This window comes from Candoia aspera, chromosome 4 (genome assembly GCF_035149785.1).
Source record: "Candoia aspera isolate rCanAsp1 chromosome 4, rCanAsp1.hap2, whole genome shotgun sequence".
NCBI classification, from domain to species: domain Eukaryota; kingdom Metazoa; phylum Chordata; class Lepidosauria; order Squamata; family Boidae; genus Candoia; species Candoia aspera.
This window is the reverse complement of record NC_086156.1, coordinates 44,365,606-44,437,306: the sequence shown is the minus strand read 5'-3', so window position 1 is coordinate 44,437,306 and position 71,701 is coordinate 44,365,606. Positions and strand designations below refer to the sequence as shown.

The 71,701-nt window shown below is 40.3% G+C and overlaps 3 protein-coding genes across 5 annotated transcripts; 2 read left to right on the top strand and 1 right to left on the bottom strand.

Moving 5' to 3' along the window:
- Positions 1-13,974: 13,974 nt before the first annotated feature.
- Positions 13,975-23,821, bottom strand: METTL6 (methyltransferase 6, tRNA N3-cytidine). The gene is made up of 6 exons (XM_063303965.1): positions 23,662-23,821; positions 20,572-20,945; positions 18,453-18,587; positions 16,745-16,915; positions 15,636-15,777; positions 13,975-14,606 (listed from the first exon to the last, which is right to left on the bottom strand). Exons 2-6 carry the CDS (start codon positions 20,863-20,865, stop codon positions 14,464-14,466), a joined length of 885 nt encoding a protein of 294 aa, XP_063160035.1. The 5' UTR covers positions 20,866-20,945; positions 23,662-23,821; the 3' UTR covers positions 13,975-14,463.
- A 47-nt stretch (positions 23,822-23,868) lies between these two features.
- EAF1 (ELL associated factor 1) lies at positions 23,869-34,058 on the top strand. The gene is made up of 6 exons (XM_063303966.1): positions 23,869-24,019; positions 27,353-27,447; positions 28,742-28,878; positions 30,475-30,644; positions 31,127-31,345; positions 32,875-34,058. Exons 1-6 carry the CDS (start codon positions 23,917-23,919, stop codon positions 32,919-32,921), a joined length of 771 nt encoding a protein of 256 aa, XP_063160036.1. The 5' UTR covers positions 23,869-23,916; the 3' UTR covers positions 32,922-34,058.
- Positions 34,059-46,073: 12,015 nt separating this feature from the next.
- MTURN (maturin, neural progenitor differentiation regulator homolog) lies at positions 46,074-71,367 on the top strand. 3 transcript variants are annotated; one of them, XM_063303963.1, is made up of 4 exons: positions 46,074-46,799; positions 60,487-60,609; positions 63,090-63,236; positions 69,191-71,367. In XM_063303963.1, the coding sequence occupies exons 1-3, from the start codon at positions 46,638-46,640 to the stop codon at positions 63,198-63,200; spliced, it is 396 nt and encodes a 131-aa protein (XP_063160033.1). In that variant the 5' UTR covers positions 46,074-46,637; the 3' UTR covers positions 63,201-63,236; positions 69,191-71,367. The 3 variants fall into 3 exon arrangements, with proteins under 3 accessions (XP_063160033.1, XP_063160034.1, XP_063160032.1); XM_063303964.1 differs by having other exon boundaries at positions 46,077-46,799; positions 70,161-71,367; XM_063303962.1 differs by lacking the exon at positions 69,191-71,367 and having other exon boundaries at positions 46,079-46,799; positions 63,090-63,657.
- The last annotated feature ends 334 nt before the right edge of the window (positions 71,368-71,701 follow it).

Here is a 71,701-nt window from a genome sequence, read left to right as displayed (position 1 = left end):
ATTGGGACCAGCAATTGTTAAGCAAAGTGGGTCACTAAGTGAAACCATGACTGTGCTTATCTTATTTCAGCTTTTCTTTGCTTTACAGACCTTCAAAGATCGCAATTGTGAGGATTGGTTGTAAAGTTGCCTTTTTCTTTGCTTTACAGACCTTCAAAGATCGCAGTTGTGAGGATTGGTTGTAAAGTTGCCTTTTCAACACCATTGTAACTAAGAATGGTCACTAAACAAGGCAGTCGCTAAGCAAGGTCTACCTATATTTTTTTATCCATGTAATAATGTATAAGATTGAGACTCTGATCTTTGTTTTTAGTACATATTGTTCTACATTGTCCCTTTTTTACATTGGTTGTATTTTTGTTTTATTGAAATACACTGATATCCCTAAAATTGCATCTAAATTGGCATATACTGCACATGTTTTATGTTTACATTTCTTTGCATTCAGAAGGACCAAAATTGGGTATAATGGTGAATGCCGTAATCCCAACTGAACTATGAAGCAAAATTCAAACACGTCTGTGTGCACTTGCACGCAGGCTTCATACAAGGTTTATAGACTATAGTTCTGATTTCTGCCTAAATGAAGAAAGTTGGGTATTAGAGAGACAACAGAACAACTCTCGTTTTGGCCATCAATTGAAACGAGTATTATTATCTAGGGTTTCTTGCTATGAACACAGAAAGAAGTTAAGCAAGGATTTGGAGCAGGACTGTGGAGGATATTGGTTTTCCAATCTGAACAGGATAGGTTCCGGTAGATCTACTGAGATGATCTTACTTCTTCCCCACCCACCTACCAGCTGCTTCCTCATTCACTGCCAGTCTTTCCTGGGACTTTGTTAACAATACAGGTGTTTCCTATACATCTGACAATTTGCATAACATGCTTTTTCTTTCTGAGTTTCTTCTACGAATTATTTCTTCTCTGTCCATTGACTCTGATGACATCCTGCCATATGTTGTTTTTCAATCACCCAGTCATTTTAGAGTTCTGCTCCGCCTTATACATTTGTTCACAGTCTTATCTATTCTACATTCTTTGCTGTTCCTTTGTATCTCATCTTTGTCTCTGAGATCTTCCGAGTTCAAAACAGCTATGAATATTTGTGATTAACCCAAATCTGAGACCCAGTTTGGTGTAGTAGTTAAGGCACTGGACTAGAAACTAGGAGAATGTGAGTTCTAGTCCCTTAGGCACAAAGCCAGCAGGGTGACCTTGGGTCAGTCACTTCCTCTCAGCTAGGAAGGAGGCAGTGGCAAATCACTTCTGAAATGTGGCCAAGAAAACTGCAGGGACTTGTCCAGGCAGTTGCCAGGAGTCAACACTGAATTGAAAGCACTGTATGTATGTATGTATGTAACCCAAATCTAGAGAATTTTCTAAGTAAGTCTTGGATGAAACATCAGGCCAAAGACCATGAGAGGTACAGTATAGAACTAGGAATATCGTCTTGCCCACTTAATAAATTAGAGCATGAGATCTCACAGTGTGCAATATTGTAATCCCCAAATTGATAAACTGAATTCATTTGATTTCATTTATCACCTTATGAATGAAATTATATAACACAATAATAAATAAAACTGCTGTAATTGGTGGGTGACTTTGACAAATGGCTAAACCCATGGGCTCCAGGCATTGTTTCTCAACTGCAAGACTGATCATCTTTAAAAAAAAAAAGGTCACAATGAACAACTGAGGCACCCCTTAACTAGAATCAAACCCACAACGTGGTACAATGGCTAATACCTATCGAAGAGAGAATTAAGACTGGAATTATTTCATGCTAACAATTTGTTTTATTTTATTATGTCAAACTAATTAACAAATAAAAATATTTATTTTTCTTTAATCAGTTTGATGTATTTAACCATATGAGGCAGCCTCAGAATAAAATCATAATCATTGTTAAAAAGTAAAAATAAAAGAATAAAAAAGTCTGGTAAAGAACAATTCCAAAAGATGTGAGCATATTCTTTGAAAGTCTTGTCTTCGTATAGAAAAAATACCGATTCAAATATGGACAAACACCACATGTGAACAATCCAATGCTGCAGCATCATAATATGTCATAATTCTTTCAGGCAGCCCTCATGCCTGAAATATTGACAATCCTTGACATCTTGATAAGATTCTAAATAATAGGGGTAGAGCATCCTTAACACATAATGGTTAATATGATTCTGCATTAATCTTACAGTACTTAGCTAATCCAGAAATTGTGGCAGTACAAGGGAAAAGGCCAAATTATATGAATGCTCCACCTCTTATACTGCATATCCAAGAGCAAAACAACTGCAACCAAACTTGAATAATAACATTTTTTTGTTTGTTGTATTAATCTCATTTTAAGATCCTAGAAACTGAAGTTGCATTGTCCTTCTACTGATCTACCACCACAGGATATTCAAGCTCATTAATTTTGACCCAGGGATCTGGGCAACCTTTGTTTTCCTTCAAAGACTATGTTTCTTTAGGAGAAATCTGTTGGGAAACCTATCATGGTCAGGTTATACAGGGGGGTGTAAAAGTCAAGACGGCAGCCCCACGGAATCAAAGCCCTGCCCCTTTTTTACATGCATCACTGAAGGAACCCAGAGCTAAAAATAGCGTGACACTAGGCTTATGTGAGGCAACCAAGCCTTGTTCAACAAGGCATTTCATGCCAAAGCATTGTCACAATTCTCCTTCTCAAGGCAGCAATGCCATTCTCCTCAATGAGGTGCTTTGTATGACCCACTGCCTTTCGCCCAAGCCGTTTCAGTCTCTTCTGCATACTGAAGTTGCTGGACACCGGGCTCAGAGTGACACAAATGAAGCAATGCTGCACTTCACTTTCTTTTGTTGTTGGAAGGAAAGTAGCATTGCTTCATGAAGTATCTTTTGCACAAAGCTTTGCAGAAATGAGACATCTCATTGAAGCCTTGCATAACCCACTGAGATTCTTTTTTTCCCAATATCCTTTTCTCCCTCCCACAGAAGCAAGGTAGTTCTTGCCAGAGATCAGGACTGATATAGGGATCTTGAAGTTAATCTGAGAACCACAGACTGCCCACTGCTGGTCAAGCCTTATTGCAGTGTTTCTCAACCTTGGCAACTTTCAGATGTGTGGACTTCAACTCCAAGCTGGCTGGGGAATTCTGGGAGTTGAACTCCACACATTTGAAAGTTGCCAAGGTTGAGAAACACTGCTGTATTGTGTTTCCTGATTGCAACAGTTCTTCACATTCTGAGGCACAGGAGATACTTTAATCAGTACAGCAGCAGCCTGATCACTTCTAGTATGATGTGTGGACCCAGCCATCGTGGTATGTAAACCATGGAATATGGCTTAGTTTTCTGTGTGAAGTCAGCCTTTATGTTCACACACAAACCGAACAGTGGCTAAGTCAGAACCAAACCATTTTATCTCTTAGTATCTTGTGTGTATTAGACAATCGTGTAAACTGGCCTTCCTCAACTTTCTGACCCTGGAGTAATTCTTGAAATATTTTTCAGACCTCAGGGAACCCCTGCACATTCAGGCTCAAATATAGGCCAGAAGTTACAATATTATTATATTCATTTCATGTGTAGTCCAGTATATATGCATTGACAGTGTTCTTAAACTAAAAATAAAGAATGAAACTTACCTCTTTAACGTGAAGTTGCTGAATTTAAAATAATTGCTTAAATAAATCATGGTCTCCCAGGGAACCCCTAGTGACCTCTCACGGAATCCTAGGGTTCCATGGAACCCTGGTTGAGAAACCCTGGTGTAAACTATAATCTGAATGTTTGTTTTGATTTAGCATGTTATGTGAACAATGCCAGTGTTGTGTTAACCATGTTTAATAGTTGAGCATGTCATATAAAGAGCCATTGTGGCTGACTCAACAAATCACACATTAGCACAATGTAATTCCAAATCATCCCCCCCCCAGCCAAACACAGATCAGGGAGATTCAAACTTTCCCAGTGTTAAAAGGGGAAAGAAGAAATCTGAGTCAGAGAAACCCCATGAATGTACTAACCTTGTAACCAGATAACAGAAAAAGGAACTGACTTGTGGTCATCTGATCAGTCTGCACTATCTGAGGTGTAAATGGCTACATGGTACAGGGGTATTTCTTACACCTTCTACATTTCAAACAAATGCAAATACTCAGGGAAAACCCATATTTAAAATAACTGTGTTTCCTCTGAGCTACTTTTGCACTCTCAGTTTCTGTATTTTCTCAATTTGGTTTCCTTCCTGCAAATGCTTTTAGAATGTGGATTTCCTTGTTTACTGAAACTGACAAGACATATGGATGCTATTCCCATCTGTTCCAAAGTTAGGACATGATTAAGCCACCTAACTTGCCGAATATGCTGCCTGTCATGACCTCGTTGCAAGGCACAAAGAGCCTCACAACGTGGATCATGATCATTAAGGAAAAGGGGGAAGAAGATAATCCAATCAGGGATTAAAACAAGCACCCAAAGACACCCACACCCATGATCCCATCAACACCTGAAAAGAGGGACGTCAGAGGAGTGAAGATAAGGAGCACATGGTGCCCCGGAGAACTCAACCGTTGCAGGAAGACAAAGACACCGGGGAAAACGCCCACGCAGCCATCAAGGATCCCATCAAGAGGGATCGGGGCATTGAGGGGTGGGGAAGCCCGGGGCAATACAGGAGGGTATAAAAGGGGCACCCCCACACTACCTACCCCGTTCCCGTTTTTCGATCTGTCAGCTATCATTCCAATAAACCAGAAATCCTTAATACCCATTAAGTGAGTCTGTGTCTTATTGCGAAGAGAGGCTGGCCCTGACATAAAAACGGGAACCGCAAAAAATTTTTTTTCCACCTGGTACCTATCCAACACGTTTGTGAGGGACCCAGCCAGGCATGGAGAACCAGGAACCGAGGACGCGCAACCCTTCGGCGCCCGGCGACGAAGCCCCGCTCTCGCAGGGCGGGATGCAGCTGAGGTCCGGGCGATGCAACGCCCCGGTAAGTATGGGACCCAGCTGGGGGGAAGCAGCGGGGGAGGGACCCACCCCGGCGCCCCGGAGCCCGCGAGGCACCGGGGGCGAGACGAGGGGACCCTCTCCAAGCCTACAGGCAACCCCGGAGGAAGCGCGAGACGAACCGCCACCCTGGGCGCTCGAAGGCGAGGGCGCGCCTGGCACCGCGGCGGGATCGAGGGACGATCCGTCCTCTACCACGGCCAACGGCGAGGGCGAGCGGAGCGGCGAAAACCTCGGCGGGAAGCCGGGGACGGCGGAGAGGCTCGACGCGTTGGAGGAAGGGATGCAGGCGGTGCGGCAGATGCTCCAACAGCTGACGGCGGCACAGGGACTCCGCGACGGAGGCGGCGCAGAGGCACCCCCGGTCGAAAGGAGGCAGGGCGAGCGGGGCGGCGGTGACGGCGGAACCCGACCCAAGGAGCCCAACCGACGACCTGAGGCGCACCGGGAGGCGAGACGGGGCGGAGACCCAGCGGACGGCGGCGACCACGGCGGGACCCGACCCCAGGAGGCCACCCAACGAGCGGAGGCGCGCCCGGACGTGAGACGGCGGGACAACCTCGGCGGCGGCGGCGTCCGGCCCCAGGAGCCCACCCCACGACGGGAGATGCGCCAGGCTGAGAGGCGGAGGGACGACCCGGCGGGCGGCGACGGCGACGGCGGAGCCTGGATCCAGGAGCCCGACCGAGGGAGAACACCCCGCCCTCCCCCCCGAGCGACGGGACGACGACCTTGCGAGGAGCCCCAGAGAGAGGCACCAATGCCGCAAGAGAACCGGAGACACCCCGACCCGCAGCAGCTCCTGCAGAGCCCGAGGCACGACGCAGAGGGGGCCAGGAGCCAGACCAGGACACCCGCCAAAGACTTTGGCATAAAGTTCGATGGGGACCCCTCGAAACTCTCCTTCTTTTTGACTAACGCGAGGTACTACCTCGAAGAATGGGGTCCCTGCTTCAGAACTGAGCGGGGCAAAATCAATGCCCTGGCCATAAAATTAAAAGGACGGGCCGCCGATTGGTACGTCCAATTGTGCCAATCAGGCGCCCGGGCGCTGCAGGACAGCACTGAATTCCTGCAGGCACTAGAAAGGCACTTCAGGGACCCCCTGGAGCAAGAAAAGGCAAAAAGGGCGCTAGAGACACTTAAACAAAGCCCGCGCTCCGTGGCTGAGTATGCCATGGAGTTCCAAGCCCTAGCCGGAAAAGTGGACACTTGGTCTCAATCGACACTGATTGAGAAGTTCAAACATGGACTCAACTTAAATGTCCTCCGGTGGGCACTTGGCCGCGACAACCCCAGCTCCCTCACGGGGTGGATCCAGCTGGCAGCGGAAGCGGAGAACGCCCACGACACGTTCCTCCACGCAAGGAGGGAAACGCAACAGATGGAGACAGTGAGACCCCCACGCACCAACGCAAGGCAGGTGAGGGCGAGACCCCAACCTTGGAAGGAGGAACGGGACAGACGCTTCGCAAAAGGGCAATGCTTCACGTGCGGCAGGGAAGATCACAAAGCAGCCGCATGCCCCAAAACGACGCCCAGAGAGAGCCCAAGGAGGGCACAAACAGCACCAACCCCAGCGCCAAGAAAGCGACCAGCAGCAAAGGGGGAGTACCGACGCAGACACGGCCCCTACAGTTCAGAGGAGGAGGAAAGCAACCCCGATGAGGCGGCGGGAAACGACAACCACCTGGCCTAAGGGGCGCCGAAGGACAGGTGGAGGACACTGACAGGCGCTTCGACAAAGGGGTGAGTGAGGAATGCCCCACCCTCTACGTCCGTGTCACCCTCACCCATAGAAATAAAACCGAAAAGGTCTGGGCACTCATTGATTCGGGTTGCTCCAAAAGCCTCATGCACCCTGACCTGGCAGCCGCACTCGACCTCCGCTGCTATCCACTTCAGCACCACCTGGTGTTCTCGCAGCTCGATGGATCTGCAGCGGGAGGGGGCCCGGTCACCCAATACACCGGAGAAACCGCGCTACGGCTCGGCAGCCACGAGGAAAAATTGGCTTTCATCGTGGCACCGGTGGGGCAACCCCGACTCATACTGGGGATCCCATGGCTCGTGCAGCAAAACCCAGTCATCAACTGGAGAACCAGAGAGATTAAGTTTGCTGACGGGCGTTACCAAGCACCTTCAGGGAACAGGGTTCCCCGAGCAGCCATGGGGGGGGCGACGACGACTGTGGAACACAGAGAGACAGCACTGCCAGAGGGACTGCCGACCAAATACGGGGATTTCGCCGACGTTTTCGGTGAGAAAGAGGCGGACAAACTCCCCCCCCACAGAAAGACGGACTGCACCATTGAACTGGTCCCGGGGGTACCCCTACCCAAACCAAAAATATATGCTATGACCCAGCGAGAGCTAGCTGCATTAAGGGACTTCATAGACAAAAACCTGGCGAGAGGTTTTATCGAGCCAGCAAACTCTCCAGTGGGAGCGCCAGTCCTCTTTCGCGAGAAAAAGGACAGGGCATTGCGGCTCTGTACAGACTACCGCGGATTAAACGCAGCAAGCATTTCAAATAAATACCCCTTACCCTTAATAAAGGACATTTTGTCCCACTTGGTAAAGGGTAAGGTATTCTCCAAACTGGACATAAGGGAAGCCTATTACCGCATACGGATACGGGAGGGGGATGAGTGGAAGACTGCTTTCAATTGCCCATTGGGGGCGTTTCAATATAAAGTACTCCCATTCGGATTGGCAGGAGCACCGGGGGTATTCATGCAGTTAATTAATGAGGTCCTGCGTGACCACCTTTTTAAGGGGGTTTTGGTTTACCTGGATGATGTATTGATCTACACAGAAACAGAACGTGAGCACGAACGCTTGGTAAAAGACGTGCTCAAGAAACTTCGCAAGGCAGAGCTGTTTGTAAAGCTCTCCAAGTGCGAGTTTCACAAAAAACAAATTGACTACCTAGGGTATAGGATTTCTGCTAAAGGGATAGAAATGGACCCCAGCAAGGTCCAAGCCATCCTGGCGTGGGAACGCCCACGCACGAGGAGACAGCTGCAAAGCCTCCTGGGATTCACTAATTTCTACAGGGGGTTCACGCCCAGGCTGGCAGAGACTATATTGCCCCTAACTAACCTGCTAAAGACTAAGGGCTTGGGGGACACGCGCAAATCGAGGAACCCGGGGGCGCTACTGAATTGGACAGCTGACTGTCAAACGGCTTTCGAGAGACTGAAAACCCTCTTCACAGCTGAGCCAGTGTTACAACACCCCGACCCCACCAAGCCTTTTGTGGTGCAGGCAGATGCCTCCGACTTTTCCATCGGAGCCATTCTGCTCCAAAAGGACTCCGACAACCACCTAAAGCCCTGCGCCTACCTTTCCCGCAAATTCTCCGAAACGGAGCGGAGATGGCACGTATGGGAAAAGGAGGCGTTTGCAGTGAAGACAGCCTTGGAAACGTGGCGACACCTGCTGGAGGGGGCCTCCTGCCCCTTCGAGGTCTGGACGGACCACAAGAACCTGGAGGCACTCAGCACACCAAAACGACTCAGCCCGAAGCAGGTGCGATGGGCTCAGTTTTTCAGCCGGTTCAATTTCACGCTGAAATTCATACCGGGCAAGAAAAACTTCTTGGCAGACGCCCTTTCCTGACGGCCACAGGACGACACGCAAGCCTCCGACATCGTAGGAACAGTATGGACCGAGAAACAGCTCGGCTGCCCAGCTGTCACGCGGAGCCAGACAAGGAATCAGCGCACGCCAGCACGAACGGCGGGGAGCGATCGGAGCCGACGCTCAATTTCACCGAACTGGCAACAAAGACTCACACAAGCACTACAGCAAGATACATGGTTGCAGAATAACCAACAACATGTATCTTTCAAAGACAACATCGCCTGGAAAGAGAAAGCCTTGTACGTGCCCGAATCACTGCGGGGGGAAATCTTACACAGAGCGCACGATGACAAATCTGCAGGGCATTTTGGGTTTGTAAAAACCCTCCACCTAACGAGGAGGCAATTTTGGTGGCCAAACCTCAGAAAGGACGTAAAAGACTACGTAGGCAACTGCCCCATATGTGCCACCACCAAACGTAAAGGAGGGAAACCCCACGGGCTGCTACAGGCGGTAGCCAGCCCCTCCCGGCCATGGGAAGAAATTTCCATGGATTTCATTGTGGACCTCCCACCCAGCCAAAGAAAAACTGTGATATGGGTGGTAAAAGACTATTTCTCGAAACAAGCACACTTCATCCCGTGCGCAACTATCCCCTCCGCACAACAGCTGGCACGTTTATTCCTAACACACATATACAGGATCCACGGCGCCCCCTACAGGTTGGTGACCGACAGAGGAACACAATTCACGTCAAAGTTTTGGCGGGAATTTTTAAAACTAATCGGAACCAAGCAAGCACTGTCCACTGCGTGGCATCCAAACACAGACGGATCAACAGAGATCCTAAACTCAACACTTGAACAGTTCCTGAGGGCATTCATAAATTATCAACAGGACAACTGGGTAGACCTACTACCTTTTGCAGAGGTGGCCTATAATAACGCGGTACACCAGAGCACTGGCCACACCCCTTTTAAGGTGGTCTATGGAAGGGACTTTGTACCGATACCAGAATTGCCGCAACCTGAAACCCTGCCCTGCTCACCAGACGATTGGGCGGCACAGCTGGCAACAACCTGGCCTATCATCCAAACGGCCCTAGCAGACGCACAAACAACGTACAAAAAATATGCGGACAACCACAGGGCGGAGGCACCGAACTACAAAGTGGGAGATAGGGTCTACCTCTCCACTAAGTTCATAAAGACCTCGCAACCCTCGAAGAAATTGGCACCGAAATTCATCGGACCTTTTAAAATCATACAGGTAATCAACCCAGTTACGTTCAAATTGGAACTGCCTTACAATTTGAGACGGGTCCACCCAGTGTTTCACTGTGCACTACTGAAACCAACGAGCACATCCAAATGGCATACGGAAGAACCTCCACCCCCACCCATAATGATAGACAACCAACAACATTTTGAAGTAAAAGAAATACTGGACTCAAGAAAGCAAAGAGGAACACTCCAATACCTCGTGAGATGGAAACATTTCTCACACCCAGAGTGGGTCCAGGCACGACACGTCATGGCTAGACAACTAACAAGACAGTTCCATGAGGCATACCCAGAGAAACCAGCACCATAGAACATCTTTGGGGGGGCAGCATGTCATGACCTCGTTGCAAGGCACAAAGAGCCTCACAACGTGGATCATGATCATTAAGGAAAAGGGGGAAGAAGATAATCCAATCAGGGATTAAAACAAGCACCCAAAGACACCCACACCCATGATCCCATCAACACCTGAAAAGAGGGACGTCAGAGGAGTGAAGATAAGGAGCACATGGTGCCCCGGAGAACTCAACCGTTGCAGGAAGACAAAGAGGACACCGGGGAAAACGCCCACGCAGCCATCAAGGATCCCATCAAGAGGGATCGGGGCATTGAGGGGTGGGGAAGCCCGGGGCAATACAGGAGGGTATAAAAGGGGCACCCCCACACTACCTACCCCGTTCCCGTTTTTCGATCTGTCAGCTATCATTCCAATAAACCAGAAATCCTTAATACCCATTAAGTGAGTCTGTGTCTTATTGCGAAGAGAGGCTGGCCCTGACACTGCCTTGAAGAACAGTCTAATTGTATTTATTCCAGTTACCATCACAACCAGAAAGGGTTGCCAATTATATAGGGTAGTTCCATACGGAGGTTTCTTTGCGTTACGAATCCAAGATGCAGTGTTGCTATTTCATCACTTAATAGGAAAAACAGTCTTATATTGGCTTAATTCATACATCACACTAAGTCACAATATTAGTTGTAGTTTAACCTGCTGTACTAATGCTGTAAGCTATGGTATAATAAAGCATGGTTTAGTAGTGTCACCACCGACTGTGTTTGCCTGATGGGCTGCATTATAAATCTCACTGCATTGCACAAAGTTTTCCTTAATGGATGTCGTAAGGTACGTAACCTAAGGAACAGCACGCAGATTAAAACAATAAAAGATAGCAATGTTTTAGAGCTTGACCCACAAAATGAGACTGAACTCTCCATTACAGAGGCACATATGGAAGGAATAAAAGAAGAACTAAAACATGTTCACACATTCAGGTAGACGTACTGTAATGTGTTTCTAGGTTAATACTTGTTTTATTTTTAGTATAGTGTATATTCATTCAATCACAGTGCAGGGCACTGTTCTAAATATATATATGGTTGTTGTGACCTATTTTTTATTGGATGGAATTTTGTAATTACTGTGTTTTGGGGGTTTATATCATGTCTTGGCAAAGACACATAATAAATTAGTAGCAGTAGAAGTTATGTTCCTTCAGAGGAGAGAGGACGCTTCCTTGATAAGGACATGGTGGGAAGTACCAATTCCCAAAGAGGTGCTACTAAAACTTTGGGTCAGGGATAACAGAGAAAGGAGCACAGGGCAGGCATCCAATTCTAATGGTGGGACAGAAAGAAAACAAACCAGTACCCACCCACGCCACTGTATTCTGGCTCTTCTGAACGATGGAACACAACCATTATGGTCTAATTAAGAGATACCGTAACAGCAAAAATGGGAGTTGCCATGTAATTATCCAATTTTTTTTTTCACTTCTGTTGCCATGTAATTTTAGGCAGCCACCCTGAAATTATATCACAATTCAGAAGGAGGTTATAAGCCAGTTATGTTCATGCTGGACAGAAGGACCAACAATGAATTTCTTTTTAAAACTTTTGTTACAAAATAGTAAGACATATAGACGACATTAAACAGAAGACGTTATTACCAAAACAAGAACTGATCCCTAATAACAGAAACAAAGATTTGTTATGTTACAATGTATGTTGCACAGAGATTCCTTGCATGGACTGGTGGCATCACACGAGCCCAGTTAAAGTGAGACTGTCTCTGAATATTGTTTTGAAAAGGGTTACCAAATAGTCACCCCAACAACATATTGTGCAAATACATTCCACCTTATCAGTACTAACACTCTGCCCCGTCTTCTTTGGTGGCAAAAAGCTATAGTGTAAATGAGGTTGAATATAATTCTGCTGATCAAAAAGAATAGCATGAACTACATCAGCTATGTTTTCCATGAACTATACCTGATACCTAATATAATCTACAGAGCACCCCAAATTCTGCCCCGTTTACCAGTCAACTTTCAGTTCATTCAGGAATAGATTGAAGACATTCATGTATTAAGTTTAGTGCAGGGGTCAGTACATCATGCTAAACCAATGTTTGGTTTTAAACATGGTTTCTTAACTAAGTTCCAATGGCAGTGTTTACATGCTAAGCCATGGCTTCCTTAATCAAAGTTTAATGGATGGTTGGGATGACAATCCATTAAGCCTTAAACCACAGTTTTCAAACCACACTAGCTGGATTTGTGCAGCTTTCTTCATAGAAATCCTTCTCCCAGCCACTAAATAAAGGAAGGAGGGGCAGGTAAATACCCTGTTCTTTTAACCTCTCGTGACTTTTAAGTTTCAGAAAATGAAAATTAAGAATACAGCTCAAGAAGAGTAAAAGATTAATCTTTGAGTTCCACCAACATGGACTTAATTGAAACTTGGCTTTCCTGCTAGCTGGTTTTAAGCTTGAATGGGGGACAGTTTTCCTGTGGAACATTGTGTTTTCATAGGATTATGTGATGGGGAACACATAGCCTAGGGTGAACAGAGCCACCTTTTTCCCTTGCTCTTTTTCTGCCAGCCCTGTTTTTTGTGTCTGCTTCTCTCTCCCTCCCTCTCACTTCCTGCCTAGTGGGCTGCCAGCACAAGGGACAGATTGTTTTGATCCAAGTCATAAATGATTGCTTGGAGAATGATTTTGCAATTTGGTCAAGGGCCACATGGCCCAGGTTTCCCATCTATTTGGGCCAAGAAAACATCAGGAGATCCCTATCGCAGACGTCTCATGTCATGTCTAATCCAACATTTTTGTTTTTTAATGATACAAAAGCTAAGCCAATTGCAGTTTAGTCAATTAATCATAGTTAAGCAAACATTATTTAGTGCAGTAAGAGAGCCCAGCCTTTGTGCCATTAAAAAAAATGTAACCCAGTGCAGGAGGACATAATTTTGGCTCATTGCACTGGGTGCAAGAAGTTGTAACACCAGCATCAATGGCATATTTGAGCAACATAGCCTGTCAACTTCCTGTTACTACTGCCAGAAAATTGAAGAGACTGAAGCCTGCTCTCATTAGAACAGGAGTAGCCATCTTTTTCTCATCCTCATTTAACAAATTTTCTCCCAATTTCACGTTGAAAGGACACACTAAAACAAACACTAGTCTACCACATTTAGCTTAGTCTAATGTGTTGCGTGGACCAAATCAATATTAATGACTACCTCTATAATATTTTGTCCAGCAGCAGAGTATGCCAAAGTGTATCAGCAAAGTATATGTGTGCATATAGCTATCTTTCAAGGATGTCATAATTCTGGTATCCAAGGTGCCTATCTCATATTACCTAGGTTCATACATTATGGTAAGCTATAGTTCATTTAACCACAAATTAAGTGAACCACAATTAGCTGGGATTGCACAACATATTAAACCACAATTTAACATTTACAACCCACAAAGGGTGGGCTCATAATCAACAAACTAAACTATGGGCTTAGTGACATGGCTGTATTTATACAACTATGGATAAGGCACAATACTAGAAACCAGAAGACCGTGAGTTCTAGTCCCGCCTTAGGCATGAAAGCCAGCTGGCTAGGCCAGTCACTCTCTCTCAGCCCAACTCACTTCACAGGGTTGTTGTTGTGGGGAAAACAGGAGGAGGAAGGAGTGTTAGGTATGTTCCCTGCCTTGAGTTATTTATAAAAATAATAAAGGCAGGATAAAAAAAAAAAATCTAAAAAAAATCTATCCAGGGTTAACAAAACCATGATTTACTCAAGCTAATTTTGGGGGTTTACAGATCAAACAGAACCATAAATTAACCATACTGACTAGGTATGCCCATCACGTTCGGCTAAGATGTAGTTAGCTAGCTAGTGGTTCACTATGCTGTGTCAACATTGCTGTTGTATGAACCCAGGCACTGCTTATCCTGTATATAAGGCTAGCCACATTGCAGGACTTTGCCTGACAAGGAGCATTCTAAAGTCTTGCCAAGAAAGAATGTCTATGCAATTAAAGGCTTTGTGATCCTGGCTGATAAACTTGAAAGTTTTGCTTCCTTTTATAACTTATTGTGTAAAATCAGGATATGGCAGTTTAATCCAGAAATTATGCGATTATACCTAAAATAGAAGCAGAATCTTCTGCTCTCTTCAGGGCTGTATCAAAAGGGGAGGACCAGGCAAGTGCTAGGCTTATTTTCATGGATGTAAAATTTGGTTTAAACAGAGTAACATCAGAAAGTAACTTCAACTGTCCAGCAGCTTATCAGCAAAAACTCATTTCTGAGGCTTTCGAAATTTGCTTTGGAGAAAAACTCTTGGCACACTTAAGTTTTCTTTCTTGTTCAGAGTTTCTCGAAACACATATTCATTGACCATTTCCTCATATCCCACAGACAGGAAAAGTTCTGCCAAAAACTCTATAAAAAAGGAGGGAAAGAACACCTTTATGAAGCTTATGTTAAACTACAAAGAAGAAATGACAGAAATCCTAAATAGGCAGGACATTCTTCTCAAACCCAAACCTGTAAAAGCTTTTGATTGTTTAAAAAACAGATAATGCAGAAAACAATGCAATATCCAAAGTCAGTTTTTCCTTCCATTTGCCCAGGAAAGCTGCTAAGTATGTGACTGATAAGACAGTTATGAGCACATTTAAGATACATCTTTTGAAATAACCCATTCTAAGTATCATTACAGTGTGTGTGTGTGTGTGTGTGTGTGTGTGAAGTACTTTTCAAGGAAACTTGGAGATCATCTGGGGCAGCAGGGCTCAGCTTAGAAGGTATCTCAATAGAAGCCCTTACCTGAAATGTGGGCAAGCGTCAAATTCCTTTGGGGCTAGTTATAAAATAGAAACCTCTCCAGTGGATTATATGAGGCTGCATTCACATTCTTTACCCCCTGTCACCATCTGACGGTCAGAGCCAGTAATGTTTTCATTTTCCTGAAAAGAAGTGGGAGCAGGCTGATATTCTCACGTCCTGCTTGTGGCTCCATATGCACCTGTTTGGCCACGGTAACAAGACGCTGGACTAAAGCTCTTAAGTTTCCTTAAGTTTATACTTTGTAGCGGCTAATATTATTAGATTTGGAGTTAAACACAAACTTACATTATTAGCAAAAGAATAACGTACAATATCAAAATGAATGTTAACTGCTGTAAAGTAACATTCAGATTTTGAAGTTGCCGATTGCAGTTTTGATGTTTACGCATGTCTAGCTTCCTCAATTTTTGAACAAGTGCTTTTCTTCATCAGTATGTTTGTACTGTAGAAAACCTTTCAGTCCAAACATCTGGATATTATTTCTAGATAGTAAAGAACTATAAAAGTTGTACATTTGTTCTGACAAACTTGTTTTTGTAAACTTTTTCTGTTTTTCAATGTTGGTTGGGTTGCCTCCCTTATTGATATTGATATTGTATAGTATCTTATACAAGAACTCACCATCAGAAAAAAAGTATGACCTGGTTCCATCTTGTCGTACGTAGAAGTTTTCTCCAAGCTTGCAAGCAGATTTAAACCTCAGCATTGCATGGTCATGAAGGCCATAATCTCTGAATAGGACATATTTGCCTGGTTTTAATACCTGACAAGAAAAATATGAAACGTATTAATTACGCTGGAGTTAATGCACAAAAATACATAACAACAAAAGTGGAACATTTTGTATCACTTTGGCTCAGCCTGTTAAACAGATTTAATATAATTTCAGTTTTAAAGACACTTGGGTTGACCTTTATTCAAAATATCATTCAAATAAATTATAAATATACTAGAAAAATACATTTCACAATTTTCATGAAACACATTTCACAGCTTGAATTAGTTCCCATTATTTGCTTGAACCTGAGAACAGTGACCTTATTTTGCATTTAAGAGATTCACAGTCACGTTCCTGGGAATTAATTCACTTCCTATATGCTACAGGATGGACAAACTATCTCACAAAGTGTGGCCCACTGTTTAGCAACCGTTTGAAGTTACGACAGCACTGAAATAGTTTGAAGTTTACATCCAGCCCTCAACTGTTGCAGCATCCCATGATCATATGATTGCCATTTGCAAGCTTCGCAGCTGGCTTCCGGCAAGCAAAGTCAAGGCAGAAGCTGGCAGTAAAACCGCAAGTTGTGGTCACATGATGTCTCACTTAATGACCGCATCACTTAGCAATGGAGTTGTCAGTCCCAACTGTGGTCATTAAGTGAGGAATACCAGTATGAATTACCTGTTTATCAAATTTTATTTTTTCAAATCCTGATACAACATTGATTTTAGTTTAGACCATTTACAGCTTTCTCTAGGCCCCACAGATAAATACACAAACAATGTATGTGATCTGGGCAGACCCAGCAACTTCCATACTTTCCTTTATGATTTTCTTTGACCTGCCATTGCTTTGGAAGTTGCTGCAAGTCCAATCATACAAGGGCTGCTGACATATAAAATGTATTATGTGAACTAGCTCAAAAATTACATGCTGTAACACAACTTTTCAAAGCAGAAATACATTCTCAAGGCAAAAACATGTTGTAATTGTAGCCATGCTGGCTTACCTTATAAATATTGTGCAAAACTAAATGCATCTTCTCAGGATGAATGGCAGAAAGTACAAATATTAACATCACCACATCCACTGACTCTACTGGTATATTTTCCAAAAGATCATCTTTGGTCAGGTCACACTGGAATACTTTGCATCTTTTGGCATCATATAGAGGATTTTGCTGTGAAGTGAATATGTTTTCTTTAAACAAGAAACATTTGCAAGCGTATAGTACAAGCTTATTTAAGCGTACATTCTGAAACCTGAAGCTAGCATAGTAAACCATGAAACACAGAATATTAGAGGCAATCTTTTTCATTATTTACTTGGTTACTATTACAGCTGGTTATACTCTTACCATAAAACTCCCCAATGAACTAAAGATTTAGACCAGTGTTTTTCAAACTTGGCAACTTTAAGATGTGTGGACTTCAACTCCCAGAATTCCCCAACTAGCATAGCTGGCTAGGGAATTCTGGGAGTTGAAGTCCACACATTTTAAAGTTGCCAAGTTTGAAAAACACTGGTTTATACAGTGGATATTTTGAAGGTATTACAATACAGTACCTAATTATAATCTCACTCAGTGCTGAACTGAGGGCAACCAAAACAGAAAGGCAGACAATAAATATGAATTGCAGCCTTTCCCAAGCTGGTATTCTTTAGATCAGTGTTTTTCAATCTCAGCAATGTTAAGATGTGTGGACTTCAACTCCCAGAATTCCCTGGCTGGAGAGTTCTGAGAGGTAAAGTCAACGTATCTTAACGTTGCTGAAATTATTCTGGAACACAAATGCCTCTGCCATGCTCTTATAGCCATAGTCACCATGTGAAGCCTCTAAAATACAATATTATCTGTAATGGGTAACTACTAACCATCTACGAGAACCTATTTTTCATGAACATATATTTTTTATTCAATTGGTAGGGATGTTTAACGGAAAAATAAAACTGCTATAATTTGCCCTTGGTGTAAAAAAGGCCGTTCAGTAGAAATCCTGTTTCTGATTTAATGGTTCAGGAGTTCTGCTGAATGACGTTCCCTTAAGTACATGCAGAAGAAACGTTTCAACTTAGCAAAAGCAAATACGTTTTCCTCTCTGTTCACCTCAGTATAGAACAGGAAAAGGAGACCTGATTATTATTAATATTGTATATAAAATTATATAGATATACACATACATTTTTTTTTTCTTCCAGCATTTGGGTGTGGTTTTTTGTTGTATTATATTATTGTTTTTACTGTAGCAACCCAGAGTCATTTAGTGTTGGGTAGCCTTACAAATTTCTAAAATAATTAATTAATTTAGAGGTTCTGTTCCATAATCTGTGTAATATTTAACCACTAAGCACAACACTCAAATTCCAGGCTAACATAAATTAAGGAACTGCTGAGTCAAATTAAGCAAACGGGTAAATAAACAGGTAGTTCAAATGGAAACCTATTAGTTCCTAAATGACCCAAATACAGACTCTGACATATTGAGTCGTAGACATTAAAGACAACAGGACTTCAGTCAGTTATGATTACCTAACTCTCATTAATTTCAGCAAGTCTAGTATGATTAAGCTGGACCTAAACCAACACAGTAATATCAAGACTTGATGCCATCTTTGTTTTTTCTTCATTTCTTTTTAAAGAAGCTTGCCTTATTTTCCAATATTTCAAATTTATGTACTCATTTAATGCAAGAAAAAAAGACAAATATTCCACCAACCTTTACATATTCTACTGCTCGGGGAGAGAAATCACAAGCATAAGCAAAGATATTCAAATCTTCTTCTAGAAGTGGAAATAAACAGTTCCCAACACCACAGCCTGCTTCAAGAATTGTCAAATTTTGATCTTCAAACTGAAGAGGGGAGAAAATAATAATTACAATTGTTTCATCCTTTCAAACAAAATAAACTAATCTTTGGACTAAGAACAGTGGCTTTTTATTTATTTTATTTATTACAGCAAAACCTCCATTTATTGGACCTTACATAACACAGAATGCAATCATCACAAAGATGTACTCCCAAATTAATGACCAACAATAAAAGGAGATTTCATTATACTCCCATTTTAGTGTTGGTTTTATGAAAAAGCAAGAAAACCTTCATTGAAAAACAACTAAAAACAACACCCACTGTGATTTCAGCCATACAATATATACAGGTGTTACATTTTAAAATATACAACAGATGGAATCATCTAAGTAAATTAGAAGTGTAAGATCTGCCAAATATAGTTTCTTGAAATTAAAGATGTAAAACAGAATTCAAGATACTTTTGTATTTTATATGAAAATGAGTTACTGTACAGTTGAATTATGAAAGTTACTTTCTTTATCAACAAGCTGGACAAAATTGCCTGGAATCTATCTAACCCTTTGCCTTGTCACTCTGAATACAGACCCACATTTACCAATTACTGATCTTTACTGTTCCTGAGAGTGACAAAATGCTAAGAACACAGTCCAGGAACTCCACTTACAAAATGAATGGATACTGGTTTCATATAGTACAACACCGCTCATCTTTTGGGGACTGGAACCAGATTCATCACTGGGAAAATGAGTCAACCTCAATCAAATTGACTGAGGGGGGAGATAAAATTGCAACTTTTCTGAGTGGTGCAACCATAATTCACTCACTATGTATTTATAATAATGATATCCATTGTTGCAGGTATGAAGAACATGTAGCCCTCCAGAGGTTACCGGGCCACATGTCCCAACTATCCCCTTTGTATGGCAAGTGGTGAGGATGCTGGGAGTTGCAATTTGTCAACAGCTGGAGAGCTGATCGCTTCCCAACCCTGCTTTAGAAATTCAGGATAGAATTGTCATGAGTAAGGATGGCGAGCAGGGGGCTCCCATCCAGACTGTCAAGCGCATGCGTAGCACTGAGGAACTGTTCAGCCAAAGAGACACAGATCGGGACCGCCTTAACCCTTGGGGGTTATATGTCTGGGTTTTTCCCACGCTTCTTCAGTTTGTTAGGATTCTTGTTAAGTACTAGTAATAAATATTAGAGACCAGTTCATTGTCTCAGTGTGTTTCCTGGTTGTTAGGACAAGAATATCCTGAAAAAAATAGGAGGAGGAAGGAGTATTTGGTATGTTTGCTGCCTTGAGTTATTTATAAAAATAATAAAGGCAGGATAGAAAATAAATAAATACATACATACATACATAGATACATACATAAATAAGCATAGTAGTTCCCCATCCAAAGATTATAGACTTTTTGATCTGATAATAACAGAATTGTCAGCGTTCCAGATTAATGCTCTATGAGGACCCCAGCTATGGATTTCCAATTACAGTATTAAAAGACTTTTCCTAAAATACAGTATAGTAGCTGTCTTGATAGGAAAAGAATTATTCTCCACCATTGTAGGAATATAACTATTTTTACAGTCTTATATTGGAGATGATACAAACATGTAATATAAGGTCACTACTACTGTCTGACATAAACCAAGTATTTTTAAATTAAGTTGTATCATTTTGCTTTATAATTCTCTGGACTGTTGTTTTTCCAAAGGTATAACTGAGTAAAGCTTGAAATATGTACAATCCATATGAAGTAAAAGCTCCTTTGTGGAATCAAGGCCTCTGCATACCAAGTAACTGACTGACATTAATATATGTTAACAATTGTCACATCAAGTCTTATCAGGAAAACTGCAAAAGAAGTATATTGCATCAGCCTAGCCTGAAGTTTATGGCATTCATATATAAGTATTATAAAACAAGATAAAATAAAGATCAATTAGAGGCTTCCAATTCAGAGATTTTTCTATGGTAGTTCTTTATTGCCCTCTGGTGCCAGAGAATATGAAACTCACTTTATGGCAGGCTTTTAATTCTTCAAACTCTCTAGTTGTCCAGTGTCTGTCCTTGAAAAAATTGGTGCTGTTCCTTTTGTAGAATAGATCCCAGTTCTTTTGTGCTTCTTTCTCAAGTTTCTGCTGCTTGAAGTCAGATATTAAGACCTGATTTAGGGCCAATTGTTTTGCTTCTTCAGGACTTAGAATTCTTGTCTTCTGCCCTGTTTTTTGGAAAGACCCATCTTCACAAGCAATTACTTCATCAGTATGAGCAATAGATGAGTTACTTTGCAGAGCTTTGGATTCATTCATCTTAATTTCGGGACATAGCAGATTCAGAGCTGCATTATTCCTTAATTAAATAATTACCCATATCACATATCACGCAAGAACTAGATGCAAAAATACAATAAAGAAAAGATTACCGTTTTGCAATTTTCTCTGGGTGTGCTACCAAATGATAAAGATATCTTTGTAATATATCATTTTCCTTATTTTTACCTTTTAAAAGCACACTTTAATAAATTTATAGACCAAAAAGCATGCTTTGTATGCACTTACAGGTCACAAAGAGAAATAATGTTACCTAGCTACCTCATCACTGACTTCTGACCAAGGTAGATTAGAAAACATTAACTGGATTCTCATGATACCTTAAGCCAAACAAGTTTCAGTTTAGCTTGATGTGCACACCCAGCCACAGCACTTAATTCATTCCACAATTCATTTGTAGGTTGAGTGTATACCATACACTAACGTATTATTCAATACTGATTGCCCCAAAACCATAATTAAGTTCATTCATTCATTCATTTACTCTTCCCTCAATAAACCATGTGGTATATACAGCAAGCCAATGAGTAGGTCCAAACAGCACAGAAAGCCATACCAGCTTAGGCTGGATTTGTACAACATGCATTACTGAACCATATGCTAACAATAGGGGCTAGATTGATATAATTATTGAAGAGCATTCGGAAGCTTCAACTGGCGCAGAATGTGGCTGCACGGGTAATAAATGGAGTCAGATATTCGATGCATGTAACACAGCTGCTACATGAGCTACTTTGGTTGCCGGTGTGCTTCCGGGTGCAATTCAAGGTGCTGGTTGTCACCCTTAAAGCCCCTCATGGCTTGGGAGAGGGTTACCTAAGGGACCATCTTCTCCCTGTTGTTTCTACCTGTCCAATCCAGTCCAGCAGGATGGGCATGCTGCGGGTCCTGTCAGCCGAGGAATGTAGGTTGGCCGGGACTAGAAGGCGTGCCTTCTCTGCTGTAGTGTCTGCCCTCTGGAATATTCTCCCTACAGAGATCAGGATGTCTGTGACCCTGTTGGCCTTTCGTAAGGCCTAGAAGACCTGGTTATGTGCCTGGGCCTGGGACCCCGAGTGTGTGAATGGTCCTGTTTCTTGGTTATATTAACATCCATGCACTGCTTACTTGGTGGCCATGTGTATTTATTTTGTGTTTTAATTGTTTTAATTGAAATTGTTTTAATTGTTTTATAGTTTTTATTATTGTAAGCTGCTCAGAGTCACTTGCTGAGATGGGCAGCTATAGAAACAAACAAACAAACAAATATGCTACCTATGTTGTTGGCTGGTTTGTGGTTCAGTCTGTTACACAAATACAGATTTAGTGTAGTTTTCAAGCCTATTAGAGCCAGGACTCTCCATCTTAATCACAATCTGGAACAATGGCTTAGTATACACCATCAAAGCCCAGATGGCTGTTTGATCGTGACTACTGGGAATTCTAGAACTGGTTTCAACTCATCTAAGGGGCGAGGTTACAGAAGAATGATCTAGACCAGTGTTTCTTAAACTTTTTTCTCTTAGGACCCCTTCTCACTTTTAAAAATTATAGAGGACCCCAAAACAGCTTTTGTTTGTATGGGTTATATTTACCTATATTTACTGTATTAAAATTTTAAATTGACACATTTGCTGCCGCTACCACTTTTCACGACTGTTCGATGGGATTTTAATATTGTATTATTTTTCAACATGGCTGGCAAATAATTTTGATTTTGCAGACACCTAAGAGGGTCTTGGGGGACCCCCAGGGTTCCTAGGACCACACTTTAAGAAACACTGATCTAGACAATCCTGAGCTAGATGAACTACAGGAGTGTTTCTCAACCTTGGCAACTTTCAGATGTGTGGACTTCAACTCCCAGAATTCCCCAGCCAGCATGAAACACTGGTCTAAGGTAAAGTCGTCTGAGGTACAAACCCGTCCGGTAATCAAGGCTCCCCTTGATATTCCTGGTGTTTCTCCTTATCTCAAGTTTCAAGGAATGTACGCAGATAAAAACTACAGAGCAAAGACAATTAAGGTACCCCTGATGAGCGTCCCTGTCCCACAGTATCCCTTAATGATGGTGTCCCTGATCATGGCACACTATGGAGAAATATCTCTAAGACAGTGTTTCTCAACCTTGGTAACTTTCAGTTGTGTTACTTCAACTCCCAGAATTTCTCAACCTTGGCAACTTTCAGATGTGTGGACTTTAATTCCCAGAATTCCCTAGCCAGCCATGTTGAAGTCCACACATCTGAAAGTTGCCAAGGTTGAGAAACACTGAACTACAGTATTAATCCGACTGCATTTGGTTGGCTTATTCTGGGCTCAGAAGGAAGCAGAGGCATTCCTTCAAAGGGAGGCCTCTTGGTTAGTCCCGGAAAGGGAGACCACCAGTCTAGGCTACCAACATCCTGAAAAGGGCAATACCCTGTTGCTAAAAGAAAAAAAAATCAGGGACCAATCTAAAGTCACCAAGAGTCGAGTTCTCTGGCACGAACCTTCACCTTTCCTTAGCTTAAAATCAGTGAACTAGAACTATTAATCCGACGGCATCTCAATATGAACACAACTTTTTATATTCCTGTTTTCCAAGAAAACACAACAGAAAGTATCCCAAGGAATCGATTCTCGTTCAGCTCCGGGGGAGAGCGTGTGTCCGGCAGAAAGATCCAATTATTCCTGTGTGAAACCTCACGGTACCGAGGGCTGCTATCAGTTCAAGACCGTTTACGGATCAGGCCAGATGCTGAAGTGCCATGCCGTGGTAGGCTTTCCTCTCCCTGGTGCCACCCACCTACCTACCTGTTTTGTACCGGTAAGACCTTCCTGGTCCCGCCTTCCACGCCCCCCTCTTCCACCTCAGAGGCCTCCTGGGTCTCGCTGCCCCGCACCCACGAGGACGCCCTGCAATATCGCCAATCCGCGCAACCCCTCTCGACCGACTCCCCGGGCGCGGAGCGTTTTCCCAGTTGCACGCCGCTCCGAGCCCGGAAGAGAAGGCGGGGGGCGGGGCGGCTGCGGGTGTTCTTGTTGTTCTCGGCGGGCGCCGTGGTAGCCATGAACGGCGCGGCAAACCCGCTGCTGGACAAGGACGAGCATCCGCTGCAGCTGGGCGAAAGCTTCGAGCGGCACCCCAAAGCCTCCTTCCACACCATTCGCTGTGAGTGCCCGGCTGAGGCGGCGCTTATGGGCCAGCCCGGCGACCCCAAAGCACCGGCTCGGTTAAGCTGGCCTGGCCTCGTCTCAAAAGGGGGCCCTACCCGCGCTAACCCCATGCCCGCCTAGCCGAAAATAGGCTCCACTGAGTTCAGTGTGACTTACTCCCAGGTAAGGGGGTAGAGCAGCCTTCCCCAGCCTGGTCCGCTCTTTAGGTTTGGATTAGAACCTCCATCATCCCCAGCCAAGCGGTAGTCGCAGTGCTGGGGTCCAGTACCATTGGAGAGCACTATGTTGGGGAAGGTCAATGTATAGGCATACGTACACTTCTGTGGGAGTAAGCCCAATTGAACTTGCTTTCTGATATATGGTTCATTTGCCCTATCATCTAGGCTAGAGAATGGTTTATTGGCTAATCTCCACAAAAAATCTTAATAGGGTTGGACAGTTTGTGGTTCCCTGCATTGTGGGAACTGAGCCAATTGTGTTCTTATCTTGTGGGAATGAGGCCACTGTCTTAAATCATAATATGGTTGATTTGGGCAAAGCATACTTATTTACAAAAAAAAAATCCATTCAAAACATTCTTGGCAAATACATGATGTGAATACAGCAGCGGCTTTTATTCACCCAGGTTTAGTGTGTTGTATGAATCTAGCTGATGTGGTTAGTTGACAGTTTAGTGTTATGCAGTTAGGTTAATTCAATTAACTATGGTTGTTAGTTATGGATTAGCATTTAGGCAAATCTAGCCCTAGTTTATCCTTACTGGCCCATTTGGTAAAGAGTGTCACTTCTGGACATTTAGCTGGTTAAGTTTTTGCTCACAAAGAAGTGATGAGGAAAAATTCATTTGCTCAGTTTCCCGGCAGAACAGGAATTAGGTCTTAAGCAATTTTCAGTTTCATTTTCCAATCCCTCACCAATCAATTTGAAGTTTAGGATGAGGAAGCTGCTGAGTTAAAAAGGTGAAAACTAGCAGGGAATACCATGAGCCAATCAGTCCTCCCCACAGATGACCAATAGAAGAGATCCAAAAAGTGAGCCTCCTACTATGTCCCACCTCCTGAATTGCCAAAACTTCTATAGCCACAAGAATCCTTTCAACTGCCATTCCATGCATAAAGGAAAAAAAATATTGCTAATCCTCTCTCACCAACTTCTGTGGTTTAATTACGTGTTGGTACATATAGCCATTTGCATTAAAGAAATGTTCTTATGGAGCAAAGCCACCCTGCGGTTAAGGCTCAATTTCTTCTATTTCTGTTAAAAGCTAGCATAGAGTCATTTTTGCAACCATACATTTTTTACAGTAGCTCTAACCATGGTTGTACTGACAACAAAGGTCCGCATAGTTAAAGCAATGGTGTTCTCCGTAGTAACATATGGCTGCGAGAGCTGGACCATAAGGAAGGCTGAGAGAAGGAAGATAGATGCTTTGGAACTGTGGTGTTGGAGGAAAATTCTGAGAGTGCCTTGGACTGCAAGAAGATCAAACCAGTCCATCCTCCAGGAAATAAAGCCAGACTGCTCACTTGAAGGAACGATATTAAAGGCAAAACTGAAATACTTTGGCCACATAATGAGAAGACAGGACACCCTGGAGAAGATGCTGATGCTAGGGAGAGTGGAGGGCAAAAGGAAGAGGGGCCGACCAAGGGCAAGGTGGATGGATGATATTCTAGAGGTGACGGACTCGTCCCTGGGGGAGCTGGGGGTGTTGACGACCGACAACTCTGGCGTGGGCTGGTCCATGAAGTCACGAAGAGTCGGAAGCGACTAAACGAATAAACAACAAACAACCATGGTGGTAGATTGCAATGTAGAGCTTCCAGGCAGTGATGGGTAGGGGTCTTGCTTGAGGCCAGAGGCTGAGTGAGCTAAAAATCCCATGAAGGCTGCTTATAGAAATTTCATGGAGATTTTGAAACTGACTAGGAAGAAAGCATTAGCAAACCATTTCCATAATCCTGCTTAAAAAGCCTGCATGGTAGTAAATTTAATTCCAGAGGGTCTTTACTTTGCTTCTGTTCCTTCTCTAGCATACACTGAGCAAGGGTTTGCTTGCACCCAGAAAAATGAAGTAAAAGCAAAACCAGTTAAAAAAAAAAAGCTGCCCACAAGCTCCAGTATGGCAAAAAAAGAGAAAAAAACCCTCTAACTCAGCTCTTCCGTACCCCCATGTATGCTGTCTTGAGCTCCCAGAGAAAAGGCAAAATAGAAATGCAGTTAAGAATTATAAATACTTTTAACAGCACAGGAGTATGGCTAATTAAAAAGTTGGCTCCTCTATTCCTAAGGGTGGATGTGCTCACAGAAATGGCTAGTCTTAGGCTGCTTCTCTGAAATCCAAGATGCAGAAGTTAGCAGGTAACACTGTTTATGTTGTACAGTTGAATGTACAGTAATTGCTACTAATCAAATTGTTACAGGGACCAATTTAAGAAGTTGGCAATCTCTCTTGTATTTTATTCTATGGCAGATTCCATTTGGGCATATTATTTTTCTGCATCCTTGATGTAAAAACCTAACGGCCTTCATCTGCTTGTTTGACATTGTTTGATTAATGTCCATTTGGAGCACCAGAAAAGAATTGTGCCTTTGGTAGCTGCTGCCAATGCAAAATGTGCATCCAGAGTTGCCAGTCTTTTTTACCCTTGGCTGCTAATAGTAGACTGCATATATTAGGGAGTGATGATTCTTATTCTACAGTGTTGATTGTATTAGATCAAACTACTATTAAGAGAACAGGAATAGGCCAGGCCTACATTGGTAATCACCCTTGGAGTTGTTGAAGAGACAAGGACTATAATAAAACCCTTTTGTTTCATAGGTAGAATCAGTCTTTAGCACATTCTTAACAACTTTCTGTGCTCCCAAATAAGGTAGGGAGTGTCTAGTAGAAATAATTTTCAGAGAAACGGTGGAACTGTTGGCCGCTTATTTGTAAGGTTGCCACTTTCTTTTAAAGAAAAACTAACCTTATAGATGGAACTTAAAAAAAATGGTGGGCCAAAGAAATCAAAAGGCTTTTGATTTTTATTTCTTTAATAGTAAACAATAGCTTTAAAAAATGAAGTAGGCTATATCATCTGCCAAAGAGTGCTACTGCTTAGCTTTCTTTGGCAACAAAGAAAGATCTAAGAAAATTATTGATGTGGAACTCCATTTAATTCTTACCTATACATCCACTCTAGTAAGTTGCCCTCCAAAATTATTTAAATGCCAATTAAAAGAATAAAATAACATTAAAGTGGGAGTAAGATAGGTTCTAAGTGGATACTAATTAAACATCCTTTAAAATCTGATGTATAATGCTAGTTATTGTCTCTTCTAGATGATTTTAAACCAGCATCTATAGATACATCTTGTGAGGGGGAGCTTCAAGTTGGTAAAGGAGATGAAGTCACAATTACATTACCACATATTCCTGTAAGTTTACCATTTCTTACATTGCAGAATTCTCTTCTATTTCAAGCTTATGAGCTTTGCTCTGAACTTTTCATATGTAGCCAAGGAGAACATGATACACTTCATAAAAACAATTAAGAACTAAGGCTTGTTTAAGAGGAGATCACAATTTTTTGACAACAGTGTGTGGAGTATGCTGTGCTTACTTTCAGAATGATTCAGAAGAAAAGCTTTGGTCTGAGTACAAACATAGCATTTTACTGTTCATTAAAATATGCACATCAGATTTCCAGGCAACCTTGTAGAAAGATGCTGCTGCTTTAGTGAATCAAATCATTAACATAATGGGTCTTTACAGCACTGTCTTTTTTCAGGCTTGTGTGGAACCTGTATAAAGATGTGCCTGTTTTGATGAGCATGTGTGCTTATGTGGTCTGTAGCACTTTGAAGACTCATATTTCAGAGCATGCACAGCTGTGATAACCAGCCTGATGCAAGTTTGTCTGTATCTTTCTCTCTATGGCAATTCTTTCTATATAGATATTAGATTTAAAACATTGGACTGCTACTTTCATTGCCTGATATTACTTTGGCTCTATATAAACTCCAAATGTGCTCGAAACTCAGTTCGAGGAACCATAAAGTAATATTTCCAAATTCTCTAGAACTGTATTAAATTTTGTAAGACGTATTTACACATACTGATATTGGATATAAATAATATCGACGATATGTTTGTTCCAAATATTTAGGCATAACTAAACTTTCTGTTTGATTTCTTTATGAACTCTGAGGTATTCCAAACTATAAAATAAGAAGATACTTTATTGCATCAGCTATCTGCACAAAGGAGAATATTTAATATGAAGTATTTATATTAGCAAAGTTAGGCATACTAATCTGTTGTAGCAAAAACATGTCTACTGGTTTATGAGCATTGTCATTTCTGATATCAGATGTTTCTTCCTTCTTTTACACGAATAATAGCATATTTGTCCTATATAGAATGTAGTAGGCATGGTATGCAAACAATATTTATTGGAAAATGAGCAAGTGAATAAATCTTTTTTTTTTGTAAATATCAGGTTCTATACCTGTAATAATTTTGCCAGAGTAAATATGGTGATTTCTTCCTTGCATCCATAAATATAACAATGACCATCATAGAACTGAAAATGTTAAGACCTATTAAAGTATAATCTGCTGGGTTGGATTTGAGACATTGAATATGATATTTATTACATCTGATTTTCTTGGCCTGAGCATAAGTATTTGTTTAGATTTAAATATATTCTTTATTTTCCTTGGACATCAGGGTTCTACACCTCCAATGACTGTATTCAAAGGAAACAAAAGGCCTTACCAAAAAGACTGTGTGCTTATTATCAACCATGATACTGGGGAATATGTGCTTGAAAAGCTAAGCAGCAGCATTCAAGTTAAAAAGACAAGGTAAAATAGACACAAACATCTGAAGCCAATATGAACTAGCACATAGTATAATTCCTTCTGGAATAAACTATTTTTTCTATCACATGCTTTTATCTTGCCAGATAAAATAATGATTATAAACAATAATAAACATTAAATATTAGAATGATAGGAATAAGACTAGACTAGTACTGAGTCTAGAAAAGGGTTTTTCAACCAGGGTTCTGCGAGAGGTCACTAGGGGTTCCCTGGGAAATCACAATTTATTTTTAAAATTATTTCAAATTTGGGCAACTTCACATTAAAGAGGTAAGTTTCATTCTTTATTTTCAATTTAAGAACACTGTTAATGCATATATACAGGCCTACACATGAAACAAATATAATAATTTTGTAACTTCTGGCCTATATTTGAGCCTGAATGTGCAGGGGTTCCCTGAGGCCTGAAAAATATTTCCAAGGTTCCTCCAGGGTCAAAAGATTGAGAAAGGCTGGTCTAGAACCTCCACTCTTAAGTGATATGGCTATTCTAAGCCTATCCGATATGCTTTCCCTCAGTATTAGAACTTGAAGCATCACTGATCTTATCAATCATTGGTAAGATTACCAGAGGGATGAAAATTGAAAATTATTTTCAACTTGTAAAAATTAATCCTTGGGAAAGTTTAAGTAAAGGTAAAGGTTTCCCTTGACATTAAGTCCAGTCGTGTCCGATTCTAGGGGGCGGTGCTCATCTCCGTCTCAAAGCCGAAGAGCCGGCGTTTGTCCGTAGACACTTCCGTGGTCATGTGGCTGGCATGACTAAACGGAACGCCGTTACCTGCCCGCCGAAGCAGTACCTATTAATCTACTCCCATTGGCATGTTTTCGAACTGCTAGGTTGGCAGGAGCTGGGACTGGCAACGGGAGCTCACCCCGTCACGTGGATTCGAACCGCCGACCTTCCAATCGGCAAGCTCAGCTGCTCAGCGGTTTAACCCACAGCGCACCTGCGTCCCTGGGAAAGTTTAGCTGGTGCTTAATTTTCATTCTCCAATTGAAAGAATTGGAAATTTAGCAATTCCATAAATGGTATATTAGTATTACTTATTTACAGAATTCTGATTTCAGATTTGGTAAGATCAGGGAAAATGAGAGAATAGAAATTAGACACTGTACCAATCCTAATTTCCTCAACTACGCAAGAAGGATTAGAATTGGAAGAGCACCTCTCCATGGCCAGAAAGTAAAAGCAATATGAAGGGACAGACATTTGCATGAGAGGACCCAATTACACCTAAAGAAATCTCCACAGACATAAATTCACCACCACTAGTATTTTAATTGTAATTGGCAGAGTAGCCAACAAAATTGACAGTTTTGGAGCAGGCAGGAGTTGGGCAGGGACAACCTTCCTGGATATACTAGATATAAAGGTTCTTTGTCTGAAAGGGAGGGCCCAGGATTAGACTGGAGTTGGCATTGATGAGTTCCCTGCCACTGAAAGCAGTGGGAGGGTTGTTGTTTTTTTCTTAAAATAATTAAGCAATTTGGCTGAAAATACAATGAGGTATGATAAGCTATGGAATCAGCAGATTACAGATTGTGTTTGTTGTCTGTTTTTAATTTTCCTCTCAGAGCTGAAGGCAGCAGTAAAATCCAAGCCCGGATAGAACAGCAGTCTGCTCGGGCTGCACAATCTTCTTCCACCCAGTTCAGAACTCCAACAAAGCCTGCAGCTGGACCTAAAACTTCCCCACTGAAAGACAATCCTTCCCCAGAGCCTCAACTGGATGATATTAAGAGAGGTAGAAAACTCATTATAGCCTACCTACTGTCTGAGATGGGAGGAAAATCCATCACTTCCCCCTGCAAGCTTCCTTCAAAATACTTTTCCAGTAGCAAGAGCACAGCTTATAACCATCACCAGCCAGCCCTTCACAATTATATTAGTTTTTCACTATAAAAGTGAGAACATGGCTAAAAGCAAATCTAATTTAATTTAATTTAATTTAATTAAGACTGTTACATCTTTTAAAACCATGGGCTGTCTGGGGTATGCTAAATAATTGAGAGCCAGTGGGGCATTGTAGTTAAGTTAAAATCAGAATCTCAGCCCTAGGAGCTCACTGAGTGACTTTGAGCCAGTTACTCTCAGCAAAACCAGCCACACAGAGAACCAGAGTTGCAGGGACAAGTGCTGTGTTGATGACCTTGGGTTTCTTGAGAAAAAGCAGCTTATACTTTTTAATGAATAGATAAATAATTGACCCTCCTGTTTTTACTCTAGAGCTAAGGGCTGAGGTTGAGATTATTGAGCAGATGAGTAGCAGTAGCGGCAGCAGTTCATCTGATTCCGAGAGTTCCTCTGGGAGTGATGATGAAACCTCCAGCAGTGATGGTGGGGAAGCTGCACATCCCTCCCCTTCTCAGCAGTGTAACAACAGGAACGTGGTTGCCAATGGTACTGGCAGGGCACAAGGCAACAATCAGCTCATGAATACTCTCAGTAAGTTTCTTCTCTTCGCTAAGTACCTGTCATACAACTTAAGTGCAGGCTGGGAATTGTGAGAACTATAGACCAAGATATCATGAGGATATCAGGTCAAGGAAGACTGCTCCAAGGACAGGCTGTCCTCATTATTCCTACCAAAACTGGAATAACAAGGTTTTTCATCTATGGGAATTGAGGGTTAAGTGCCAGCGCCTGTGGTTGACCTACTCCTCCCTGAGGTGTTGTCTGTGTAGCGACCGGTATTCGCTCCTCTTTCAGGCCCAATTGAAATGCATCTCATTGGATCAGCTCAGTCACAACAGTCCCTTGGGGCAACTGGCCTCCCACTTACTGTGGGAATAGTCTGCAAGCAGCACTAGCATTCAGAAGCCCCACAAGATGCTGATGCTGCCTGCAGGTTGCTTCCGTTAATTTCTGTCATGCTGCTGGATATTAGCGCTTCCCACACACCACTTGCGGAAATCAGAGTAAGTCACAAATTATACATGGACAGGATGAGCATCCGATGGCACATTTAAGAGGCTGTTCCACAGAGATCCTGAAAAAGCTGCGGGTGGTGGAAAAGCCAGCATCAGCCACATGGTGCAAGAAGAGCAACTTCCATCATCAGCCAGGGAAGTCATTTGAAAGGAGATAAATGCCAGGCTGCCACAAGGAAACTATTTCGAGCCTCACAATCAGGTTGCAACTGTGAGGAGGAGGAAGTAGTATAGGCACCTTACATAGATGACATAATCTTTACAAAAATATATTTTACACATGCACAAAAGCCTGCCTGCTATTTTGCCATATGTAAAGTAACATGTAAAAACTTTTGCATCTTTTTGCACATAGGAAATGTTTACATGTATACCAAGGCTTAGTTCCTATCATCGATTGTGGATATGAGATCGCAGATAACAAGGGGCACAGTTCAACCCCGAGCTATATATATATTCTATTGGAAACACTTGTTTTCCTTTTCCCAGGACATGCTTCATTTTTTCACTTTATGCACTTAAATTTTTACGTCATAGTTCTTTCTATAGATAGCACTGACTTGCATCATTCACCGTGGCCTCACAACTTAGGGCAGCTGTTGTTGGTCCAGTATAAGACTGATCCAGGTTTAGTCTAAAGAAACTGATGCCAGCAGTGCATGCAGTTGCTTCAGTTCATGTTTGCTCAAAGTCCCGTTACTGGATCAAGTCTGTGATGGAGCAAATAAAAAAACTAAACCCTAGTTGAACACAAAACTATTAAAGAAGAAAGAGCTATGAGCTCCTGCTTTGCACAGGAGATCATCGCAACACTTGGGCTTCTAATGGATCATGCCAAAGAACGCTGGGTAACAGAGGAATAATAGAACTGCAGTCTTAAATATACATACCAGAAACTAATCCACTTGGAGTAAACGCTTTAATGGTCTTACAGAATTGCTACCTATTTTTGTTCTCAGTGTCTTTGATATCTAACATTTCACAATTCATGGATGTAGAACTTAATTGGGAATTAAGATAATTTTCTCTCTTTTTTAACAACAGGAAATGACTTGCAGTTGAGTGAATCTGGGAGTGACAGCGATGATTAAAATAGGCTTTCTGCATTGGTTTCCTGTTGCAAATATGTAAAGATGCAGATTTAATGAGGAGTAAAGCAAAAGTAGAAGCTGACTTACTGGAACCTGGCTATATAAATAGAATTGTTAACATTATGTGACCTGAAGGGGGACAACAAATGTTCCTGGAGCAAAGCTATCCTTTGTTTATTCTACGTATAAATTATGTCTGTCATAGTACATTCTTTTAATTTTTTCAGTAGGTGTGAAAATGTTAATCTGAAACAGAGATCTATTTTCTAACATCTGACATACCAAAACCCAGTGTTTCTCAACCTTGGCTGCTTTTAGATGCGTGGACTTCAACTCCCAGAATTCTCCAGCCAGCCAGTCTGGGGAATTCTGGGACTTGGAGTCCACCCATCTGAAAGCTGCCAAGGTTGAGAAACACTGCCATAACCTGTAAAAGATGATAATCTTGATGTCCTTTAATATGATTCTTGCTTTTAAAAAAGTTCTAGTCCCTTGAAAATTTAAAGCAAAAGTTTATCTAAGGTAGACGTTGACCACTTTTACCATTTAAAAAGAAACAGAATTTGACATTCAATGAGGCATCAGAATAAGAATGATTGCACCTAGATTTCTTAAGCTTAAGGCAGAATTAAGATCGACGCACACCTGGATATTTGTGGTGAATAAAAATTGCCTTGTGGCAAGGACAGTTTTGTCATCTAGAAGAAAACTATCTCACCCCTATTTTTTTTTTTCAGGCTCTCCTGAAAATATTTTACACTATAAAACACTAGGCAGAGGTATTTACAGTCAGGACCAGAAATATTGGAACAAGGATAACTGTTTTGGCATTTGGCCTCTGTACACCACCACATTGAAGTTGAAAGGAAACACACCCAGATGGGAGTGAAGTCAGGACTTTCACCTGTCATTCAAGGGGTTTGACAAAGTGGGGCATTCAGCCAGTGGCATACACACACACCCATCGTTGGTGGCTCATAAGTAATGGAACAAACCAACATCATTACAATCCTAAGGATCGCCTTTAATACCTGGATAAAAATCCTTTGCAGTCAATGACTGCCTGAAGTCTGGAACCCATGGACATGACCAAATGCTGAGTTTCCTCCCTCGAGATGCTTTGCCAGGCCTTTACTGTAGCTGTCTTCAGCTGCTGCCTATTTGTGGGTCTTTCTGCCTTCAGTCTTGTCCTCAGTAAGTGAAAAGCATGCTCTATTGGGTTGAGATCAGGTGACTGACTTGGCCATTGAAGAACATCCCACTTCTTTGCCTTGAGAAACTCTTGGGTAGCTTTTGCTGTATGTTTTGGGTCATTATCCATCTGCAATATGAAGCTGCATCCTATCAGTTTGGCAGCATTTGGCTGAATCTGAGCAGAAAGTATAGCCCTATACACTTCAGAATTCACCCTGCTGCTTTTATCAGTCAGGTCATCAATAAATACCAGTGACCCGGTTCCATTGGCAGCCATACATGCCCATGCCATAACACTGCCTCCACCATGTTTGACAGATGATGTGGTATGCTTTGGATCATGAGCTGTTCCTTGCCTTCTCTATACTTTTCCCATCATTCTGGTGCAAGTTAATCTTGGTTTCATCAGTCCAAAGAATCTTATTCCAGAATTCAGCAGGCTTTTTTAGGCATTTGCTGGCAAAGTCTAATCTGGCCTTTCTGTTCTTGAGCGTTACCAGTGGTTTGCACCTTGTTGTGAAGCCTCTGTATTTACATTCATAAAGCCATCTCTTGACTGTAGATGTTGCCAATGACATTCCTACCTCCTCAAGAGTGTTCTTGACCTGGCTAGATGTTGTGAAAGGGTTCCTCTTCACCATGAGCAGAATTCAGCGGTCATCCACTTCAGTTGTCTTCCGTGGTCTTCCAGGCCTTTTGCTGTTGCTTAGCTTGCCAGTTAATTCCTTCTTTTCCAGGATGTTCCAAACTGTTGTATTGGCCACTCCCAATGTTTTTGCTATCTCTCTGATGGGTTTATTTTATTTTCTCAGCCTAATGGTGGCCTTCTTCACTCGCATGGACACTTCTTTTGACCTCATGTTGAGAGTTCCAGTGAACAGCTACCAAACGCAAATGTAACACTCAGAACCATCTCCAGGCCTTTTATCTGCTTGATTGGTCATGGGGTGCCCAGGAAACAGGCCACACCTGGCCATGCAGCTGCTTTTCAGCCATTTGTTCCATTACTTATGAGCCCCCAATGATGGGGTGTGTGTATGCCACTGGCTGTTATGAATGGTTAGTGCCCCACTTTGTCAAACCCCTTGAATGACAGGTGAAAGTCCTGACTTCGCTCCCATCTGGGTGTGTTTCCTTTCAACTTCAATGTGGTGGTGTACAGAGGCCAAATGCCAAAACAGTTATCCTTGTTCCAATATTTCTGGTCCTGACTGTATGAATAGGCTGGCTAACAGAATTCCTCAAAGACTAGTTGTGAACTTAGTTGTAAGAATTTACTAGGACTTTTTTATTTTTGTAGGAAGTTCATATCATTTTTTGAGTGTGCAAATAAAAGACATAAAAATGCCATCTTATTACTTAGGCAAATATTGCAGATCTCACATTTGTATCTGCTATCTATATGTATTGAAGGAGCCAGTATTATTTCATGCTTCATGTTCCCAAGCATGAAGTGCACAATTAAGTTAACATCACAATACATGTGTGAGGTATATAACATGATAGAAATTATAATTTTAAGTTTAGCTTGTTTTCTAATATTTAGTGCATATAGCAGTGGAATGATAAGATCTGAAACTTCTGATAAGGAGGTAAGAAAAATATTGTTTCATATTGTTGCATCTTGGAACAAATGTTAGCCATGACATATCAGATTTTTGTTTCAACACTTATCAGTTTCACCTTTCAAGCTGTTTTGGTTAGAAGAGACAGCCCTTCACATATTGCTTCCTTGTAAGCCGTTTTATACATCATACAGTACATGCTGTGCACTAAATACCACCTAACCCATTTATACAATAATTTGCAATAAAAAGCAGAAAATTAATACAGAAAAGCTCTTTCGCTAATAAAATAGTCATTTCTTGAGAGAGAATTTCTATGAGTTACAAAACCCCAAATTATTTTTCTAGTGTAATTTGGTTTAAGTTGTTCTATCTAGTTATGCACCATATTTTAAAATTGTTAATGTATAAAATGTCTTTTGATCAGTCTACTTGAATGAGAGTGAGCTGGTAGTTTGCAAGCAACCCTGGTAAGAAACCTTGGGCTGTCCAGCAATCTCCTACAATTTTGGCTGCATGTTATCAAGATTGGCTTTGAGATAATGAGTAATGGAATATCTGTAAAATATGTGGTTTCATTTTCATTTTTGCTTGGTCTAATAAACAGACTAAGCAGACAAAGATTATTAACTACTGTTACTGGAATAAAAGTGCCTTGAGTTGAAACCAGTTCTAGTTTTTCTCAAAGGTTCTGCCACTTTGCACCACACAAGCAGCAGAGTGCTTCAGATGCGAGTGCAAAAGCATGGGACTCAATAGGCTGCAGAAATGACCTCATTCTTAGTGACAAATGTGAGAAACAAAAGAGTTAAGAGGCAAGCCATGCAGGGTAAATAGCTGTGTCCCTCTTGCTTCATGTAGCAACAGTAGCTATTGTCAGAGTTTGAAACTCAGTTGTAATACAAATTTTAAGAAGACTGCTTGTCTAGAGCTAACAGACAAATGGAGGGGGATGAGCATGATCATCCTTTCTGGGAGGTGAGAAAATAATCTTTTTTGCAGGGGGAGAGTGATACTTTTTAGACTTATGATCAGGGCTATGAGCCTTTCATGCCTACCCAAACTCAGAACATTGGGGGATCCTTGTTCTTCTTCTTCTTTTTTTTTTTATTGGTAAGTTGTATGCCATCAAGACTGCCAAAATTAGTTTTGATGAAATCTCAGAACAGGGTTTATTTTTTTCTTAGTGTTGCAAGGTCAAGTCCTGGGGCTCTCTAACTTTTACTAAAACGAGATAAATTGTTCTGGTTAATAAATATATAAATGGTATGGCTGTAAGGCTGCAGTCTTATGCGTACTTCCTCAAAAGTCAGTTTAATCTATTAGGGCTTTTTTAAAAAAAAAAAAAAAGACTTTATCATGGAATTTGGTTTATTTTATAGAGGTATGCAAATAGTAACCTGAAGGAAAAGAAATACTGCAACAGGTGGGGAAAGGCGGAAGTGCTTCCAAAGTGTTCATGGTCCATACCATTTGCATAGGAGCTGCTGCTTTGATTCCTAAAAGAAATTCTGTGATTCATGTGGCACAATATGTGATTTAAAAGCAGAACTATTGAGACAGCTGAAGTGTTCAACTGTTCAAGTATTAAAGGAATAAAAATAGGAGTGAAATGGAATTTAAGATGTATAATACATTATTTTTGATGCAATGTTGCCTCAGATGTATCTGTATCATCAGTCTACACATGTATGTTTATATTTCTGTAAATTAGATTATATTATTTGTAACATTTTATAGTTTTTTCTTTTAAAAGTTTTATTTAAATAAAAAAATAAGCTTCAGCAGCACAAACACTGTAACAGAGGTTTCTCTCAGAACTCATCTGGCCTGTTTTGAACTTAGTACACCTTATACTGTTTTACACAATTCAATTACACACACACACACACACAGAGTACTACAGCCACTGTTTTGGATACCTTATCCATATTAAAGGATTGTTAGTCAGTAGCCTTATTTACACATAAATGCACAACCTCACATATAAACATGCTCCCGACAAACTCAGAAATGCAAGGATCATTACAGAATTGTGTGCACATGATAGATTTTACAATATAGTTATACTGTCCTTTGATCAAGTTGGCATGACTAACTAACAACATTTTACATAAATCTCAGAAATCAGCTGTAATTAGCATACTTACTCTTCGTACTAGACTGGCAAACTTTTCCTAATAATAGATGGTACATCCCTGCTGAACATTCTTCCCACATTTTTTTCCTATAGTCCTAAGCTTGCATGCTGCTGGCCCCACCTACTAGCCTTGTCTAGTAGCCCCATAGCCTTTCTAGACAGTGCCTCTAAATGGGATACAAGATGGAAATTACTAAATATGTGGGAATATTCCACTGTACTTATTTTAATTATTTTCATTAAACCAGTTTTCATTTTTATCTTGACTCCATCCATTTTGGTCGTCTTACCTGATATGCCACTCAAAGGCCCAGCATGCTCCTCAGCCTAAAAGAATTTCTGCACTCCTGCAGCATAGGAATGGAGAGAGAGGGATTGGGAGGTTGGTTTGTTTGTCAAATTTCTCTGCCGCCCATCTTGTATGCAACGACTCTAAATTGTGTGCACTAGAGGTTCCTATCCATTTTAATGGTTTGGGTAGGTCATGAAAGTCACAATATATAAACTTGCAATTAATGTGACACAAACATTTGGTTCACAAAACGCATGTGCGCACACATCCATCTAGCTGGCTTAGTGTGCTGTGTGAACCTAGCCCACTGTAGCTGATATATTGTGAAACAAACCAGGTTTTAGTGCAACGCAGGAATCCAGTTGTAAGTTGAAAAAGGTTCCTGATTTATCAAAGATATTTCAAAGCTTGCCTCTTGTTTCTTTTTTGCCCACCTTTGTTGATAAAATCTGTCCAGAAAGGTTTTGCCCTCTGCTAACATAATCAATTGGTGCAATATCCTTGGGATTATGATGTGGCTACGTACTGTAAATTCACAGAGGTAACCATCAACCATCGATCCATAACCCTAAACCCATTTGACAGGGAAAAAAATGCAAGTCATCTGAAATAACTGGATATAATCAATTGGTGCGTGAAACTCACTGGTGGGCAAAAACTTTTTGGCAGGCAAAAAAGGAACAAGAGCTGAAAACTCAGTGGCTCTGATCACACAACACACTGGCTTGTAATGCTTGTACGAACCATAAAAATTGACTCAATGGTAGTTTTAGCTTCAAACTATTGTCTTCCAGTTAACTGTCATACAAGCAATGTTGAGAGAATTAATGAAGCATTAATTAATTAACTAATTTTAATTAATTTTTTATTAATTAAAAAGCCTCACCTGGGGTGGGAAGGGGAGTTCTTCCTGGGGGTAGCTGGTGCCTTAGATGGGCTTACTTGGGAGTAAGGTAAATAACACCATTTTCAAACACCTCTATCAATGGGGCTTACTCCCAGGTAAGAGTGGATAGGATTGCAACCTCAGTCTCTTTAGGCTAAGATGTTCTGAAAATTGTGTTCAGTCAACTCAGTCTCTTTAGGCTAAGATGTTCTGAAAATTGTGTTTGTTTAAATTTTCACTGAAGGCTGCAAGCACTCATTTGTCCATCTCTCTCCAACTCTTCTCACATTGTCTACGATTGGATCCAAAAATTTCAAACTTGGATTCATCACTCCATAATACTCTTTTGCACTGATCCTCATTCCAATCTTTGTGAGCTTTAGCATATCTTAGCCTTTTCACCCCGTTCCCCTTCCGCAAAAGTATGTATGTATGTGTATATATATATATATACACACACACATACATACACACAGTATTTGATTTTTTTTTCTGTTTTTGAATACTGCATACAAATTTCCTGTTTTTTCTGGTTGTATTCTAATAAAGAGACTGAGGCTGCAATCCTATCTACACTTACTGGGAGTAAGCCCCATTGACAGAGGTGTTTGAAAATGGTGTTATTTACCTTACTCAGAGATAAGCCCATTGTATTCAGCAGGAAGTAGGTGTAATCCTATCCTACTCACCCGAAACAAACATCTTTACCTTGAGTATAATGGGACTTACTTCTGAATAGACATGCATAGGATTGGGCTCTGAGAAATAATTATATATGGTCATTATACCATTGCTAAAACAACAAATTTAATGGTGGCCTAAGACTTTTGCACAGTACTGTGTGTGTGTGTGCGTGTGTGTACACACACATCACCTCTGCTTCTGAAACAGAGAAGCCCCACAAAATGAGGCTTCACTCTGTTCCTCCTCCCCTATTGTGTCCTCGTATCTATTAGAAAAGTGGTAGAAAGGGGTGGAGATGAATAAGCACCCACCCACTCACCCAATTTTATCCACAACCTCACTAATTCTGATTGGCCCACTGTGAATTGTCCATTTATTTATTTATTCTCATTCATGGGGAGGAGGGGCAGGGCACATCACTTCCCAGCTTCTGAATCTCACTTCATCACCAGCAATGGAGCAGCATCTTTCAGTGTACCTGAAGCATTAATCAGTGCTCTCTACCTCCCATCATTTGGCCCTGAAACAACCACCTAATGAAAAGATCTGCTTGCTCAACCATAAATGTAGTTTCCCTAAAAATCAGTGACCCAGTGGGCTACAAATCACACCTGTATGGAATGGAATCAGTGGGCTACAAATAACAGCTGTATCTGAAAAATTGAGCATTGGGGTTCATCTGCATCTCAAGAAGGGGAAATGGCTTTTATTCTTAAAATAAGTGCTAAAAAGAGAAATAAATTAATGTGCATATTTTAAAAACAATTAATGCATTACTAATCTTGAGACTCCATGCAATCAACACATTTAGAGCTATTATGAAAATGTAGTAGAGGAAAAATAACCTGAGAAATAATTATAGCCTTTAGATAATCTGCATGTCTATGAGAGTGATGGGAAATTAAGTTTTATGCAAATGAACTTTTTCTCAGTTACTAAAACTGTAACAAAATCACTTGTGCCTGTGCAATTTCACCATAGTTTGTGGTACTGATATTATAGATTCTCTGTAAGGTATGCATACCTATGTCAGAGCAAATCCCACTCAACATAATTTACAGGACAAGGTTGCTAACAGTCAATGGTTATTTAAAATGGGGCATGCGTACACTTACAAAGAATCAAATTTTCCTGCTGAACTCAAATGATATATGAGGAGAATGGGGATCACACTGCAGTTAGCTGGGATTGAATCTAGATCTGTGAAGTATCTTATACTTTATAGAAGCAAATCTATTACTCAAACATCCAATGGTGGTGATGCTTGTGGGAAATCCAAGCTATTTTTGCACAGTGACAAGTCGTCAGCTGCAAATATTGTATTGTTCTTTTTTTTTTTAAAGTCAGTTTATCTGAGGTCTAGAAAGAGGTAGGATAATTTGAGGGAAGAGAGAAAATCATTTTATGATATTGCCATGCAGAAGCCCCACAAATAGCAAGGGAACAAGTGTGCTGTTTCAGAGTAAAACCTACTGCGGAAAGCCTTCTCTGTGTACTCTGCATATAATTGGCTTGATGCAAAGGAACTCTGAAATCAAACATAACCATTTTATTTGTAATGCATCCCCCACCCAGGAATGGTCCAACCACAGTAAAAAAAACTAAAAAAGAAAAATTAAATAGCAATTAAAATTACATAAAAACAATAAAATAATATATACCATGCAATATTTACAGTATAATAAAATTAACAATTACACAATTACTATATTTTTAATCTATCTACCATCTAACTTTATTAGGGAATATGCCCCATCACCTTCAGTGTGACTTACTAATGAGGTTAAGTTTGACTGTAGCCCAAACACTGCTACCAAACTGTGATGATCATAAATTGCATTCTCCAGATACGATCTTTGAGCAAGGCTAGGAACAGGATGCAAAGACCAGAAAGGTTGAACAAGTCATGGGTAGCACCAGAATAATTCATTGGGCAAGGGGAAAAAAATTGTCCTCAACTCACTTTTATTAAAAAAAACATTTTTGGTTCCAAGTTTGCAGGGGTTCATAGACATAATGACATTACCTTATTTTTCTCCCTTTGAAGGAGTTAGGGGAATTAAAGAGAAAATAGGTGCATAAAGGCACATCTTTTTTCACTTTTTTAATAACTCTCCTCCCAGCTGTTTTGCTACTCAAAATCAGGTGAATTGCCCCTAATTTTTTTCAATTCATCGGCTACAGCTACATGAATTCACAAGTTATGGATTATGAACCCTGGAGAAAAATATGGAAATGAAAATAAGAAAAACATTTTTAAAAATCCATTATTCAATATCTGGTTTATTCAACAAAAACAGACATTAGCAAACATAATCTAAGGCCAAAATCCTGAAGTGACAGGTAAAATATTTGGTTGCTGGCAGAACCAAATCACAACATGATTTTGGGGCTACATGAATGTGTGCATCTTTAGATTTTCAATTTACAAAACACAGTAACATTTATTACATATTTAGATTATAATATCTATATTAAAGCAGTAACGTTATTCAGAGGCAAAGAAGCCTTATTTCCCTGGGTTCAAAAAAGGCTTATAAAATGACTGCCCTCTGCATTCCTGATCTGATTTGAAAACTGATCTCTTCTGGCTAGTCTACTAATACACACACACACAGACACACACGTGTGTGTGTGTCTGTCTGTGTGTATTTCCTTAGAGCTTCTTTTAATTCTTTTTTACTGCCTAATCGGTTAATAAGGCATTACATGACTATTTAAATAAAAGCAGATTCCAATTCAGTACTGACAAGAATTGGGATTGTGCTAAGGAGTTTAGTTTGCTTCACAGTAATCTTAATTGGGATTCTTCCTTTTCTTGACCAATACTTAAGATTGGAGGAAAAAGCACAGTACAGTAGCATTTTTTTGAAAATAGCACTGTCTATTTTTGACTGCTACATTCATTTGATGTACAACTGACTGTGTGAAAGTTCTACAGACAGAGATTGAAAAATAGCTTGTCCATAGAAAGATTATAGTTAAATGGCAGCTGGTGGCTTGCAGGCAAAGCGACCTACCTTGGCATTGCTGCCAAGACCAACTGTTATCAGGACTGAGGTTCAGATGATGGTCTTATATTAAAGGAAGCCTGCAAGTTTTAAAACAGACCTTCTTTATTTTTCAGCCCATCACCATTAAACATTTGAGGCTACATTATTTTCAATTCAGGGTGTAACTTATGTGGGTGCTAAGCTGTAGAACAGTTTCTCTGGTTTTAACCAAATAGATGGTTTGTAAAACATGGTTCATGGCTTAGTGTGATTCATAACCCAAGCTAACAGTGGGTTATAGAACAAACCATGTTCAACAAACCATGGCTTAGTGTGATATGCAAATCTACCTGAAAGGATGGTTAAAATTAATGGAGACTCCCATTTGCTGCCTTGAGGAAAGATAAATAAAATTAACTAATTTTTTTGTTAATATTATTAGATGATCTATAACCTGCCTAGAATTCAAATGTTGATCTTCGGGAACTGGGTTGCTCTGGCTAGAAAATGAAGCTTGGAAAGAAGTAAGTACTAAGTCCCAGTCTAATTTACATAAGGTGTCCTCTGCCTGAGCAGCAGTCTAGCCCAAGCCCTGTTTAAAGATAAGAAAGGATAACAAGAGAGGCCTTGAACAGTTAGCATCATGACATCTGACTGAGCACAGGACACCCAGACAAACTTTATCAGCAGAGCTTATACGTAATTCTATTGATATGATAGAAATTATTTCTAAAATTTTAGCTATAGAAATCATTTACCAGAAACAAGTGTATACAGCTTGTCTGTCTGTCCTTTCTATTTTGATGTGTTTCTGGCCTCTTTGATTGAAAATTATACAGAAGTTGGTGTAGCTTATATGTAAGTTACAGCAGCTACGGCCTGTGCATTCTTGCTCGCTGTCATCAATTAACTGCCTGGAGGAACACAGAGAGGCCCCTGAAGAAGGCACCTGTTGTTTTTTACTGCATTTTTTTCAATGACAGAAGACTTCATTCCAGTATTAGAGACCCAAACTTTTTTTGACACTTTTCTAACACTTATATTGAATTTATATATGCACATCTTTCAGACAGTTCCTGCGTCATTGTTTGAGGATATCATGAGTGACCAACATATACACTAGGCTTAGAAGAATGTCTCGTGGTTTGACTGTAAGCTATTGCCCTGGATGTTTTGAAATATTCTATCACCTGGCTCAGACGATCTCTGATGTTCTCACAACTCAAAAGTTGCAATAGTGTATTGGGGAGTGCAAAAAAGAAAAGAGGGGAGCTAATAGCCAGCTATCCTGCTTTGTGGAAACTTCTAGGTTCATTTTGTCACCTGATTGCATTTTTGGTGTGCTGACAGAGGCCACTAGAGGACACTGCACAGGTTTTATTTTATAAATCCTAATAATTCATGGAATCATTGGATGCAGGACAAAATTCACAGTATGAGCTAGTACAAAGATTCTTAATCAATAGTCTGCAAGCTTCATACTGCAGAGGTAATCCACAGAAAAGTTGCAATATAATAAATATCCAACCCCCACACTTTCTTTCTGATGATGGAAAGCAAGGCCATTTTAACCTGGCTAGATTAGTAAGTAGAATAATTAGACCTTCCCACAAGGCCAATCATTTTATTAATAAATTGGTTTGATGCTGATGCTGAAGAGATAATTAGTATAAAATGTAAGTACAATATGCTTTGATTTATACACAAAGTTTACTATGGGTACTTCTTTATAACTATCATTTTCTGTCCTCATTACCATCATCTTAGCAACTCCAATTCTCAGTGAGGTGACAGGTGCTTCCTCTAGCTGATCAACAGGGGGGAGCAAAATATTGGCATGTACCATGTTCCCCATCCCTGTCCTTGCACTTAGTTCATGCTGTGTATTTTTCACAGCAGTTAAAACAATGATCAGTTGCTGTGAAGGTTGCTTCTTTGTCCCAATGAGAAAAAAAATAGCACAAAGATAGTGTGGTGTTGTGGTGGCTTAGCACATATGGAATGGGGAAGACACCAAGAGGTGTGATGAGACAGTCATTTCTTCCAATAAAAAAACAGCTAACCCCAAGCTACAACTGCAGAAGTGCACTTCCAATAATTCCTTTTGTGTTGTAGCGGAGCCAGAAATGAATCCGCTGTGCTACCCACAGGATGATGGCATGTGATTAAGCAGATGCACAGCCAATCCAGAATTGGTGCAGGTGCCCTGTGGAGGTGCCCTCAATGTTTCCAAGTATTTCTGGGAGGAGAGCAAATGCCACATCAGAAGTGCTGTAAGTGTGCTAGTGCCCTGTGTGTTCCTCAGCAATGGGGAAGAGAAGGTTTGAGAACCACTAAATTAGTAAAACTCAATCTAGGAGGTGGCCAAGTACCATGAAAACACACTGGCAGGTTTCTACACAAATTAAGATAGAAAAATTCCAAGCAAACCAATTCAAAAAGTCCCTTCAAGCATATTATGGCTCTGAACAGTCTAAAATTATTTTCTTCCTAGTAACAGTGCCCAGTTGCAGAGGGGACTGTCTCAAATGATGTTTATTCATCCATTAGTTTTTTATACTGCCGTAAACACCAAGGACTCCTGGCAGTTAATGTAATAAAAGACATAAAACATATCATAAAACACAGTAATAAATAATCACCTACAAACCATCACAATCATGTTTAGTGAAGATGGCTGAAAGGAACATGGCAGGCAGTCCTATGTGGCTCCTGATCAGCTGCAGGGGCAGACCAGCAGGGGAAGAGATTGACTAGCTAATCCTGTCCTGTTACTGGAAGTTGTAGTTTTTCACTTACCCATGTTGCCTGCCAAGTTAGTACACTGCACTTTTAATTTATTTTTCTGCCCAGAGGAACTTCGATATTTGCCCTGCTTCCACTAGAATACACTACCAAGAAAAACAAACAAATATATTCCTTGCTGGAAGATGTTATTTGCAGTGTTTTTTCACCAGGATAATCTTGGCCTGTGAGTTAGAGTTGGAATCTAATGTGGTCTTAGACAGGAATAGTTAAATGCTGTTCAAATATAGAGGGAGTGACTTCATAAAAAAGGCATAAGGCTGGACTGCACATATTTTTCAAGAATTGGAATCAAAATTGTTACAGAATTTAGAGTGTTATTGTAGAAGAACACTCTTACATTTTTAGCTTTGAGATGCGTCAAGGGCAGATCCCACTATTTGCGAATGCAAGTCCCACGTTGGCTGGATTTGGCAGGATCCAGAATGTTCAATGTGGTTTTGCAAGGGTCTAATGCACTGGACTGCTCTGGAGTGGAAGAGGCCCAACTTGGCTTTTGTTTTGGAGCAAAAATTGAGGAAGAGAGAAAGGAGTGTCATGCAAATATTGGCAGGGCCTTTTAGAACCTAGATATCCGGTTTTATGTATGTGTGCGTTTAAGGGAGGTTGGCAGGACATTTCAAGAATTAACGTCCTGTGAGGTGGTAGGAGGGGCCTTCAAGCAGGTGGACAGGTGGATGCGGCTGGCGAGCTTAAAAGTGAGACTCGGGTTTGAAGAGAAACGGGTGGATCCTTTAGAATCCAGTAGGATCCGGCAAAATCCAGCTTTTACCCACACCCGTCGAATGACCCCCACACAGAACACACAACGCAGCCGCCCTGAGCCAATGTCAGGCGGCCGCTGAAGAGGAAAAGGCGGCAGCAGGAGGCGGCGGCGGCGAAGAGACAGCGAGCGACAGAGCCAGCCAGCCTTGTACACCCAGCATGTAAACAATACATGGAAGTTACCAAGTAATGCTAAGCTAGGAAGCAGCAACAATCACCCAAGGTGCAAAGGAGGCGCCTGGCCTGAAGCATCTCCCAGGAACCCTTCCTTTCCCCTGCCCACAGAAGGGCCGACTGCCCGGTCTCCTAGCGGGCGAGGGGAGCAGAATCGGATACAGTCACACACCGAGGAGGAAGGAGGAGGCTGAAGGCAGCCGCCGGGGCAGAAGAGGATGGATTTCCAGCAGCTGGCTGACGTTGCGGAGAAATGGTGCTCCAACACCCCTTTCGAGCTTATCGCCACGGAGGAGACGGAGCGGAGGATGGATTTCTACGCCGACCCAGGCGTTTCCTTTTACGTCTTGTGTCCGGACAACGGCTGCGGAGACAATTTTGTAAGTCCAGGAGAAGGAGGTGGGCGAGTGAGTGAGCGAGCGGGAACCTGCGTTTTTGGCTGGGCGAAGGGCTGAAGCTGAGAGGCTTCTGGCGGCTTTCCATTTCTTCCAACTCCCATTCCTGCTTTGCTCTTTCGATCGCGGAGATGGCGGAGAGACGTTTCCCTCTTCCTCCCCCACACCCATACCGGGTGGGGGGAAGATGGAGAACCTTCCATGGCTGAGATGGGGGGCCGCCATCCTGTTTCGTCTGGATCGTTTTCGATGAGGCACGCAAGCCATTCTTCCGCGCCCCCCTCCCCCGTGAAGAACATAGTGGAAATGTCACCTGCCTTTTTTATGCACGTTGGCCTTAGAAGGTTAAATGGTGAAGTGTGTGTGTGTTGGTGTCGCATACATTATGGCCTATAGTGGCAGCTTAACAATAACCATTTGCTGAGAGTGATTTCTCCCACTCCTCTTCTTACCCATTCAGCATGTGGAAGACAACCTTGCTTGTTTGCTAAGGATTGTGGCCTGTCTTAGGAGATATCCTAAATTCTGGTTAGTGTTTGTCTCTCATCAGGGCTAGGCTTTAGCTCTGGAACTTACAAAGTACTGGAAGAATGTCTCTGGGATTGTGTAGAGTGTGTTGTTTTCAACAGTGTGTAACCTGAGCTTTGGAAGTAGAAGCACATCTAGGTTACCTTGAGAGCAGGAATTTGAGATATTGGCTGAGTTCACCACATTTTGGGTAAGCAAGCCACAGTTTACTCTGTTAACCCAGTGTCTGCATTTCCCGAACACTTTGAACCATGTGGCCTTGGTTTGTGCAATAGGCTGAGCTAAATTGGTTGGTTAGCAGTTACTGGTTTAGTGTGTCATGGAAGCATAGCCTTTATGAAGCATGATCTACAGCAGGAGTAGGAAACATGTGGCACTTGCCTTCTGGATGTAGGATTTTGGCATCTGTCAGCAATAGCCAGTGTAATTAGTTATCAAGAATGTTGAATATTATCTGAAGAGCTACGAGTTCCCCAACTTTGACCAATGCAGGGCCTTTTCCCACTTGCAGCTATCTACAGCACAAGCATGTCCTGGCAACCTCCTTTTTCTGTTGTATTTTCATCTGATGCCCAGCACATAACTGAGGTAGCCTTAAGCCATCCTTATGTAGCAGTGTTAAAAGAAGAGTTTTCTCCCCAAACAGGTTTTGCCATGGATACAATCTGACTCATTTTACTAACCATTGTCATTGGTCATAGTCACTGGTCAATGACTCCTACAGGGTGGGATCAGCCTGGTGCCTATTGACCACTTTAGGTTAGCATGGGTTCACCTCCTCCACTTCAGTTCCTGGCCACTGTTTTCAAGGGTCATTCTAGTTTTAACAGTGAGAGAGTCTGGGCCTTCCAAACTGGGTTCACCCTGGTTACTTGCTTGGTCTCCAAACTGAGCCTCGGGGCAGAGAACTGGACCAGCCTGAAAAGCAGCTGATCAGCAATTGTGGTGGGATTGTATAGTAGAGCAAAAGAAAGAGAAAACTCTCTCACTTCTTGTGCTGCTTCATAGCACAATTCTCTCCATGCCTGTTATTCACTCTACTTTTGAATGGGGTTTAATGATGGTTAGCTCCCTTTGAGTGTAGCTGCCCAAAACACATGAACAAAAACCAGAGTGAGTTTTGCCAGAGGGCTAACCCCAGCAGTCTAGCCATCTATTAAAACTCACTTCCTGTTCCAGCCCCAGTCCACATTAAGAAGAGTATGGTGGATGTTCCCCACCCATCACTTGGTGACTTTTGGTGGAATGGGAGAGAAACAAAACTGGGAGAATCCACCAATCAAACTCCTTAATGTGCCCTGTATACTGTAAAGATGGTACCTTCTGCCACCAATGGAGGCAGTACATTTTATGCTAATAGTTTTCTGCTGACTTAAGGACTGGTGGAGAGCACACAGCCATGAGGAAGAACCCAGTGACCTGCATAACATACTAAAGTATTTTGTATGGGTACATTTCGACATAGCTTTAGCAGTTTTCCAGAACAGCATTAATCCTGCGTTCAAAACGGTTCAAGCAACAGCTGACAGGCATGGAGGGAAATGTGCTGTGAACTTCTTCTGCTTCACTGTGCAGTTTTCACCACTACTGCCACCACCAATCAGCTGCTGTTCAGGCTGATCCCAGGTCTCCAAGCTGGAGATCCCTTTGGAGACCTGACAGGCAAGGGGAAAGCCTAGTTTGAAAAAGTCCAGTTTTCCCACCACCTGAAAAGGAAAGCGCTAGAAGATAGTCCCCAAGGACCAGAGGGAATGGGGCATGACCACACCAGCCTAAAATGGCTAATGCATGTTGGGCTGATCGCACTGCCTAGGAGGTCACATGGCCATGCCACCAGCAGAATGGTCAGCGAAGTATATAAGATTGTGTCCATGGAAAAACCCGTCCATGGAAAAACCCCTTATCCTTATATAAGTCCTATTTGGATATAACTTTTTCTATAAGTCCTATAAGGGGAAAAGGCTTTAAGCCAAATAGGACTTATATCCTTATAAGGACTTATAGGACAAGTTATAAGGATATAAGGACTTACATCCTTATATCCTTATTAACTTGTCCTATAACTTTTATTGGAATGTCCTCAAAGCACCAGGCTTTCGCTTATTTGAAAATGTTAAACTGAAAGCTTTCCTTCCAAACAGAAACTACAAGCCTTGTTCTATATGGTTCCTGAGAGTTGGAGGGATGCATGATGTTGTTTCCTGGTATATATTCCCTTCCCCCAGCTTCTTTCTGCAGGAATTGGGTGAGAGAATACCTTAGATTTGCTACCTTTAGTAGTCTAAATAAGCAAATTATTTTAGGAGGAAAATAAGGAACCCCCCCCTTTTTTTCCTATTTTGGTCTGTAGCTGCTAATCTACCCATTAACCAAAATTCTCTGGTTAGATTAGAAAATTACATAAAATATTAAAACCTGTACTAAGTTAACTCAGGATAACAAAATAGTGTGCAAGCTTTGGGTTTCCAAGAAGTCTTCATCAGGGAGGGGTAAAAAGGGAAGGGCTGTAGTCATGAGTCTGCATTTAATTTCAGCTATATATTCCAGTTCAGAGGTTAAGTAGAATCTTTAAAATAAAAACAAACCACTAAGGAATTGGAAAATAGATTTGGAAAGCTGGACAGCTAGAGATTGCTGCAAAAATAAATGCAGTGGGAATCCACTGTGTGTCTTTTGTTAAATTTAAGTTTTTCCTCCTGCAGTAATATCTTGAGTGACAGTAGATTGGCCAGTTTTGATGGGAGTGTTACAGTGGTGTACCTAGAAGGTTGCAAGTTCCTGGTATAAACCAATTTAGGCCTAGAGTTCTAGATGCAATCCCACACATCCACTAAGTTGAAAATGTTACCTTAGGGGAGTCGCTTACATGATTTTTGTGAGGATGTACAATCTGTGACTTATGGGCCACATCTGGCCTCCCCACTTGTTGGATATAATTGCCAGAAAGTCTCCAAAAATTGTCCAGGAATTGTAATTTTTAATGTGACAAGAGATGAAGATAATTAAATACATGATCTATCACTTTTTTAAACTGTTTCTAATTAATCTTAACTGTGGTTAAGTCAAATTTAAATTTTGTTGCATACCATTGTCTACTTTTTGAAGTGCAACCATTGTTATGTCAATAAAAAGGCCAAGTCTGGCCCTAAGGTTAAAGAAAGCTGTGTGCCAAGATGTAATGATTGCCTATTCAAAATCACAATCAGACTATTCGTTTCGATAGATCTTGTGTCAAATGCAGAACAATAATAAACGTAAAAGGGAAAGCCCAGCATGATAAAATATTACAACATTATTTGAAGAAGTCTGTAACAACCAGGTAGAGAAAAATTATGATTAAAGAATTTGACCTGGCTTTGACTTGATGATCTTTAGTGTAATTTGTGGCCTTGCAAATTATCTTAACATAGTGTTAGACTTCTTAATTTCTAAAAAGAGAAGGTGTTTATATGTGGAGTTAGGTACTGTATTACATTGAGAAAAAAAAAATACCATGACAGTATTGTCAATGATGTGGGGGCTTTTGCAGAGTAATAGAGGAGAGAGTGTAAAAATATTAAGTGTCGTCATAACATGATTTTATCTAATGAGTTCTGCTTGGTGAGGTTCTGTTTGGAAATATGGAACTAGTTAACGGAAATCAGACTCCAGTTGAATTCTACAGGAGCCAAGAATGTTATACTTGTTATATAGCCTGTTTTTTAAATATAAACACTGGAATCTGGGAGGAGTAGTGAGTCAATCTTTGGGTCAGAGGGGCAGAGCTTGTTAGAGGACTCAGTAATGGAAGTTTTTATTTATTCTGGGGGGGTTGGTGAGTGCAGTACATTTTTTCAAGGGAGTTTGGCATGGAACTGCTCTGTTTGGTAACTACACAGTTTTGTTTTTGTTTTTAACTGAGGGAAGAAACTTAACCTCGCTTACTGCTTTTTTAGCCGCTACAGGGGAAGCAAAACAATTCCCCATTTTTTTCCCTCTTTGTTGGCTAGCAACCTTCTATTTAACAGTGTACATACTGTTAATTATTTTAATAAAAGCACTCCTTTCTGGACTCTAATGTAAAGGCAGCACCTAGCTGACTTTGGCTGATCTTGAAAAAGTCACGTAGGGTTGAACTTAACTGGTATTTAGATAGGAGGCCACAATGAAATCTTAGGGCTGTAGACTAGACAGGGATGCCAGAAAACACTTTGGACAATTGGAGTGGCAAGCTGTTTCTATGTTGTTGCCAAGAAGACAGTATGATTTGCCCATATAGTCACCAGGAGTAGAGCATGAATCAAGGGAGTCTTTACTTTCATTTAAAGAGAATGATTTAAATAGTTTTGTCAGAGTGCTGAATCACAAGAGATTTTTTGTGTGTGTGTGCACATTGACGTTCTCTCTCCAAGGCTTTACTAACAATGAATTAGTTCTGTGACTGGTTCTACCCATGTTTAACATTTTGCTAATACAAGAATACTCCACTGAATTTTCTATTCATGCAGCATCTGCAAACTGGTTAACCCTTGTATATTTATCACTTCTTATCTTCCCATCATCTCGTTCACTGATAGCTTGCAGATTTTCATCCATCTCTTCATAATTTATGATGCTTCTCTTTCTTTCTTCTGTTACCAGAACTTGAGTGCTAAGATCCTGGTTTATTAAGGAACAAGTTTTGAACTGTGGCTTAAATTCAGGATGAGATTTTGGCTGTTCACCACCACAAAGCACAGCTTTCGATTCAGGAAAAATATGGAAATTGTCTTATGTCAAACTAAGATTTTCACTCAAACCACCCTACAGTAGGAGGGAGGGAGTGAATTCAGGGCTTTGCTTTCATTCAGTTTGGTTTATGAAGCTGTAAATCAATGTCCAAATATGCCATTTAATTTTTTTTCTGGGATTGGTATAATTTGTCCTCTTGTTTTTACCTGAGAATCCAGAAGATTTGCTGTAACCCTTTAAAATCTCCAGTTCTTCTTGTTACTGTTTTCCCCCCCTTTTCAAGTATAGATTAACTACTTTTTTTTCCCTTTCAGCTTCCCACACAGTTATAGTGGAATCTTTTCCAGTGTGAATTTTATTCATTCATCTGTCAATGTGCTTTGCAGAGCATAAGATGAGAGTCCCTGTCTGAAAATTTTACAATCTAAAATTCAACAGACTGGGGAAAAACAAAACAGAGAAAGGAGAGGGCAATGAAAGAAGAGTAAACAACAACAAAAAAGGAATCATGCCTTTATTTTATTTGCACATACTTAGTTCTACTGTTTTTCTTGGTGTAGAGGAGCAGTCAGTGATAGTTTTATTGAACAGATTTTATGCTATCCAGTCCCAGTGGCTATAGACACCTTATAAACACAATGAAAACAATAAAATATCATCTACCAATAAAGCCAAAGAATAAAAACTCTAGAAAGTCTGACATATACATGTACAATCGTATGGCATAGCAGTTCATGCTGCTTTTTCTTGCTGGGAAATCCTTGTGAGGTCCAGCAGCCGATGTGTAGACTATTTAGCCGTGACAAGCCACATTGCCTGGGCTGCACCATGAGGAGGCTAGTCTACTTTGCACCAAGTTGGGTTGAGAGAGTGGGTGACTGGCCCAAGGTCACCCAGCTGGCTTTCATATCTAATGCGGGACTAGAACTCACAGACTCCTGGTTTCTAGCCCAGCGCCTTAACCACTAGACCAAACTGGCTCTTCACTAAAATATTTAAGCCCCATAATGAACTGCATGGCAAATGCATAATATAGGCCCTATCACAGAAAAGAAAAAAAAATGGCAGCAGGACCTGATAGAATAATCCTGCCTTTTAACTTTATCATTCCTTCTGCTCCTCTGTTTTTATATAAAACATTATCAGTTGGGATATGATACGATGTAAAGTTAAAAGGTTAACTTTTAAATGATCTGTGCAAAGCAGTGCTACCAGATGTGCACACACTTGTTGAACTGAAAACTCTCTTTAGATCAACGGTGGTCCCTTCTACCTCAAGAACTGTAAAGGTATATTTTTGAATATGTAGAATATACAAGGATAGTTCTTTGCTCATGTGAATACTCATAATGGATCAGCCTATTGAGCTGCTTCCTCAAAAGTCATACTTACGAGAAAAAAAAAGGCTTTAGAGGGTCAGATGAGGTGATTTGGTAGCAGTGATCTCAAGGCCTAATTTCACTGGAAATTACTCTCAGGGTGAAATTGTTTGAATCTAAATGAGAATTTGAATCAACTATCTGTAAAGGCTCATTGGCAATATGAAAAATGTTTTCCATAGGAAGAAATGAGAAATTTAATCCTTCCCTGAAAATCTTGTTTTCCCTCATGCTTTCACTTAATCAGCCTTCCCTAACTTGGTGTCCCCTGGCTGTGCAGGGCTTGCTTCACTAGAAATTATGGGAGCTAAAATCCAAGCCGAAGTGATCTATTTTGGGGAATTTCCATATGCATATTCTTCCCCTCTATCCTGGATATGCACAGTCTGAAATCCAATTATACAGCTACCTTTTTGAAGCTAAGCGGGTACAATATGGCTTTTTTCAGTGTCTGGATGGAGAATTATGAAGAACAATCGTGTGTGCCACCTTGAACTCACCACAGAAGGAAAAGGAGGAATTAAATCAGAAGTATGTGGGGTAGTGGCTATGACTACCCCAATTTTGCTGTCTGCCTGCTCTGATTTGAAGTGGAGAAACTGTTCAGTTACTTCACATTTGATCAACAGCAAAGAAAAAAAAGGCTGTCTTTGCTACATACACATTTTTTGCTGAGCTAGACTACTGAACAACCCAACAAAAATGCTCCATTTGCTGTCATCTGGAAGGTCCCTTGAGCATAGGAGCTGCTTCCGTAGACAAGTGTTATTTTTTGAATTGATGCCAGGTGTTGAAAAAAGCTTGGCCTCCCTCATGATGCATCCTCATAAGTCCTCCCTTGATGTTCCAGACATTAAGTGATGTAGAGTGTCTGAACTTTTATTAGATTGATCAGCCCATAAAGAAAGTAGAGCACGCTGAGAGGCATTATTGGCACTTGCTCCTTAGCTCTGGGATTCAGTGCTTCCTACAGTCTGCCAAAGCTTGACTTGATCATCTTCTGTCAGATTTATTTGTTTTGATGATCAGTTAAAGAACAAGAATAAGCAAGATTAATCACACTAGAGCACACTAAGCTGTTATTTGATTTGTGCATAGAGTGGATTCATACAATGTCTAAAAAAACCTCTTAAATTGTATTTTTGTGGTGTTTGGCTATGCTGGCTGGGAATTTTGCAAATTATGGTTTCCAAACACCCAACACATCTGGAAGGTGCTAGTTTAGGGACTTCTGGTGGGGCATGGTGGACTGAGCAGCTGTGCCCGCGGGCTTAGTGGGCAGAACTGACAACACAGCAATTTGTGGGGGGGGGCTCAGGCAGGTTTTCCTGAAGCCCAGGAGTATTCTCCAGACAGAGGAAAAGACCTGGAATCACCCCATCTGTCCTCCAGATGGCTGCTTGCAGCTAGAAGATTGCAAACAGAATTTCACGTTCGACTCGTAAGAGCTAGCTGGGAGGCTGGGACATCGTCATTTTCCAAGACACTCGGTAGCCTTAAAAGGACATTAAGACCAGCCACCCCATTTCTAAATCACCAAATTTATATATATATTTTTAAGTATGCATAGCCTAAGAGAGGCTTTCTATAACAAGGAGAAGCTGCCTCTCTTGGTGCTTATCGCTATTTTTGGGGTTACTTTTTAAAAAAATTCTTTTTTAAGTTTTGGAATTCATTTTCCTTCCAAATATAAAGAAGGATTGAGAGTAAACAATTGACTTCTTGTTATTATTTTGGTATTAAATTTGAAGATATTAGTATTTTCCTACACATTGAATTGGCTGAATTTAAATCTTCAGCTTTCTGTTTCTACTTTCCCTTGGGAACTGTCTGCTTATCTCACTTTCATTTGTGTAAACACATTTTGGGATTCTTTCATATCTTCAACTTTTGTTGGTTAAGCTCCTAGGGGGCGCCATAATCTACTGCTTGAGATGTGAAGGATTTTAAACAGATTTTTTCTGACTTCCTTCAAGATTTTAAACAGATTCCTTCTGACTCCTACCAAGTTTTTATGCAAGACATTCAGGACATTATGGAAAATATGAGGTCTAAAATGTGTCATCTGGTTGGGGATGTAGTGGATGAAACTGAGGAATTCAACAGTGATAGAAATGTTTTTTTCTAAGAATGAGATTGGGATTTCTGTTGAGATGCTGGATGAAGATTGGATAGTGGAGTTGGAGAAATTTAACGGAGAGAGGGATCTGCAAGCAATAAGTAAAATTGACTTTTTGGTGAAATGCCATTAAAAAGAAGGGGTTATTATGTATGGGAGGTTTTCTGAAGAGAAGTAATTTTTGAGGGGGACAGTTGGGCTGTTTGATTTTTTCAAGAGAAAAGCTCTGTGCACATTGTGGGGATATGTAAATGCTTTGGTTTATTTTGAAGTGGGATAAGGGTTAAAGAATGTTTATCTGGATCGCTTTTAGGGATTGACTGATATTATTTGTTTTTAAAGATATGGATTAAGATTATTAGAGTATTTAAAAAATGTTTATTTGGATGGTTTTAAGAATTTGATTTAAGGATATTGTTTCGAATTGCTTTTCCTTTTTAGGTTTATTAAGATTAAGATTATTAAAACTGTTGTATTATCTAGTATAATGGCAGAATTTATGTGCTTTTTAGTTTGATTTTTATTATAGTAGACAGAAATGTATAGAATACTAGTAGGAAGGAAATAAATAAGTTTTTATAAAAATAACTGATAAGTTATTTTTATAAATATTTTTATTTATTTTTATTTGGAGAGGGAAGTTGTTTAGGAGGCTTATATGAATTTTTTCCTTTATTTTAATATAAGGGGAGGGAGTACCTGTACTTAGTGATATAAACATGTACTAAAGGGGAATGATTTGTAGAAATAATGCGACTTTGGTTTAATACAGAGTAAGAGATTGATTATGGAAAATTGTTGTATATCCTTGCTGTTAAAAGTCAGAAGTCACATCTTTCTGTAATATTGAAAAACAAAATTTATTTTGTGTTTTCACACCTTTTTAGTTTTTCTCCTCTTTTTTTGGTAGTTTTTTGTTTTTTTGTAGCTTTTATCTTTTTCTTCAAACTTAATAAAATTCATAATAAAAAAAAGGAAGGTGCTAGTTTAGGAAGGGCTGATCTAAAGCATTGTTAACAACAGTTCATCCACAGTTGGACTGAAGAGGTTCGCTTTTTTGAACTTGGGCTGAAATTTTGAAAGTCTATGCCTTTAAGATCTGCTTCAGTGTCAGGAATGAGAAACCTGTGACTTTCCAAGGCTCACAGCTACACTTCAAGACGTTCTAGCCAGCACAATAGGAGATGGGAGGTGGCTCTTCCCAAGGTTAAATAAATGGCAGGTTGTGTGAGTTTTAGTCCCAAGGCTGACACTGTTGTATAAATCTTAAGCCCCCTTTTTAAAAAGCCTACGTGCCAATGGAAAAAATAACATGTTAAAACTTCATTAGCCTATTTTTTGAATTCCCCCTCTTGGGAGTAAATCCCAATGATTTTAGTAGAGAACTAAATGAATTGAATTGAGTTTGTTTAAAATCATATCCAGAATTATGCAATAGCACTTTTGAAACTGTGTTAATATTCCATATATTAACGAACTCATTCTCGGAGTGCTAACTCTTGCATAGTGGGGCAACATTCCTCATATGTGGGGGATAGCCGTAGCAGCTAGTGTTCTCAACTGAGCACCGTGGGCCTATATTTCAGTGAGTGATCTAGTGTTGTTTCTCTCAACTTTGCTGTCACTGTTTTAATCTCTTTGAAAAATAGCATGTATTGGTAATTACTTAATTAAGAGCCATTTTGGTGTAGTGGTTAATGGCATTGGGCTAGAAACCAGGAGACAGTGAGTTCCAGTCCTGCCTTTGGCACAAAACCAGCTGGGTGACTTTGGCCAGTCACTTTCCCTCAGCCCTAGGAAGGAGGTAATGGTAAACCACTTCTGAAAAATGCTGTCAAGAAAACTAGACAGACTTGTACAGGCAGTCACCAGGAGTCAAGACTGACTTGAAAGTGTGTGTATGCACACACACAAACAAATATCCTAATTACCTCGGGTAGTGGGTTTCAAGGTTGGCTCCAGACCATTCCTGCCTTTTCTCCAGTGAACACAAGGTAGCATGTGGTGAAGTCAGACCAAAAGTGATAGCAACATGGCTTCAGTGAACTTCATGCAGTTAGCATTTATTCCTCCTGATTTATGTGAGCTTATTTCTGTAATTCTCTGTAGAACTTGCCATATTTATCAACCTTCAGATCCTGGGAGATTGTCCTTGATTATTTAATATTTTTGAACATTCTATGTTACCATCGAGGTATGAACAGTGTGAACTTAAGTGAGAATAACCTTGTGCATATAAGCAACTTTTCAGTAACATTTGATTTTTTTTAAGGTGAGGGCCATAATGGGCCAGAGTATGATGCTCAATAAAGATGTCCATGATACAAAGTTGGAATCCTAGGTAAAAGTTTATTTTAAAAAAGGAAGGGCAACCTCTCCCTCCAAATCCTAAAACACAATAAAACATTAAAATAAAGTTTTCAGCCCTTGAATTGTGATGTCATTGAATTGTGGTTTAACAGCAAATTGCAGTCCTACGTTTGACTGGAAGTATTGGCAGTGCAGTCCTCTGTAGGACAGACAGAGGGGACTCAAGGACTGTGCATGGTCCAAGGGTAAACCTCACCGAAGTTCTTTATAAAATGCAACTATTGTTATCTACTGACAACCTAGAATTCACTCAGCATTATGAAGAAAGCAATGCATATGATACATTAAATTACATTAAATTATACAGGAAGCTGGCAGATCTAAGAGCTGAGTGTATTCAGTATTTATAGACTTGATAAAACAGTTCATTAAGTTTCTTAGCTTAAACTTTGACACACTTGTATCTGTCTTAAGCATGTCATTTTTATAATGAATATGTATATAGAAACACTTCCTTATGAGTGCTAAATAAGTAAACCTGAAACTGGTTTTAGATGTATTATGTTCAACTGGCAGGTGATAATTTTTGAATGAACTATGGAAGGTTGAATTACAGCATTTATACTAAAGAACTAAAGAGCATATAATCTTAATACAGCCTCTTCTTTACTGTATACAGAACCCCTTTAACTCAAGAGAATATTCTAGGTAGCTAACAACATTTGAAATACCATTAACTATTTCAAATTACTTCAAGTTCAATTAAAAATGAATAAAAATGTTTATTTCTTGCCTTTCTTCAGTGTAGTTACTGGCTGTCTCTTCACTTCCTATGCACGCAGACAATTTTGTTCTTACAGCATCCCTGGAAGTAGGCCTAATGGTCTGTAAAAACATGGGATTGCTATTGGAGGATTTCTTTTTTTCCAATCATGTCACATCTTTCTCTTTCCCATCTCGACCCCAGTACCCCTTCTTTTGATCCCTTGGGTAACAAGCAAAAACTGTTTTTCTCAATTAAATTTAACTGTGTTACATTTTTCTAGTATATTTTTCATACAAAAAGTTGAGTCTACCATTTTCCTTTGAGGATTAGCTGTGAATGACACTAAAATTGCTTGAACAAGTCCCCCTGGAGATAAATAAGCAGAGAGCTTAGATTTAGATGGATCTATATGGTCTGAACTTCAGAAAAATCTTCATGGTGCAGTGTGGATTAGATATAGAAGGGATGTCTGCCTTCCTTCCTTCCTTCCTTCCTTCCTTCCTTCCCCAACTTATCTTATTTTCTCAAACTTGTAAGTTAGGTTGAAGAAGAAAGAGAATGACCTGCCTAAGTTCAGAAGGATTTTCTTAGCAGAGCTGAATTTAAATTAGATTCACCAGTCCTATTCTAATGTTCTGTCCTTGATGGTAACAGTATGCTTGCCAAAACCTCTCTTGGTGACCACCAGGTTTACTGCCCTGCATGACATTTTAGATTTTTTTTTTTTTTTAAAAAGGGAAGTTGTATGATTGCAAGTTCAAGTTAAGGTCATGGAGCTTTCCTAAAAAAATAAAAAAAGATGGGCAGTCGTAGCCCAGTGTTTGAAGCATGCATAACTGCCTAGAAAATTGACAAAAGTGAATGGCAATTAGAGTGTCCTGATGAATGGAGTAGTAAATCATCTTCTGATAAATTGGTGCTTTGTAAGTAGTAACTGCCCTATATCAATTTTTTTGTGAATGGACAAGCCCTCTTAGAAGCTGTATTTTGTGAAAGGCCGAGTGGCTCAGAAGGGGTTGTGGACCCCTGTTTTATCCTCTGCACCACACTGGCTCTACCTGCAAGTGTAATCTAATTAACTGTTCCAATTATTTCCATTACTTATTACTAAAAGTTGGTTTGCACTTTCTGCTTAATGGGGGCCAAAGGGAGAGGTAAGGGGAAATAGCAAACTGTTACAACTTGTTCACTCAGGACAGGTATTCAGCTGGTATGAACAGAAGGAGTGCCAGCATGAGTGCTCTGGGATTTGGCTGAGAGCCCCTTAAGCCTTGGTAATTGCTTGACAATGCCAATGCTGTACGTTGATCTCCCTACTCACCTGCCACTTGCGTGTTGTGACGTTTACCTTTTTATCCAATTTCCAGTGAGATTGGGCAAGGTGGTGATGGTCCACAAGACCAAGGCATGAACAGGAAGGAGTTTGCATGTTGCACAGGTGAAGGGTGCAAATTCTCTCGTCACATAATATTCCATATATGTGCAGAGATACTGTTTAGCGTTTCCTGTGTGTATATGGTAGCTGTCAGTCATGGAGGAGATAGGACTTAAATGTAATTATATTAATAGTAAAATAGAGAAAGTTGGATTTGGGGTGGCGGCTTCATTGTGCCAGGGTCTCTACCTCTTCCTTCTTGATGTTGTCCATAGATCAGATGAGAAGCCATGGCCCTCCAGGTATTGCTGAACAACAGCTTCTAGCGTCTCTTACAATTGGCTGTGCTGACTAGAGTTGCTGGGACCTGTGGTTCAGGAACATCTGGAGCACCAGAATATTGTCTTCCTCTTGCAGAGTTTCAAAAAACATTTGTGTGTTGTTGTTCTTCATTCCTGGTTTGTCACCCTTGCCTTGTCTTTCAGCATGTCTGGAGTGAAAGTGAGGACTGCTTGCCTTTTCTGCAGCTGGCTCAGGACTACATTTCTTCCTGTGGTAAAAAGACACTCCACGAAATTCTGGAAAAAGTCTTCAAATCATTTAGACCTGTAAGTGCACATTTTCCTTTGCCAGCGGTTTGGGTCCAAAATGCTAGGTGAACCTGATGTGTCTGTGCTCTAATGTCTCATAAGCTGTCTGGCAAAAGGCACAGAAATAAATGTTTATTTTGAACAGCCTCGCTTTATTTTCTCCCTTTCTGGTCTTCCATTTTGCAGACTCCCAGCTGGAATAGGAGACAGACCATACTGACTCCCCAGCCAAATGAGAAATTATGTGAGGCTTGATCTTTAAATGTTGGGTCTGAAGAACTATAGAGAGGATGTCTATATTGAACTCTGTGGTGGAGCTATTTTCCACTACTTCTTTACAGAATTTCATAATATTATTATAGTATTGACATTCACCAGAAGGAATAGATGAACAAGCACTCTTTTTTTCCTCACAAATAGAAGAAAAAATTGTACATGCTGAGTCATTTAAGAAATGTTTATTTCAAGTGTTTTGATCTTTTCTACTAAAAACATTCAAAGCAGGTAACAAACATGATTCTAATATTTGCTAGCCATTTATAGTAGACTGTCCCAAAAATAATAAAATCTTCCCCAGGTGCAAATAGCATGGAAAGTTGCCATTCTGTCAATTCCTCAAGTAGAGTGATGTGAGACAGACAAATACAGGAATGGCGCACTCACAATACCTGTACTATAAACATTGGCCCTGAATGTATAACGCTTATGTGTGATTTAACTTGATTATTGAAAGTACTGCAGAGTACAACCTCAAAGACTCGTCAATGTAAATAGAACCCTGTTTCTAAGCACATTTACTTGGAAGTGTGTGTGGTTGACATAAATAAAAGCAGCAGTGTCATTTAAAAAGAACAAGAGACAGTGAACTAGCCAATCTGTTAAGATTAGTTTTGTTCATTTCTCAGTCTTGACAATTCACATGCATTTTATGCACGTTACTAATATATGTTTTCCCCAGTTTTCACTAATCTAATGCATTTAGTGCTTTCCTCAAATACAAACGTTTTTGTGTATTTTGCCCAATGTACACATTTTTGCAGTCATGTTTTTGAGTTGCAAATTACATTAAAAATACAAGTTAGATGTCGATTTCAGAATACTCTCATATCCTGATTTTCATGGAAGTTCAGGGGAGTAAATACAGCAAACTCATAAAAATTCAGGTAGGACACATTTGTGCCCATCAGCAGAAGAATGGATTACCTTTTTCTTTCCCAGCCCAAAATACATGTAGCTGCCTTATGCAGAGTTAGAGTAATAGCCCAATATAGTGTAATGGCCCAATGTAGTTTAAATATGATGCTTTCAATGGTTTTTCAGGGGTGTTTCCATATGGAGGTTTTCTGATGCTGTCAGTGAAAAGACATTTGTGCATCTGCTCAGTCTTTCCTCAACTGAATTTTAATTAAGAAAAATAGAGTCAAGAAAGTTACAATAGATGACAGTGCTGGGCTTCTCATGTTTTTTATAAGTATTGTTATACTATTAAACATATACTCCACTTTTTGCCAATATAAGCACTGAGGTTTTCTTACAATAATTCGAATACAGCAGGGCAATTACACGTCTTTCATCTGGAAATGCCCCTATTTTTCTTGGTATCTGAAGTCCCTTCAGATTTACCAGTAGTTGAGCAGCAGCAGGTTTATAAGTATGTTAAATTTTACACTTTTTTACATTGAGGTTTTTAAATGTCCTTAAATGTACAAATTATGAACAAACAAGTGTGTTTGCAGACTTAAGAACTGGAATTGGCTGAAACTTCTGGGTAAGAAATATTTTAGAATTCTTCCTAACAGGTACAATTCTGACATTGAGAGAGATGAAGCACACACTGATAAGATGATGCTCTGACTAGTCACTTATCAAATTATCTGTTTTCTTGCACACCTCCCTCCATCATGCCAACAAGCACCTACTTTTGCCTTCTTTCCGTGGCTAGCTCTTTCTGTAACTCTAGATCTTATAAGCCTTGATTCACTAATAGATGGTGGAAGCTCCAGTAAACCACTCCAGTAGCAGCACTGTTCAGTTTCCATTTGCTTTCTAGTACCTAACAAGGAGTTCCTCCTCCTTCACACCCCACTGGTTACACAGAATAGCCCTTTCATGAAAATTTGCAAGCAAGTTCACGGGTTCTTTCTGGTGCTTTTCCACCACTTGTGGCTTAGCCAGTTCTAGGTCTTCATTCATCGTTCTATCCAAAAGAGATCCCAAACTGGTCAAAATAGCCCATATCATTTTTATTCTATTGTGTTGTATTCTAAATTCAGAGATAGAAGGGCTGGTTATCTGGAAGTGCCCATGAATAGAATCTAGCCTAGTCTTGCTTCTTATACATGAAAAGTATCTTAGTGCTTGCAAGCCACTTTATTTTAAATTGAAATATATGATTCCACAAATATTTTCTCAAGTTTGTTCTTGAGCATCAGTGATTCTGTCTCATGTCATCATTGCATAATACACTTACAGTTTATTTCCTCCTTCTTTACAAATAGCTATTGGGGCTTCCAGATGTAGACGACGATGCATTTGAAGAATATAATGCAGATGTGGAAGAAGAAGAGGCAGAAGCTGATCACCAGCAGATGGGTGTCAGTCAGCAGTAATATTCAGAGGAATTAAAATATATTTTATCTTACCAGGTGGGGTCTTATGCTTCTGCGTTAGCATATTTGAATTAGCACATCACACTGGAAAACCTGACTCCCAAACCCAAAGTTTAAAAATAAAACAACAACAACAACATTTTTAAAAGTCTGTGATGAGCTTTGCTAAGATGTGGCCTGAATTAACTCCTGCTTCAGTGAAGTTTTTATGGTGTTGTCTTGGTAGCATTCTGCCATTGTTAACTTAGAACATTTTTTTTTCTCGCTGACTTGTCTTTTTTTTTTGGTTGTTGTTAGTATTATTATCATTTTTGTTTGTATAGAAGAATTAACATTTCACTGACCTGAAAGTGATTTGAATGTTGGAATTATTTGGTTGGTGTGTTAAATACTTGCAGGCCCTTACTGAGGACCATCCATGCAGAGAATAAATGCAGTCTGCACTTTTGGTTCGTTCTCTCTCTCTCTGTCTCTCACTTTTGTTTTTAAAGAAATATTACAGATTAAGGGTCATGTTTCTAATGGATAGAAACAAATAGAGCATTCCCAAGTTTCCCTCATTTTAGTAGGAAAGATTTAAACGAGTACTTACAGTTTTTCTTGAAATCTGTGAGAGTTGCACAATCTCCAGCTCCAAAACTGCATGTGTCCTCTGAATCCTCTTTTTTACAGCTCTTGGAGCCTTCTGTGATCATGATTGCTGAAAATTGAAAGCAGTTTCCCAAACTCCCCTCATGCCCAACCCTTTTTGATAGGCTCCCCTTAAACTCTGCAGTCCTCGCTCACATCACCACCAAAGTTTGCCCACCGTATCAATTCCTGAAAGCCTGAGGAGATGCCATATACGCCCTGATCCCTCTACTGCAAACATCTTCCTTTTCTTCCCATGTTTTGATTTAACACTGATGTAGTATTATAACTCAGGCATGTTTCCTCATGGTTGGCTTCTAAATTACTTGCAACCTTCATTAAAATTTCATGCTGATAATTCATAACCATGCAGATTCAATATTTACATCAGCTTTCCCCGGTGGCACCTTCCAATGTGTTGGATTGCAGTTGCAAGAATTCCCCAGTCATCATGGACTCTGGCTGGGAAACTGAGAGTTGCAGTCCTACCATAACACTAATGAAGGCTGCACTGTAGCTGGGACTAACACATGGATGGAGACAGGTATTAGGGTAGGCAGGAGGGAACAAGTATCATATCCAATATCTAATCATAGTTACTTAATTTTGGCTGGAATGCTCAGTACGTAATCAGGGATAATTGTTGCAGAAGAACCCTTATAGACTAAACAGTTCATTAATTGTATTTTAATATTCAATTTTTTTAAAATAATCATGTTCTTAAATTCTTAATTTACAGATGAGGGGCAGAACAGAACTGACATTATAGATTTGCTTTATATACTTTTTCGCCATCAAATACAAAGTCAAATCTTCCTTTAACAAAACAAATACATTAAAAATGCAGACTTACTCCTTATCTCTTGCATCAATACAAGAGGGTGGCAGTGAGAGAAAACTATCTTTTGCAGCTGCTTTGCATGAGGAAATTATTATTGGCTTGCCTCTATAGTAAGAATCAGTCCAAGAGAGCATCTTCTATATTATTTTTTCAATAGCTAACTTCAGGGCAGGCAGTAGACTTCTTGGGAATCCTTCTTTTGATACTCAACAACTGCCTCCCCGGACTGACTTTATTTTGTTAATGTAATTCTAATTTATTTAAAAAATGGGGATGTCACGCTTGTCCCCATATAATTATTAGAAAATACAAATAGTGGGTGACTGCAGCCCAGATTTTTGTTTAGAAATGTTCCCACTTGCCCAGAAAGGAAAAAAAAAAGACAAATGCAAACTTGAGTTGCAATCTAGAGGACAACAGGTTGGGAGCAATGTCATCAACTTGCCTTCTTGAATAATGGGTGTTTTGTGACCAAACATGGCAATTTTATGGGAGCCCCCACAGTGTGCTTTCCAAATTCCAAATGTGGTCACTGGCCCAAAAAAGGTGCCAGGCTATCCCTCCCAGGTCCACCACTCCCTAAAGAGTAGAGAATCTTTAAATCAGCTGCAGTCCTGGGTGTCCTCTGCTGAGCTGAAGTTGAACCCCATGTAGTGTATAACCAGTAGTATCCTTCATGGATGATAATGTAATTGGTAGCATACTACACACTGCTTCACTTTCTTGCACTGTGGCACCAATTAGAAGCAAAGACCTTTGGCAGCTCTTCTGTTTATCACTGCCTTTCCAAGTTTACTGACTCTGCTCTATCCACCCAGATGAGTCGGCCTTCAGTATTTAAACGTCCACTGCCTCTTGATTGGCTCCTACCTTTCACCTAATGTATAAAAGGAGCTTCCCTCTTCTAGATGGCAGCAGAAGTCCCAGCTATGGATCTTTGGCTTAGGGAGCTCCTGGCCAACAATACCATCTGTTTTGTAAGACTTGGATCTGATTTCTATATTTCAGTTTGCCTAACTGATACTCCATGTACAGCTACAGTTAGATTCGTAATTCCTGTTTATATCACTTTGTGCAAAGCCCAAGGAGAGATGTGATGTTAACATTTACAAAATGTAAACAATTTTTGAAGTTATATCTCTGTAGCTTTCTGGGTAAATTAGTTTACCAACAATTAAAAGCAGTTTTCCTTATAAGAAAAACCAGGGCAAAAACATTTGATCATAATTTTGTCTGTGAATTTTTTCTTTAACCAGATATAATTCACAGCTGGGCTCCTGAACAAAAGAAGCATAGCTGCTCATCTCTAAGACTTTTGGTGTCTTCTTCTATCTTCAAGAAGAGAAAATCTTCTTGGGTGCAATCTAGTTTTTACAAAATATTCCTTTATACAATCTTTTTTAAAAAACAAAGATACCATATTTTAAATCTCTTCAATAAAGGAATAATTTTATAATTTCTAATGATTGATATCATTGCCCCTGCCAAGACCATTTTCAAAGAAAGGTTCTTGTGGGCAGTATTTTGTTCTGGAATTTGTTGCTGCTGAAAATTGTTTTAAAGGTTGATGCCTTAATGACATTCTTGATTAGTTTCAAATTGGGAGATGCTGAATTTTTCCATTCAAAAACTTTGAGTGGATTCTGTGTTGCTTTCCTGTTGACAAAACTTATTCCTTTAGCTTCAGCTATGGGTGGGATAATTCCTGTTCCTCTGGAGCCCTCCAGACCAAAACTTGTTCTTGAAGTTGACAGACTGTCCAAGTAGAATGGGATGGAGAATCTCCCTTTCCCTTCTTTCGTTAGAGAATATTCCAGCAGCAGAAAAGGTGTATTGGATTCCATCTATTTCTGCAATCTAGATATATATGTATGAGTCTGAAGTGATATACAAGCTTGGAGTTTCAAAAATTAAAAACAAAAGAACATAAATTCATGGGGAAACAGTCCCATACTCCATCTGATATCAATTTTTATGACATTGTGGCCTGAAAATTGGTTGATTATAGAACTGTGACAGGCGGTATTATTATTATTATTCCCACCTTTTTTATATATAACTCAAGGCAGCGAACATACCTAATACCCCTGCCTCCTGTTTTCCCCACAACAACCACCCTGTGAGGTAGGTTGGGCTGAGAGAGAATGACTAGCCCAAAATATAAAAATAAAATGTACCACAGTGTTTACTGCTCCTTTCTTCAACACTTTATATTCCGTGTCTCATCTCTAAAACAAATTAACATTATAGATCTGTAGATGTTTACAGGAAGTAAGTCCTACTTAATGCAGACTTACTCCTAAGTGGCCATTGATCACAGTTTAATAATACAACCCATACATTCAGCTGAAAAGAAATTCTCAGATTATGTTAACAGAGGATGGAGCAAGCTTTCATGTAGGGAAGACTATTAAAATAGGATTCATCTTCTCCTATGTTACCTGCTTATTATATGAAAAACAGCTATCACTGGTTGGGTTCACACATTGCAGTAAGCTATGGTTTGCATAACCCTGGTCTATAAACAGTAGCTTGGCTAAGCCAAACTCTAATAGCATTGTAGCTCAACATGATTTGTGAATCATGTGTTAATTATGTATATGCATCTACATTTTAGACATAGAAGTTAACTAATTCCTACCCTAGTGATCATTTATTATTTAACTATTCAAAATGATCAAAGTACAGTTGAGGAGCTTTCTTCTGTGGATAATCCACTGTATCATAGCACATTCACATATGTCTGAAGCCTTGTAAAATAATACAGTAGATTTAAACTTCTGAAATAAAGTTGTGAATCTAAATCTGTAGGTTCCATTTAACACTAGCAGAACAAGTAACATGTAATCATACTCAGGCCAGAAACCAATGTAAGTTTGCCTGCAAGCTGTTTTTGCAAGGACATGGAACTATAAACTAGCCAACTACTTCATTGACAAGCATTTGTGAATCCAGCCCATGTGATCAGTTTATGGTTCTGTGTGCTTTACGTTTAGGCTAACTGGGCAGTCAGGGTATCATACAAACACAGCCAATGTGGAAATAAGCCAAACTAGCATTCCGCCTGCTCTTAGCCAGCTTATTGCTCATCTGCTACATATTCTCAACAATCTTCTCAAAATTCAGTCATGTAGCACTATCAAACTTGGTCTACAAATCCAGACAACTACTAGACCACAGCAAAGGGAGTATCTAGATTTTTGCAGCCTAGATCTGGTTGCCCTACATACATGTGACCAAAAAATAGAATCAAGAGTACAAATATAAAGATGAAAGAGATAGGAAGCCATTTTTGTTTGCCTCACTTTAATTTCTGTATACTGTATAAGTGCATATTTACATTCATTCTGGGAATGGGAAAAAGTGACATATTTGAAAATGCTACTACAAAATGTGTCCAATCACTACTGAAAGATTTCCTGAATTATGACATTTTGTTGTAGGTCCATCCGTTGATACCAACCAGTATTTCATAACAGCCTGAGCTGATCAGTAAATGATCCCAGAATTTTTTAAAGTAGGAAGGAAAGGGGATTTTTGATGGAAAGATTTAGAGTTTGCAGAAGGAAACTTTAACCAGATGCAGGTCAAACCTGTTCTGTAATCTAATTCTTATTAAAAGACAGAAGCCTTCAAACTGAGCAGTGTTAAATATATCCAGGTTTTAGAAATGGGCACTGCATTTATTGTAGAAAGGGGTTGATAATGGGAACAGAAAAGGAAAACATTAATCCTCTGTATGCAAATATGAGCTAAAGATGAATTTTCATTGGTACAGGGCATGAGAGAAAATAATGACCTTTCCCTGCTCTGATTTTGATTTTCCTCAATATTTCGAGGTTTTATACTTAGGTATCGGCCAGAAGCATTTTCCTCAGCCTAGTGCCATGTTGGATTATAATTCTCACCCTCAAGTAATGTAACTAAACTGGCTGATAGTGGGAAATGTTCAGCACAGCTGTAGAACAACAGGCTGAGGAATTTAGTACTGTAACAATGCATCCCTCCTCCCAATTGTTATAGTAACATGGAAAAGTGTTTATTTCTGATGCCTATGTATATAGTTCCTAACAAATTTCAGAAAAGGACATTTATACAGCGATTGCATTTGTACAGCTTTCTAGTTCTGGCTTTTGGATTTTTTTTTAAATGTTGTACTATTGTATATTATTTATTAAAATACTTAACCGTGCTCTTCAGCCGAAATGCTTCCAAAACAATTTTACGCACACACCCCAATTCAATTGGTGAATAAGGGTAATTGGTAGGCAATCTAAAATACACATGGCCCAAGGAAAAGGAGCGCAGAGAGAGGAAGAAAATCCTTGATTCAGTTACCCTGCTGAACAAGCACATGTGTCTGCCTGTCTAAAGTTGGATTTACACTACATTTATTCTCTGCCTGGGTTGGTCTTTTCTTTGCTAGCTTAGTCCTTTTTGATTTTTCTTTTCTCTTGCTTCCCGTTCTTGAGATAGAACATAATGTACTTTCCCACTTCCCTTTGTTTTCTCCCATCAGGATGAGATGATTCCTCAGAAGATCCTTTTGGGGAGGGAAGAGCCACCAAAGGGAGCTAGTACTGCTCATGTGTTTCTCCCTTGCTGATAAGCTAGATTCCTCAGAAGCCCTTTAGAGGGCAAGGAACAGCGTAGCATAATAGTATCAACCTCCTGTGTCCCATAATGACAACAAGGCCACAAAACAGTACCTTAGTTTAGCTAGATTCTGGACAAATAAGAACCCTTTCTTCAGAAGTAGGATTTATTTGGCAATTACTCAGAAGCCATTTACAATAGTGCTGTGCCCTTTTGCCTTCATTAACTGGTTCATCCAAGAGAGAAAAGGTTCCAAGTAGAAGCACCACAGATGTCCTTGGACAATGCCGGATCAGAAGATCCAGTTGAATGCCTAGGAAACTTTCTGTGCAACTACATTTCCTTGCTAGTTGTACAAGTCCAAAACCTGCAATGCAAGCTCACAACTAGTTCTGCTTGAACTTCTGTATTACGTGTTTCTGTATGTAGCAGTTCTTAACAGACCTATTTTCCTGTGAGTTCCATTCTTCCCATAATCCCTTCAACAGCAGAGCTATAAGAGAGAGAGAGTGAGGATACTCATCTGTAATTTCCATTCTGATGGGCTTATTTGGCAAGACTGATGTTTTAATGTAGAAACCCCTTGTGAAGGATGTAGAATAGCTGTGATTAGATATTTTGGTACTAATTATAACTAGTTTTGTATTCTTTCAAAAGGATGCATGCCAAGTATTTCCATGCCAAAAAATTCTTCTACAATTCTTCCCTATCAGTTCTCATTCTTAATGAAAGAAACTTTGCTTTTGAAATTTCTTTCAAAGGACAATTGAATTTTGACAAAAGTCTAGTGGGTGGAGTGTGGTATTCTCAGATTTACTTCATTGCAAGGTGGCCAAGGAGCATGTGTGAATGTCCTCTCTTTCATTGTCCAATCATATCTTCATGGTCTGCAGCCTCCCTGTCTTTCCATGCTTCAGTTAAATTCTAAGGGAAGAAGACATCATGAGAGAACTCCATGGAGCTTTTCAGATTGGAAAGTGTGGACATCCAGAGTTACTTCAGGATTATGGAAAGATGTGTGAGAGAAAACAAACATCCTTCACCATCACCAACAATAAAGTAAATTCAATTAAAAGAATTTCGAAAGAAAATTTCAAGCACCCTGAGAATAAAGTAGAAAAAAAGTAGAAGTTTCTTTCTCAGGGGAAGAAATCTAAGAAACTGCAAGACAGATTTTGGAGTAGTGTTTTTCTTTCTTAGAAAAGTTATGGAAAATAGTCATTAGCCTGCAACAGGTAAAGGGAATCTGTTGGATCTGAAAACTTCATATAGAAGGCAGCAGAAGAAACAGCATATAAAATTATTGACTGGAGGGGGTTTTTTTCTTTCAAGCTTCCTTTTCTATCATGCTGTATGAAAACGAATAACAATATTGCTGCCTCTCAAACACCTCATTTTTCAGTTTTCAAATTAGACTTTTTGGTTTATTTTGATTGCCTTCGTATTTTCCTTTGTAATACATATATTGATCCAAGCACAAAGACACGAAGAAGGAAAAACACCTCTGTCACAGGAGTGAACGAACAAGTCTCAACTATTGACCAGGCTGGCGGGGGGTTGCTGGAACCGTCGTGCAACAAATAAGTGCATTCAAGTTACAAAGTGCAACAAAAGCGTTTGAATATTTATGCACAAGAAGGTGCTCTTTATATACATGAATTCTCTGTGTTTTAACAAGATGACTTGTGATACAGAGAGTAGTTACTTCAGTGTAACTTGATACATCCTTGATTAACTACAATCCAAAATATATCACACATTCAAACTCTCGTAATTTCAAGGAGGGTGGGGGGTGGCAGGTTTTCATCACTTCGTTGGCATCTTTATTTGTGTTTTAGGAATTGTAGTTCTGCAACATATGGAGGGCTACAGATTCCTTTTTTTACAGCTTCCTTCAGCTTGATTTTTTTGGGCGGGGGAGATTGCAAACCTGTAAAATATATTGTAGAAAGAAAGAAAGAAATGTTGGTTAACCTGCTTAAAGGTAGTGTTCATTCAGTGAAATCCTATCCATGTTGCCTTGTCCTAATGCCTGGGCATAAAATCCAAAAATGTAGCTCAACTTCACTATCTTGCCATTAAAGAGCTTACCAAATTTTTCATGATGAAGTCCTTTTTTTTCCCTCTACAGAAGAATGCAGGCACTTGTCTCATTAATGACATTTTTTCACAGAAAACTCTACACACACACTCACTGTCTTTGAAGAAGGGTCATGACTAAAGGGGAGAGGCTGAAGGTGATAACGGAATAAGAAAAAGAACAGCCCTGTGACCAAGACTACTACTTTGCAGTTATAAGTGTCCAGACAAATCCATTATTGTGTTTAACCTTGATCAGATGTACTATGTTCTCCCAACCTTTCTGGATTTGGAATTTTGATAACATAATTAGGAAATCCTCAGTCTTCAGAAGATACATCTGTTGAGAATGTTC

What these genes read in the sequence shown, in the direction of transcription:
- METTL6 (XM_063303965.1), bottom strand. Translation starts at nt 20,865, where the DNA reads ATGAATGAATCCAAAGCTCTGCAAAGTAACTCATCTATTGCTCATACT. An exon ending in AATTAAAAGCCTGCCATAAA is followed by an intron (nt 18,588 to 20,571) that starts GTGAGTTTCATA and finishes TCCCCTCTTCAG; the next exon opens with TTTGAAGATCAAAATTTGAC. An exon ending in TTTTGCACAATATTTATAAG is followed by an intron (nt 15,778 to 16,744) that starts GTAAGCCAGCAT and finishes TTTTCTTGTCAG; the next exon opens with GTATTAAAACCAGGCAAATA.
- MTURN (XM_063303963.1), top strand. Translation starts at nt 46,638, where the DNA reads ATGGATTTCCAGCAGCTGGCTGACGTTGCGGAGAAATGGTGCTCCAAC. An exon ending in ACGGCTGCGGAGACAATTTT is followed by an intron (nt 46,800 to 60,486) that starts GTAAGTCCAGGA and finishes CTTGTCTTTCAG; the next exon opens with CATGTCTGGAGTGAAAGTGA. An exon ending in TCTTCAAATCATTTAGACCT is followed by an intron (nt 60,610 to 63,089) that starts GTAAGTGCACAT and finishes CTTTACAAATAG; the next exon opens with CTATTGGGGCTTCCAGATGT.
- EAF1 (XM_063303966.1), top strand. Translation starts at nt 23,917, where the DNA reads ATGAACGGCGCGGCAAACCCGCTGCTGGACAAGGACGAGCATCCGCTG. An exon ending in ACTGGATGATATTAAGAGAG is followed by an intron (nt 30,645 to 31,126) that starts GTAGAAAACTCA and finishes TTTTTACTCTAG; the next exon opens with AGCTAAGGGCTGAGGTTGAG. An exon ending in TCAGCTCATGAATACTCTCA is followed by an intron (nt 31,346 to 32,874) that starts GTAAGTTTCTTC and finishes TTTTAACAACAG; the next exon opens with GAAATGACTTGCAGTTGAGT.